The sequence below is a fragment of the Misgurnus anguillicaudatus genome, chromosome 19 (genome assembly GCF_027580225.2).
Source record: "Misgurnus anguillicaudatus chromosome 19, ASM2758022v2, whole genome shotgun sequence".
Taxonomy (NCBI): Eukaryota; Metazoa; Chordata; class Actinopteri; order Cypriniformes; family Cobitidae; genus Misgurnus; species Misgurnus anguillicaudatus.
The window spans coordinates 17,169,378-17,241,466 of NC_073355.2; the positions used below are offsets into that span (position 1 = coordinate 17,169,378).

Below are 72,089 nucleotides of genomic sequence, written 5' to 3' on the forward strand. Positions count from 1 at the left end.
TGACACGAAATTTTTTTTTTTTTGTGCCTTAAGCACGAATGTCTTTTTCGCGTCACTCTCTCGAATTTCTATAAATAGTCTTTCACGTCTGTGGCACAACTTTTTTTTTCATTTTATGCATTGTTTTCTTATATTTTTTTACCATTGTCGCATGGGGTTGAGGTCAGAATCACTTTCTGTTACATTTTTAGACATCATAACCCAACCCCCATCTCTAACCCCAACTCCAGGCGAGAATAATTTTAAAACCGGAAGAAAAACATGTAGAAACCGATACATAAAAATACATCCTAACCCAAACCCCAAATCTTACCCCAACCCCAAGCGACAATGATTTAATAATAGGGGGAAATTTTGAAAACAATACATAAAATGCATTTGTGCTCAAGGCATGAAAAAAACGCTAAATTTCGTGCCATGAACACAAATAAATTATTACAATTTTTGCGTGACTATAACATGACTTTCCATGAGATCATGTTGCAAACAGAAGAATATAAGCCATAAGCCATAAGTTCATATGACATGCCTTTGTGTTCCTTATCAAGGAACTTAAGAAAAGTAGATGCACAGCAATGAATTTCACAGCAACTTTTTAACTGTGATGTTAATAGAAAAAATGTTTACGACCTAAAAGATTACTAAGAAAAGTAGAAGTTTGCTCAAAGGAAATCCTAACATTGCTGTTTTTCTTTAGAATCACACCTTTATGAAAAATAAAAGCAACACTTAATTTACAATTTTTTAAGTACTCTCTAATTTAGATAATGTAGATAAACTGGGACTTCCAGAAAGTCTATAAACTTCCACAGAAATTGTACAGTGTAATTGGCTGATATTAGAAAGCATCCTGGTTACAGTTTTAGCTTTGCATTTATTCTACTGCTAATTAAACAACATACAGCCATGTATGGTCTAAAATAACAACTTGTATAAGAATATTTCAGTTCACCTAAGTCTATACAAAAGAGAAAAATGAGGTTTACATTAACAGTATAGTCAGATGAATCAAATGAAAACATATCATTCCTCTTAGTTTTTACAGTAATCTACAATGATAATCTAAGTGTTGTGTTACTGCCTAGACCTTACTGATCTCAGTATCAGTAAAAGATCTGGAGTGCTGCAAGTAAAAGCAAGAGTGCAGCAGTAAAACTGATGGGGGAAACTTGTGATGATTGTGATGATTGTGATGATTGTGATGATTGTGATGATTGTGATGACTGTGAGGATTGTGAGGATTGTGATGATTGTGAGGATTGTGAGGATTGTGAGGATTGTGAGGATTGTGATGATTGTGATGATGTGCTGGCTAGAAAGAAAACAAAGAGTGCATTACCAAATTTGGTGTTGCCAAGTAATATTGCATTTATCCTTACTTCTTATGGGGTTGTAAAACGAGCAAATAAGCATTCTACTGTTTCTATTTTTGCTAAAACTTTTTCCTAAAATGTAATCCAGCACATACTCAAAAAAGCTGGATTGAAGTATAAGTTGCTGTAGAATACATTATTTCATTATAGAGAAGACTCAAATGAATCTTACCTAAAGTACTTGATATAATGGGACAACTCGTACCCAAGTCACCATCAGTACCATTGGAGGTGAATGTAATGAAACCTGGCTGGTTGGTGGTGATCTGCTGGTTGATCCAACTTTGGTACTGAGAAACTCGGGTATATACACCAGTACAATTGGGTAAAACACACCCATTACCAAAGCTCACAATGCCAGACTGGATCCAGACTGAGCCCTGTTTGCTGACCATAGGTCCACCAGAATAACCCTGTATTACAAAATACAAGTTAAGGTTGTTCTTGACAAAATATATATATAAATAATTGACAACATACAAGCAATTTAACCTACTCTACACCTGTACTACACAACTCTTTTTTCTTATTACCTGGCAGAAGCCACCTTGTAATGGTCCAGCACAGATCATGTTGTTTGTGATGTTACTGTTTCCAGCATAAAGACATTTACACTTTCTGTTCCCAATAACAGGCACTTGTACTTCCTGTAGAGTTTGTGATGCAGCCAGAGAAACTAAGAAACACATTGAATAATAAAACTTGTTAAGTACAGCAAAAGTCGATTATGTTGAAGCAAATCAAAGTTAGTAAATTTCATTAAATTCTTACCTCCAGAGACAGTATCTCCCCATCCAGTGACCCAGCTCATTGTGCCGTTGAAGAAGCTGCTGCCTGTTGCCGCCAGGCAGACCGGTATTATATAGTCAGTAAAATTCACAGGTGAAGACAAATGCAGAAGAGCAATGTCATCGCCATCAGTTAATCTACTGTAGTTTGGATGAATGATGATTTGGGAGACAGTTCTGTTCACCTCATTTGGATTTGATCCTGACTGTGTCTGTCGGCCCAGATACACAGTCAGGCCAGTGGTTAAAGTACTGTAATTAGTTTGAATAACAAATGTTAACAATAAACACATTCATTGAATAAACTGTATTGTTTTATTAGCGTAGGGTCTGCTATTTGCTGATGGTTACGTGGTTACCTGGAAAAGCAGTGAGCTGCTGTCAGTACCCATTCATTGTTGATGAGTGATCCACCACAGAAATGTCCAGAGCTCCCATGAAGACTGACCTGCCACGGCCAAGCACCAGCTGAAGCATTCTGTCCTTCAACTATTGGGAATGAAGGTCTGCCACATACTGACAATGAGGAAAATAAAAATCATGTTTGAGCTTTATAATCAAAAGCAAACATTTTGAATCACAACCTATAAAAGCTAATTTCCCAATAACTCAAAAAAGCAATTTGTATACACTGTCAAAATATAAAAAAATTAATTAAAAGTTCAAAAATGGTCCCAAGCTGTCACTTGGGCAGTACCCTTTAAAAAGGTCATACTATGTACCATTTAGGCATAGATATGTTTACATTTGGTACCAATACAGTCCCCTCCACTAATTTTGGAACACTTGTTAAATATGAGCAAAGAAAGCTGTCAAAAAAGTGTTTTTAACAATTTTGAGCATGGCATGGTTGTTTGTGCAAGACGGGCCGGTCTGAGTATTTCACAATCTGCTCACTTACTGGGATTTTCATGCACAACCATTTCTAGGGCTTAAAAAGAATGGGGTGAAAAGGGAAAAACATCCAGTATGCGGCAGTCCTGTGGGAGAAAATGCCTGATTGATACTAGAGGTCAGAGGAGAATGGGCTGACTGATTCAAGCTGATAGAAGAGCAACTTTGACTGAAATAACCACTCGTTACAACTGAGGTATGTAGCAAAGCATTTGTGTAGTCACAACACACACAACCTTGAGGCAGATGGGCTACAACAGCAGAAGACCCCACCGGGTACCACTCATCTCCACTACAAATAGGAAAAAGAGGCTACAATTTGCACAAGCTCACCAAAATTGGACAGTTGAAGACTGGAAAAATGTTGCCTGGTCTGATGAGTCTCGATTTCTGTTGAGACATAAGCACAGTATTAGTATGGTGTTCCTAATAATCCTTTAGGTGAGTGTATATACAGCAGGGAAAATAAGTATTTGACACACCCACATTTTTATCAGTAAGGGGAATTCTAAGTGGGCTATTCACACAAAATTTCCACCAGATGAAGTCATCAAGCCAAATATTGAATTCATGCAAACAAACCAGAACATTTAAGCATACAAGTTGAGTCATAATAAATAAAGTGAAATGACAGAGGGAATAAGTATTGAACACATTAAGAGAACAAGGTGCAAAATGGCATAGAAAGCCAGGAGATCACCTGAAATATGTCTGTATTGAGAGAGAAACCCTGCCCCCTATCAGTACTAATTGATATCAGCTGCTTTAATCCTAATTGATGGCCTATAAAGGCTTCTCATTACCCAGGAGGCACACGGGAAAGACTTCATGAGGGGTAAAAGCAAATAACTCTCTCAAGATCTTTGTAATCTATCATTGAATGGGGGAATGGTTACATGTTCCTGTGAGCACTGTGGGGGGCCATTATCCGGAAATGGAAAGAGCATCACTTCTCCATAAACCGGTCATGATCAGGTGCTCCATGTAAGATCCCTGTCCGAGGAGTCCAAAGAATAATCAGGAGAGTTCTCCAAGAGTAAAGAACCACTCGGGCAGAACTTCAAGAAGACCTTGCATCAGCAGGTACTGTTGTTTCAAAGAAAACTATAAGCAATGCACTGAACCGCCATGGCATCCATACATGCTCACCATGCAAGACTCCACTGCTGAACAAAAAGCATGTTGAGGCTCGGTTAAAGTTTGCGAAAGAGCATTTGGAGAAGCCTGTGGATTATTGGGAGACTATAGTATGGTCAGATGAAAGCAAAATCGACCTTTTTGGCAGTCATTATACACACCATGTTTGGAGAAGAAATGGCACTGCCACCACCCCAAGAACACCATTCCAACAGTTAAGTTTGGGGGTGGAAGCATCATGGTTTGGGGCTGCTTTTCAGCAAGGGGTACTGGCAGAGTTCATATTACTGAAGGCAAGAAAAAATATACTGGAAAAAAAATCTGCTTCCATCTACCAGAAAGCTGAAAATGAAAAGAGGGTGGACAAACACAAGGCCAAGGAAACAATGAAGTGGTTAAAAGAAAGAAAATCAAGTTGCTTGAATGGCCCAGTCAATCACCTGACCTAAATCCCACAGAAAATTTATGAAGAGAACTGAAGATTAAAGTTCGTAAAAGAGGCCCAAGGAACCTTCAAAATTTAAAGACCATTTGTGTGGAAGAATGGGCCAGAATCACTCCTGAACAATGCAGATGACTGGTCTCTCTATACAAGAGGCGTCTAGAAGCTGTGATCACCAACAAAGGCTTTTCTACAAAGTATTCAAATAAAGTGTGTTCAATACTTATTCCCTGTGTCATTTCACCCCACTTACCATGACCCAACCTGCATACCCAAATGTTCTGACTTCCCTGCATGAATTCAATACTTGGCTTGATGGCTTCATCTGGTATGAAGCTTTATTTCTGAAAAAATGAACAAAGTAAAAGCTGAGTTGGAAAATTTGTTCTTAAGAAGTTTTCAGATATAGGCAATGAAACAATTTTCGAAAGTCACAACGCTATTTTATTGCTTTATGTAGCCTAAGATTATAAAAGTACAGATGAACACTGTAGAATGTACTACACCACCCCATTTAATACAATTGAAATTTGCAGTCTCAATAAAAGATCTGGAGTGCTGTAAGTTAAAACAATAGAGCAGCAGTAAAACTGGTGGAGAAAATTTGTGATGATTGTGATGAATGAATGACCAAATTTGTTAATGCTAAGTAATACTGCATATATTATTTCTTCTTTTGGGTTGGTAAAAAACAGGTCTTTATACGCAATGTTCAGTTTCTAATTTTACTAAATCTTTGCACATACTGAGAAAAATGTTTAGGTTTACTGCAGTATAATTTGCTTTGACAGTCAATAATGATGTCACTTATTGCCAAATCAATTCATTCTAGATAACCAAAATTAATCTTACGTGCACTGGTTGTTGTAGTAGTAGTATTAGTAGTAGAAGTAGTAGTAGTAGTAATAGTAGTAGTAATAGTAGTTGAAGTAGTAATGTTAGTGGCGGTGGGGATGGTTGTTGTAATATTTGAAGGGACAGCAGTTGATGTAATGGCAGGTACACTGGCACAGCCCACGCTTGAGTCACCATCAGTACCATTGGAGGTGAATGTAATGAAACCTGGCTGGTTGGTGGTGATCTGCTGGTTGATCCAACTTTGGTACTGAGAAACTCTGGTATACACACCAGGAACATTGGGCAAAACACACCCATTACCAAAGCTCACAATGCCAGACTGGATCCAGACTGAGCCCTGATTGCTGACCATAGGTCCACCAGAATCGCCCTGTATCACAAAATACAGGTTAAGGTTTTTCTTGGCTATATATATATATATATATATATATATATATATATATATATATATATATATATATATATACAAATAATTGACAACATACAAGCAATTTAACCTGCTCTACACCTGTACTACACAACTCTTTTTTTCTTATTACCTGGCAGAAGCCGCCTTGTAATGGTCCAGCACAGATCATGTTGTCTGTGATGTTACCGTATTCAGCATAAAGACATTTACAATTTTTGTTCCCAATGACAGGCACTTGCACTTCTTGTAGAGTTTGTGATGCAACCAGAGAAACTAAGAAACACATTGAATAATAAAACATGTGTCAGGTACAGCAAAAGTCGATTATGTTGATGCCAATCAAAGTTGGTAATTTCATTAAATTCTTACCTCCAGAGACAGTATCTCCCCATCCAGTGACCCAGCTCATTGTGCCGTTGAAGAAGCTGCTGTCTGCTGCCGCCAGGCAGACCGGTAATATATAGTCAGTAAAATCCACAGGTGAAGACAAACGCAGAAGAGCAATGTCATTGTCACCAGTCAATATACTGTAGTTTGGATGAATGATGATTTGGGAGACAGTTCTGTTCACCTCATTTGGATTTGATCCTGACTGTGTCTGTCGGCCCAAGTACACAGTCAGGCCAGTGGTTGAATAACTGTTATTGGTTTGAAGAACAAATGTTAACAATGAACACATTCATTGAATAAACTGTATTGTTTTATTAGCGTAGGGTCTGCTCTGTGATTGGCTGATGGTTATGTGGTTACCTGGACAAGCAGTAAGCTGCTGTCATTACCCATTCATTGTTGATGAGTGATCCACCACAGAAATGTCCAGAGCTCCCATGAAGACTGACCTGCCACGGCCAAGCACCAGCTGAAGCATTCTGTCCTTCAACTATTGGAAATGAAGGTCTGCCACATACTGACAATGAGGAAAATAAAAATCATGTTTGAGTTTCATAATCAAAAGCAAACATTTTGATTCACAACCTGTAAAAGCTAATTTCCCAACAACTCAAGAAAGCAATTTGTATACAGTGTCAAAAAATAAATAAAAGGTTCAAAAACGGTCCCAAGCTATCACTTGGGCAGTACCCTTTAAAAGGGTCCTACTATGTACCATTTAGGAATAGATATGTATACATTTGGTACCAATACAGTCCTCTCCACTAATACTGGCACAATTGTTAAATGTGAGCAAAGAAATCTGTGAAATAAATGTCTGTATTGTTTAACATTTTGATCTCTGCTCAATATATATAAAAACCTCTGCTCTCAATAAACTTTTGTCAATCCCGACTGAATTTAATCTGATTGCAGGTTACAGTATCATTTACATGCACCCTAAACTTTGTAATCTGTTTAAAATGTTTGTTTACATGTACATTATATATTTATTATCTGAACCAAACATCTGCGCAAGCGCACAGCCAGGGTTGCCAGATTCGCATATCAAAACCATCCCAATTGACATTCAAAACTAGCCCAAAAGCATCCCAATGACTATGCACAACCCAAATGCCAATAACTAACAAACAAAACAAACCCTTCAACTCGAAAAAAGCAGAAGACTCGGCAACACTGCACACAGGATCTCTCGTCGAGTTCACGTTTTATTTCTGAATAAATGAACAATGTCGAACTGAGTTGGATAAAGTTGTTCAGAACTTCATTGTATGAAGTTTTAAGATATACGCAATGAAAAAAATTTTGAAAGTCACGACGCTATTTTATTGCTTTATGTAGCCTAAGATTATAAAAGTACAGATAAATGCTGTAGAATGAACAGCGCATGGCCCATTACCTAAATAATTGCATGCTTCTGTGACGTGACTCATGTGATGCGTAAATAAGAGGTAAATATAAGACGTGAACTTAAACACAGTTCTTCAGAGCGTGTGCAGGGGCGTTGCAAAAGATCTCGCGCCCTATGCATAGGCAGTCCTGATGGGCCCCCATGAACCACCCCCATAATATATTCCAGACTTTTCAAGGGCCTTCTCTTCCTTTGGAGCCCTGGTAATCAGAACTGGTTTTACCCCCAGTCTGATGCCCCTGCGCGTGTGCACAAGGTATTTCTGCATCCGATTGAGAAAATAATATGATTCACGTGTTTACATGCATTCTTTTCTCCTGATGATCGGATCACAGATTGGACTACACCACACATTTCAATACGATTGATATTTGCATCCGATCGCCCTTAATCGTATTGATTAAGATGTTTACATGAAGGCTTTTCAATCCGATTGAGCCTTTCTTAGTACACCTGGGTGAAACATGCGTCACAATGGATAAAACCAAAGAAGATAGTTGTGATGTGCAACAAAAAGTTGTGATGTGTCTTGAGTAGCTATAAGAAAACAATAAAAACACTGAAAATGCCATTTTCCACCATCAAGGCAATAATTAAGAAATTCCAGTCAAATGGAATTATTTTGAATCAGCCTGAAAAAGGACGTCTGTCTATCTTGTCCCAATGCACTGTCAGGAGTATGGTTCGAGGGGCCAAAAAAATCGTTAAGAATCACAGCTGGAGAACTGCAGAAATTAGTTGGGTCTTGGGGCCAGAAAGTCTCCAAAATCTACAATCTGATTTCACCTACAGTACGTCACCACAACTGTCTGGAAGGGTTTCAATAAAAAAGCCTCAATCTCATTCAGAAATCAACTCAAGTGTCTTTAGTTTGTCAGACATAGAGGTAGCCAAATGGAAAAATACCTCATGCCCACAATTAAATATGGTGGTGGGTTTTTAATGTTTCGGGGCTGTTTTTCTTCCAAATGATTTGGGCATTTTGTTAGGACACATAAAATCATGGACTCTATCAAATATTAAACAAACACCTGATTGCCTCTGCCAAAAAAGCTTAAAATGAGCCATGGTTGGATCTTGCAGCAGGACAATGATCCAAAATAAACCTCAAATTCAACATAACAATGGCTTACTGACCACAAAATCAAGGTTATGGCCTGGCCATCCCACACTCCATTGACTTAGAAAATCTGTGGGGTGAACTGAAGAGGAGAGTCTACCAGCATGGACCTCAAAATCTGAAGAGATTCTCTATGGAGGAATCAGATCCCTTGCCATGTATTCTCCAACCTCATCAGTCATTATAGGAGAAGACTAAGTGCTGTTATCTTGGAAAATGAGGGCAACAAAAACTATTGACCAAAAGGGTCCAACAATTGTGGCAATTGTTTTTTTTTTTCAATTTCATTATTTTGAGCAAGCGATCAAGAGGTTAAACTATAAAGATTTTTTTTTACACTTTGCTCATTTTTACCAGGAGTACCAATATTAGTGGAGGGCACTGTATGTACCTTTGATCTTCTATATAAACTCTTTTTTTGCAAACTTTGTACTTTTTGAAAGGGAGCCACCCCATAGCTAGAGACCATTTTTGGATCAATTTAAAAATATTTCAGGTCACTTCTCTCATATCTTCTCTCAAGTCTAGTACAAAAGAAAAAAAGATCACCAGCTTAGTCAGATGAATCAAATGAAAACATATATTTCTTCTTAGTTTTTAAAGTCAAAAACAATGTTAACCTAAAATGAATGTGTCAATAATTGCTGCATCAATTTATTATAGAAGTAACCAAAATTAATCTTACGTGCAGTGGTTGTTGTAGTAGTAGTAGTAGTAGTAGTAGTAGTAGTAGTAGTAGTAGTAGTAGTAGTAGTAGTAGAAGTAGTAGTAGTAGTAGTGGTGGTGGGGATGGTTGTTGTAGTATTTGAAGAGACAGCAGCTAATGTAGTGGCAGGTACACTGGCACAGCCCACGCTTGAGTCACCATCAGTACCATTGGAGGTGAATGTAATGAAACCTGGCTGGTTGGTGGTGATCTGCTGGTTGATCCAACTCTGGTACTGAGAAACTCTGGTATACACACCAGGAAAACCGGGTAATGCACACCCGTTATCAAAGCTCACAATGCCAGACTGGATCCAGATTGAGCCCTGTTTGCTGACCATAGGTCCACCAGAATCTGCCTGTATTAAAAAGTACAGGTTAAGGTTGTTCTTGACAAAATACATCTACAAATAACTGGCAATATAAAGGCCATTTAACTAGCTCTACATATGTAGTTTTCCTATTTACCTGGCAGTCATTCCTGTCTTGTAATGGTCCAGCACAGATCATGTTGTTTGTGATTTTACTGTTTCCAGCATAAAGACAATTACACATTATGTTCCCAATGACAGGCACTTGCACTTCCTGTAGAGTTTGTGATGCAGCCAGAGAAACTAAGAAACACATTGAATAATAAAACATGTGTCAGCTACTGCAAAAGTAGATTATGTTGAAGCCAATCAAAGTTTCGTTAACTTCTTACACTCAGAGTCCGTATCTCCCCATCCAGTGACCCAGCTTATTGTGCCATTGAAGAAGCTGCTGTCTGTTGCCGCCAGGCAGACTGGTTTTATATAGTCAGTAAAATGCACAGGTGAAGACAAATGCAGAAGAGCAATGTCATTGTCACCAGTCAATACACTGTAGTTTGGATGAATGATGATTTGGGAGACAGTTCTGTTCACCTCATTTGAATTTGATCCTGACTGTGACTGTCGGCCCAGATACACAGTCAGGCCAGTGGTTAAAGTACTGTAATTGGTTTGAATAACAAATGTTAACAATGAACACATTCATTGAATAAACTGTATTGTTTAATTAGCGTAGGGTCTGCTCTGTGATTGGCTGATGGTTATGTGCTTACCTGGAAAAGCATTGAGCAGCCGTCAGGACCCATTCATTGTTGATGAGTGATCCACCACAGAAATGTGAAGAGCGATCATGAAGACTGACCTGCCACGGCCAAGCACCAGCTGAAGCATTCTGTCCTTCAACTATTGGGAAAGAAGGTCTGCCACATACTGACAATGAGGAAAATAAAAATCATGTTTGAGCTTCATAAACAAAAGCAACAATTAAGGATCACAACCTGTAAAAGCTAATTTCCTAAAAACACACACAAAAAATACTGTATATGCAATACAGTCTAAAACATTGTTGTGTAACAAAAATTAAAAATTTCTGAAATTTATTAGGGTGTCTATGTTGCCACAGCACAGGTTTACATCTACAAAAGCAAAGATTTAGCAAAATTTGACAGACTCCTAAGAAATTAACCCTAACCCTACAAAGTTAAAAAAAAAATTAACAGTATGCGTGTTCCCTGGGTTTAAACCCATGACCTTTTGCATAGCTGTAGAGGAGTGCATTCATATACAACATGCCTTGTGCTTTTCCCCAGAAACTTAAGATAAAAGAGATGCAATGCAATGACTTTCACAACAACTTTTTTATTGTAAATAAAACTAAAAATGTTTTCAACTTACAAACAAAAAAATGGAAAGTTGCATATAAATTCGACAACACAAATTGTACAATGTAATGTGTATACAATCAACTGATATTGGCAAACACCAAGTCAAAACCACTTTATTTTACAGTATGTGTACGTACCTTGTACATATATGATAATTATGTTGTACTTACAGATAAATGCGTTGTACTTACTTTTGAGTATCCACATGGTATTTAAATAGTAAACGATTATTTTTCATATGTAACAAAAATCGTGTATGTTCATGTAACAACTCCTTTATGCAACCACGTAAACACATTGTAATACATAGTGTAAGTTTCATTTAAAAACATCAAAATAGACCTGCCGTGAACTGTTAAATGAAAAACACAATGTAGCCTACAAAAATATGCCACCAGCTGTGACACCTGGCCGTCAAGTGTTTCATCGCATTGGTTGAGATAGTCATCTAAACCAGGAAAAAAACTGGCAGAGGATTTCGAAAAGACAAGAAGATATTGAGTTATCCCTATCTGTAGCTAAAACAACGCACGGTTCTCGCGAAAGTCAATTATCACTGGATTTTACGCATTGCTATGCATAATGCACATTGGTGCAACCAGAAGCTAGTTATTATAGTTTTGAGGGTCAGTAAAGGCTGAGTGTGATTAAATCATGGAGTCATTTTTATTTTTCGCTGAACTATCATTTTAAAGGAATCTAACCTGCAGCAGTTGATGTAATGGCAGGTACACGGGCACAGCTTACGCTTAAGTCACCATCAGTACCATTGGAGGTGAATTTAATGAAACCGGGTTTGTTGGTGGTGATACACTTGTTGATCCAACTCTGGTACCGAGAAACTCGGGTAGACACACCTGGAAAATTGGATAAAGCACACCCTCTACCGAAACTTACAATCCCAGACTGTATCCAGACTGAGCCATGTTTGATGACGACAGGTCCACCAGAGTCACCCTGTATTGCAAAAGACAGGTTAAGGTTGTTCTTGCTAAAACATATGTAAAAATAACTGACAACATACAAGCCATTTAATCTGCTATTATTAATAATAATATTTTTCTTATTACCTGGCAGGAGCCGTTTCCGCATTGTAATGGTTCAGCACAGATCATATTGTTTGTGATACCAAATGGAGCATAAAGACATTTACACTTTCTGTTTCCAATGACAAGCATTTGCACTTCCTGTAGAGTTTGTGGTGCAGCCAGAGAAACTGTGTAACACATTGAATAATAAAACATGTGTCAGGTACTGCAAAAGTAGATTATGTTAACTCCAAGCAGAATTAGTAAATTACATTAAATTCTTACCACCAGAGTCAGTATCTCCCCATCCAGTGGCCCAGCTCAATGTGCCGTTGAAGAAGCTGCTGCCTGCTGATGCCAGGCAGACCGGTATTATATAGTCAGTAAAATCCACAGGTGAAGACAAATGCACAAGAGCAATGTCATTGTCACCAGTGAATTTATTATAGTTTGGATTAATGATGATTTTGGAGACAGTTCTGATCACCTCATTAGGATTTGATCCTGACTGTGTCTGCCGGCCCAGGTACACAGTCAGGCTAGTGGTTGAATAACTGTAACTGGTTTGGAGAACCAATATTAACAATGAACACATTAATTGAATAAAATGTATTGTTTTATTAGTGTAGGATCTGTTGATATGATTTGCTGATGGTTATGTGGTTACCTGGAAAAGCAGTGAGCTGCTGTCATTACCCATTCATTATTGATGAGTGATCCACCACAGAAATGTCTATAGCTGCTGTGAAGACTGACCTGCCACGGCCAAGCACCAGTGGAAGCATTCTGTCCTCCAACTATTGAAGGTGAAGGTCTGCCACATACTGACAATGAGAAAATAAACATCATGTTTGAGTTTCCTAATCAATGGCAACAATTTTAAAAAGATTTTGTCTCAGGTTACATATGTAACCATTGTTCCCTAAGAAGGGAACGAGGCACTGCATCATCAAAGCTGCACTATGGTAACGCCTTTGGCATAATTGCAGGTGACGTAGGAACCAGGAAGCTATACTGCCCTACAAAGGCTAAGTGCAGTAACTATGCAAACACTGAAACAGAGAAAATGCCCTTAAAGTTTTTCACCAGCCAGTCAAACATGTTACTGCAATTTTGGCACAAACGTTTCTTAGAAATGGGTCTAAACTGAACCAGGATACTTTGTCACAAGACACAACAGATCTCACAAAGCCCATTTCAACCCTTAACTCAATTTTGACCAAATGCGTATTTACTGCACTTTGGCTTTGTAGGGCAGTATAAATAGAGCATCCGGCAAAGCCGATGTCAGCTAAAAAGTGTCAAAGCAAGACGTGACAGGGATGCAGGGTCACGTTTTTAGAGAACAATGGTTACATACATAACCTGAGATGTTCCCTCACCGAAGCTACTATATGGGAATGATGTACCAAGCACCATGCTACCAAATTCCTGTCTGTGTGTAGCATCACATCCTAAACTGAAGCCCCTAGCCCCAAGGCCTTAAAGGCTGCCATACCCAGAGTAGAATGAGCTCTGACAACAATGGTTGAGCCCATGTTTCAGAACTGAAACAGGGACGAACAGAGCCCTAGATAGACCATCCAGGACAAAGGCCAGGTCCCAGGCCTGGATCCTGGCACGACTCACAGGCCTCAGCCTCCGAGTGCCACAAAAGAAGCAAATCATCAGTGGGTCTCTCCCCAGCGATTGCATACTCAAAGGGGCATTGTAAGCTGATATAGCGCTGCATAAATGTTAAGCATAGAAGGAGATAACCCTGCAGTTAATTTTTTCGGTACCAATCGGGCAGTTAACTGGGTCGTACAGGTGCTCTTCCACCTGGTAAGGACCTTGTCCAAAAGAACTCCACCACCTCGGGGTTGGTTCCCACTCCCTGGGCCTCACCCCCTGTCTCGACAGGACAACTGCTCCCTGATTCAGACACCGGGGAATGTATACTGATCTGAGTGAGAGCAGCTTTCCCTATGCCTACTGGAGAATATGCATGCCAACTTGTAAAGTGGACCCAAGCAAAGCTCCTGTGAAAGACCGCCAGCATCTTTAGGCAGTCTATAGTACATAGATTGTGCTTCATGGTCTTCCATAACCATTCCTTATCCTGAGAGGAAGGTATCCATCGTTAGCTTGATGGCACTCAAGGAACCTTATGGTAAAAGGATGGATTTCTCTACAAGAGAATTATTGTCATTATAATCCATACTAGGCTTAAGAAAAGAGGTCCTCGGTACTGTAAAAGGACACTTTCCCTGGCGTTTGGTTAATCGGCTCCTTATGGCTCTAACAGCCTTGCATAACCGTTCCCCAGCCTATGAAAGATGCATCTGTCATAAGCCTAACACTACAACACTGAGTCTCCAACACTAGCCTTTTGGGAAAGGAACCATTGTTACTTTCATAATACAAAAAAATCCATATTACTCCCAGAAAGAGGTCCTCTGCTGGAGAAGCACACTTTCCCTGGCATTTAGCTAATGGGCCTTCTGGCCCTAATGGCCTTCCATAACTGTTCCACAGCCCATGAGGGATCACCTGTTTTAAGCATAATGCAACAACACTTGAGTCCCCAACACCAGCCCCTGGGAAAGGAACCATAGTTTTTCCAACAATGCTAAGGCACAAGGACATTAATCATGAGAAACAGGGTGGTTCCTCTGGAAAAACTCTCAGGTTTTGAGCCACCATTTTCAAAAGAATTCTAGATACCATGGGTGAAAGAAGATATAAGGCCAAACCCATCTCAACTGCCTGGGCAATTCCCATGTCTTTTTGGTTGAATATGCCGCACCGCCTCGGCGGACAAAGTGTCTCGAGCATGTGAACTTTGTATGACTAATTTGTATGAAAGCACTGGGGTGCTCTGCCAACTTGATGGTGTGCTTAGAGACAATGCCAGGATGAGGGAAAGATAGCTCACAAGCATCTGGTCCACCCTAAGCATTGCCAAATATCCGTGCTTACTTGTCCCCACAATATTGGAAGACATGGTGGCATGAGGGGTGTGGGCATGGGGCTTATGACCTCGACAGCTCACTATGGATGTCAGGAAAGAAAGGCATGTTGCGTCGAGCAGGCTAAGGGTTTCATTTTAAAATGCTCGTCCAACATGCTCTGGGGATGCACGCTCTGATTCTTTCCAGGTAAACTAAAACTGTGCCACGGCATATTCACCACCTCCAACAGGTCCTCATAGGTGGGGAATGAATGAGGGAACACCTCAGCATCTACCGTGTTTGCAGATGTAACATCAACTTCCTCGTAGGAAGACAAATAAGGACTGATCTTCTGCTCAGGGCGAAAGAAACTGCATCACAGGCTTCCGTTTTCAGAGATGGGCATTGTTGGGCATGTTATTTAAAAAAAGTTATAGTTTGTAACTGCGTTACATCATTATAAAAGTAACTAATTACAAGGGAAAGTAACTATTGTGTTACTTCATATAAATAACTTTGATGCCCCCAATATTAATGGCCAGATTAACTAAATGGGCCAAATAAGTTCAGCTTTTAAATAATTGACGGGTCCGCGTCGGTTCCGGGTCCAACTTTCAAAATAATAGACGGGTCCAGGTTGGCTCAGTGTAGCACATTAATGGGTCTCTTCAGGTTTGGGTACGAATTTTTGGACCCATGTAGACCTCTATAACTAACGCTTAATGCCCTTGATTTCAACACCACGGACATCCCTAACAAAGCCAAAGTACACTGAAAAGAACTGGAGGACAAAAGGATGAAGGTTTATAACACCTGGTATTGTGTGACTTCTCCTAGTGACTCTTTTATTTTATTCTGCAAACAAAAAAATAACATGGCTTGGCAAACAATATTTTTGAATAATATGTTCCTCTGGCATTCCAAATAAACTGATAAATGTTAAAAAAAATCCTTTGCCTTGTACCAAACCCTTTTTGATATCTTTCTTATCAGCAACCATTGCAGCCATTTCAAGCGCAAAATGATTTAAAACATGCTTTTTTGGGGTTAAATAATGGTGCAAATACCAGTAATATTCACACGTTCAAACCAAAAAAAATTTGTTGCATGAATCATAAGACACCTAACATAAGACACATAAAACACAAATGCTCCATGTCCTCGCTCGAGGGAGCGCACTCTATTAGACATATACTGCTCAATTCATTGACCACTGATAAACACATACATGCGCTTGCTGAGGCACAAAAGGCTGAAATCTGCTTTGCCTGATGCTCTATTTATAGCTTCCTGATTCCTACGTCACCCTCCTATAACGTGTTACATGGCCATTGGTTTGATTACACATACATGCTCAGACGCAATCACGCAGAAGGCATTCCCATAGCATAGCAATGGCGAGGCAGTGCGAGTTCCCTCTAAAAGGGAACCCCCATATTCTGTAAAAAAAATTATACCTCCTGAGAGTTTTGCATCGCATCTTAAAATAAAAAACTCCATGTATGCATACTATTTATGCATTATTACATTTTGTTCTTTAAAAGAAAGAAAGTTTTGGTGTACAAGGCCACAATAAATGGTAAGTTATCATTGAGTATGAATTAACTCAAAAAGTGTCTTGATCAGAAGCCTACCGCTCACTAGGAGAGTGACAGCAAATACAACATTTCATACACCCATTATACCCATTCCCCTTATATATGCTCATACTATCTCGTCATATTTAGACATGCCTTTTGAATATAATCCTGTTTGATGTTATTGATATTTACAGAGTAACCTTACTATAGACACAATGTATTTTGCTGCCCTGTTCTATGACCTAAGCCCTTTTCACACAGACATTCCGTAAAATACACGGGAAAGGCATCCAGGATTTTTTGTTCATTCACACTGCCATGATTACCCGGCATCTGATGGTCCCAGAAAGACACGTGACCTATTGAAAGTCCCGCCCTCTCTTCTACGCAGCGTCTGAAGTTTGCATATTATATATTATTTCTCTCTCCAAGAACCACTCGCGTGCATTTTTGTTTATGATAAGATTATAAAGGAGCGCATGACGTGCCGTTCTAATGCTGGTGAATGATCTCAGCTCAGCTTCAGAGTGGATATTTGACAAGCTCCGTGATCTCTGCTTTAATACAGTTTTCAGACATTTCTCATCGTGAATGTTTATATGCATTTAAAACCCGCATTTTGAGGAGCTGAACGATATATCTTGTTGGGATGACGTGCGAGTATATTCGTTTATTATAGCTCAAATTAGCACGTGACGTGATATTCTTTTATGCTGCTGAATGATCTCCGTTTCAACGCAGTAAGTAACGAGCTAACTTACCTGATATCTGCTTCAGTCCAGTTTGCTGACATTTCTCGTAGTGAATGTTGTAAATCCCTCATTTTAAAGAGTTGAACCAACTTCATGTTGCCATGACACACGCGTCCTCACTACGGCATGTGCGTCATTGTTTATGCGGTTCATTTATAATTTCCTGATAACTGCATCAATATAGTTTGCAACGTTTCTCGTGGTGAATGTTAATATGCATGTTATCTCTCATTTTAAGGATCTGAACCATAACTTTTGTTGTGATGATGCGCGCGTCCTCACTACGACACGCCCATTACGGCATTCTTTCGGCTTCTTGTTCACACAGAAGGTTATCCGTGTATCTGACTAGGTCCTCTTTCCGGCAACGATCCCAGAAGATTAACGGGACGAGTTTGTGTTCACACAGAAGCTTGTCTGGATATTTTACGGGTATTTTCTGGGACCAAAGGTCTGTGTGAATGGGGTTATACAGTAAGCAAAGTCATATCACTTTCATGTTCTTCAAATTTAAACCCCTAAAACTGCGTGAACAAAACATTCAGAGATAGATATAAATCAGGCTTGTGCCCCAAATGATTAGTGCTAATGACGCCCAACTAAGTAATGCTGCATTTAAACCTCTTCTTCTTATGGGGTGGTAAAATGTCACAAAATAGGTCTTTGTAAGAATTGTTACTTTTGCTATAGTGTGTTTCAGCATATACTGAATAAATATTTAGCTTGACTGCACTATAAGTAGTTTGGATGTATCAATAATAGCCACATCAATTAATTATAGAAGAAACTTAAAGCAATCTAACCTGCAGCCATTGATATAATAGCAGGTACACTGGCACAGCTCACACTTAAGTCACCATCAGTTCCATTGGAAGTGAATTTAATGAAACCTGGCTGTATTCCGGTGATATGCCGGTTGATCCAACTCTGGTACTGAGAAACTCTGGTATACACACCAGGAAAATTGGGTAATGCACACCCTCTACAAAAGCTAACAATGCCAGACTGGATCCAGGCTGAGCCCTGTTTGCTGACCATAGGTCCACCAGAATAACCCTGTATTACAAAATACAGTTTAAGGTTGTTATTGACAAAATTTATGTACAAATAATTGACAATAAAGAAGCCATTTAACTAGCTCTTCATATGTACTTTTTCTATTTACCTGGCAGGAGTCTTTCCCATCTTGTAATGGTCCAGCACAGATCATGTTATTTGTGATATCACTGTTTCTAGCATAAAGACATTTACACTTTCTGTTTCCAATTACAGGCACTTGCACTTGTTGATTTTGTGGTGCATCCAGAGAAACTACATAACACATTGAATAATAAAATGTGTTAGATACAGCAAAAGTAAATTATGTTGACTCCAATCAGAGTTCATTAATTTCGTTAAATACTTACCACTAAAGTCAGTATCTCCCCATCCAGTGACCCAGCTCATTGTGCCGTTGAAGAAGCTGCTGCCTGTTGCCGCCAGGCAGACCGGCATTATATAGTCAGTAAAATTCACAGGTGAAGACAAACGCAGAAGAGCAATGTCATTGTCACCAGTGAATCTACTGTAGTTTGAATGAATGATTATTCTGGAGACAGTTCTGTTCACCTCATTTGGATTTGATCCTGACTGTGTCTGTCGGCCCAGGTACACAGTCAGGCCAGTGGTTGTATAACTGTTATTGGTTTGAAGAACAAATGTTAACAATGAACACTTTTATTGAATAAACTTTATTGTTTTATTAGCGTAGGGTCTGCTCTGTGATGGTTATGTGGTTACCTGGAAAAGCAGTGAGCTGCTGTCAGTACCCATTGATTGTTAATGAGCGATCCACCACAGAAATGTCCATAGCTCCAATGAAGACTGACCTGCCACGGCCAAGCACCAGATGAAGCATTTTGTCCTCCATCTAACGAGAATGAAGGTCTGCCACATACTGACAATGAGAAAAATAAAAATCGTGTTAAAAGCCTCATATAGCAACAATTTTTTATAAAGATTTCAGCATATTCTGTGACATTTTTTTCTTACCTCCTGATAGGTTTGCATCACATCCTAAAATTAAAAAAGTCAGTTAATGATTACTCCATATATATCTACTATTTATGCAATATGAAACATTGTTCTTTAAAAAAATAGTTAGGCCACAATAAATGGTAAGTTATCATTGAGTATGAATTAACTTAAGTCTTGATCAGTCATATGAGGCTTACCGCTTACTAGGAGAGTGACAGCAAACACAGCACTCAGTGCATGAAACATCCCCATCGTCTCGAACAAGACCTGTTTCCCATACACCCATTCCCCTTTTATATGCTCATACTATCTCATTATATTTAGACTCGCCTTTTGTCTATAATCCTGTTTGGTGTTATTGTATGCTATTTGCAGAGTAACCTCAATGTAGACACAATGTATTTTGCAGCCACAAACTGCATCATGTGTTGGCATCTCAGTTATGTGCAGTCATGATCTCAGTATGCAAATTGTCAAATTTGAATTATTAGAAATGAAAATGAAACTAAAACACTATAATAATTTATAAGTATGGTGTAGTGCCTCTTTATGCAGCCAATACAGTGTCAGTTCATCTTGGGAATGAAAGATACAAGTCCATGAGGAATCGAGCCATTCCTTTTACAAAACAGATACTGTTTTTTCCTCAAAAGTAGCTAAAAATAATTTTCAGATCTGGGGACTATAAAAGGACATTAACATTACAAACAATGTTTAGCATCAGATCTGCCTTTGACACTGGGGGCTAAGGTGGGTCAGAGCAGGCATCACATAGTCTGGTTTTTATGCTGCCTAATTAACGTACATGGTTAAACGTGAATGTTCCACTAGCTGAATTGGTAGCACGTTGTATTCGCAGCACAAAGGCAGTGGGTTTGAATTCCAGGAAGGACACATACTAATAAAATGTATGCACTGTAAGATGCTTTGAATGCTATTATGCATTTGACCATCTCCAAAAAGACAAAATCACAAACAAATCATTGATTCGATGTTGCCAAATCAATTAGCTTTTTTCAAAAAGCCTCAAAATTTAAGTTATTCCACAGGCCAAAGGCCATCACTGTGTGAGTTCAGCTGTAGCCTTTCCCATGGTGGAGAGGGAAGGCAGCTCCAGTAATCTCAGTCTAGACCGTGTGCTCCACAGCAGCAGGAGGCGACCATTCCCGCTCATTAATCACCCGCCGCCGACACCAGAGACATCCTGCCCTCTCATAAGGACTAAATAACTCCTGCCATCACGAGCAACAGCGCGCCTAAGCACCTGGAAAACTCGCAGAGATGCTGCTTTGAGATGTGAGGCTGTTTTTTGTCTTTGTTTATGTGGCCGCTCATCAGCACGGCGAGAGGCCCGGGTGCCGGGGACAGCCAGCCATTTGGCCAAGATCCCTGCCTCCCTTGACCAGCAGGGTGCCTGCTGTCCGGGCCAGATCAGGCTGAACGGAGAGAGGGGAAGAGATCACCTCTGCTTTGCCTCATTACAGACTCATTCCAACACTCAAGCACTTTAGTAAGGAGGAATATACATTCAGTAGCACTATTCACAAAGCACTGCCATAAAGATCTGCCCGGCCCAGGAGAAGCCACCACATAACGCTACAAAGACAACACGCAGGATTGAATGGAGAGAGCGAATAAGCAGAAGAACGATCCAGGAGGGGGCATTACCATGCATTTGCATCTGTGCTCTCCAGACACGGAGTCAGATTGATTAATGGAGACAGGGCTTGCAAAGTCATAACAGGGCTTCTGCTCAGGTTAAGTGGTGCTTAGATTGTTTTATATTGCCTGTGATTAGAGGATAAAGCTGAAGAGTTTGATCGCTAAGAGTTCACAGTCTTTCTAATCAGCGGAGGCCTTTCGATCCAACCTGACCTGGCAACTTCAATCAGACATGCGTAGCCATTTCCCGGAGTCTGACAGCCCATTCAGGGATAAAAACAATGAAGGGAGAGCGGTAGACAATTGAACATTTAATGTCGACTATCATTTCAACAAAATGAATAGCGGCGGTAATGTATTTATTGTAGTTACAATGACCACGCTGAAATTGGTGGAAGAAACCATTACAGCCCAAAAAACAAACTGTTAGACATGGCGGATCTGCGCATATTCAGATGGATGTGTGAATTATGCATGTTTAAACAGTATTATGTGATTGATACAGTATATTTGCTCAGTGAACCTAGTGTATGCAGAACAAATGTGACTTAAATCTGGTATATTTGAGGCAGGATATTTCTTCTATATCTTCTCTTTTGTTGCAGTTAGAAGTACTACATAAAATCAAATATTTAAGCAAGGATACATTAACATAAGTCTCTGTTTTAAATCTTTTAAATCCACTAACTGTAAACTATCTGTAAACCTGTAAACTAGACTTGAGCAGCTGGCACACATATTCACACACAGGTGTGTTTATTTTCGCAGGTGATGCACATTTAAATTTGTCTCCCAACATTTGGGAGTGTTCTTCCCTTCTAATCCCTATTCTCCCTGTGCAGTTCTCCCAACGATCAAAGCACAATGTTGTTTGATGGACTGTCAACTGCAGGATGTCCTGGTCCTGGCAGCTTATCAAGATCAAAAGAAGACAGTGACAACGCCTAAGTCTATGTTTGTGTAGCAGGCTTGTGTAACATTCTGTAAGATGCCACCAACCGGCAGACTATGAACATGAATGCATCTGTCGTGTTCATGAATAACAGAGAGCAAGCCCACATCGTGTTAACTCGGTTGCTAACTTTTATTTCCCGTTGTCTGTTACACATCACTTCCTTGAACAGTTTTCATTAAACTCCTCCCAGCTGCCTCTCTTAAAGAGCCCATGACAACATATTATAATTACACCACATCCCCGCTTCCAAGAACATTTACAGTAAGCCAATAACATGACTATCAATAAGCCCCATAATTATTTTGAACACAATTCTCAATCAATTACTGATAAATGAACTTAACTCACAGTACAGTATGTGAAAACCCACAGTATCCTATAGGTCTAGTCTCTTTGGCTATATCACAGGTCTACCTGACCTTGTTTTGTATACTCCAGGCGTCTGAACTGTTTGAGATGTTGATGATTCCACAAAGTGCTCCACCTGTTTGAACACCAGTGTTTGAGAAACTTTCAGCACTTGATTCATTATTTGCCATTGGTACAAGATGGCACCTTTTCCTTCTGATGGTGCCTTGAGGGCATTCCACGAAGTAAGAACAAGGAGCTGAATGTTCAGTCTTCGTGTCAGTGAACTCTCTCACCTGAGGAAAGATGACTGAGTTGTCTTGCGCGATGACGCATGTTGTACCTAGCAGCTTGCTTCTCTCTTAGTCCATTTTCTTTTGCGGTTACAGTGGTGTATTCCGGAAGGCTCGGAATTAGAATGGAGTGATGCTGTGGAAGTGGTGTGCGTAGCCTTCTCCCCATGAGGAGCTGAGCAGGGCTGCATCCATTCCACAGAGGTGTCGTTCTATAAGCCAGCAATGCCAAGTAAGAGTCTTTTGCCTTGCTGAGGAGATGTTAGACTGTCTGAACGCTCTGCTTCTCTATTGCTTTGAGCAAATTTAGGGCTGCTGTTGATGACTGAAGCCATACTCTGCTGCAAAGTTGGCAAAAGTCAGACTGGAAAATTAAGGTCCATTGTCTAAGAAAAGAAACTATGGAATTCCATGCTGTGAAAACAGACTTCATGTGTATTATAACATCATCTGATCTCGCAGGGCTCAAATTGGCAATCTCCATGAATCTGGAAAATAGTCCACTACAAATAAATAAGTGTTTCAATAAATAAGTGAACAAATCCGCACCCAGCTTAAGCCACGGTCTGGTTGGAAAATCGGAGGGGATTATCACTTCGGCTGGATTTACTCGTTCTTTAATACATGCTCTGATTTTGCTCTCCTTACGTCGCTCCACTATTACTGAAGTAGTAACTTCTGACACTATGTCGTGTTCGTGAATAACAAAGAGCAGGCCCACATCATGTTAACTCAGTTGCTAACTTTTATTTATATTTCCTGTTGTCTGTTACACATTACTTCTGTTTTCATTAACTCCTCCCAGCTGCCCCTCTTATGGCGCTTTTCCATTGCATAGTACCCCACGGTTTGGTTTAGTTTGGGTCGGGTCAGCTTACTTTTGGGAGCTTTTCCATTAGGTGCAGTACGTGGTACCCGATACTTTTTTTCGTACCACCTCGGTTGGGGTTCCAAGCGACCCGAGCTGATACCAAACGTGACGCGAAAACACTGTAGATCACTGATTGGTCTGAAAGAAACGTCACTAACAGCGTCATCGCTAGCTTTACCTGTGCTAGGCTAGCTTGCGATGTCTCGAGCAAACATGTTGTCATCTGTGCTCTGCTACAAGTTCCCAAACACCCTTTTAGCAACGAAAAACATCCACATGTTGAGAATCAGGCACACCATAACAGTTTTTTCCAGGCTTGCAGTTTGTGGCGGAACATTCGCGACGAGCACGTCAGCATTATATGCTTAAATGCAACTTCAGTGAGGCTCAGCGGAGCGCCGTCGGCTGACGCCGCGGGTGTTTGAAACTGTCATGTGATACAGAGGTAGTGATAAACGCGATGTGCAAACATCTATTTGTGGTGGCCAATTTTAATTTGGTGGCGGACTGAGAAATAAATAAATGTATGGGAATGTACAACAACGCTCTCCTCTCACTTGTATGATGTCACAGCTGTGGGCAGCGCAAATATAACGACACGCCTAAAATCCCTCCCACTGTGAAGTGATACTAAACTCAATGGAAAAGCTAACTACGCCAAAGTGAGGTGAGCTGACCCGACCCAAACTAAACTAAACCGTGGGGTACTATGCAATGGAAAAGCGCCATTAAAGAGCCCATGACAACATAATCACACCACAGCATCCTTTTCAACAAAAATTACTGTTTTTTTCTTAATGCCATTCCAACATCTGGGGCTGCACTCTTATGGAAAAAGTACAAAGGTACAAAAGCTGTCATTAGGGAGGTGCCCTTTTAAAAGCTCCTAATACCGAATCTGATCATATTCAGATGGATGTATGAATTATGTGTGAATTCACATGTACAAATACATACAGATGGATGATAAGGTGCACAAGTATTATGTAAACGTTAAAATAAGATAATTAATTCAATACTATCATTTAAAAACTTTTTTACTTGCATGTTTTTTTATTTGCTTATGCTCGGTTGTTTTAACCCATGGATGGGTCATGAACAACCGTTGGGTTGTAATTTAACCTATGCTGGGTTGTTTGTAACAATGGGTTATTGTTGGGTCAAATATAACCCCCCCCCCCCCCCAAAAAAAGTAATTTTAAACCACAACTTCTCATCTTGCACTAGTCGTGTGACGCGCCATTGTAACTTTACACTCTAATAAATTCTGGATTATATTTCAAAGGGACGAACCCAGCAGCTGGTTTAAAATTATCCCAGAAAATGTTGATATTTTATCCAAAAATGGTTTAAAAAAACCCGGCATTTATTATTGTTTAAAATGGTTTGCAAGTGTGCGTTTCACATACGTAATGGGTGACCTTTCGACATGATTACATAATATGTAAGGTCACATGGCTATTGCAAGATGAGAAGTTGTGGTTTAAAGTTTTTTTTCCAAAAATGACAATCATTTTGCTAGAAAAGATCCTTATGGCTTGGTTGGGATCACCCTTTGAAGCTGCATTAAAACTGCAATTTTAAACTGCATTGAAACTGTTAACTGTTGAGGTCCAAAAAAGTCTATTTTACTGAGAAAAAATTAACAAAGAAAGATATAAACATCATGGATGACATGGGGGTGAGTAAATATCTGGATTTTTTATGAAGTGGAGTTTTCCTTTAAATCTCAAGTTGTTTCAAATTACAACACATGACGGCAGCAAAAATGCCATGACAAGCTGAAACTAGTTTCCTTACCCACAAGTATACAATGCATTATCAAAAATGAAAGTATCTTCCTCGCTGACGCTATTCTCAGTGTGTTGAATGGCACGTGTAAACACTTCTCAGCCCTCATTCTTTGAGCTACTGAGGATCCTAGGCAGCTCATTTGTCAGGGGAGCTTCTCATAGCAGCGCTCCTCTTTCTTTCAAATGCACCGGGTAAGTATTTTAATTAGTTGGCTAATTGTCTAAGTAATTGGTAGACAACTTAGCTCAAACAGTAATCAATCTCAACAGGGCTGCGCTCTATCACATCAAAGGATCTGTAATTAAGACGGCTAACTGTGGGACGGTCTTTAGGCCGATGCTATGGTACGGGGGCGGATGATCCCCGATAAAACTCGGCTGAGCAGATGAGGCCTCCAGTGAGCTCAGGGAAAGTGAGGAAGGCTTATCGCAATGTGAAGAAGAGCATATTCCACAATTCAGAAAAATAAAAGCACCTGAGACGGCGCACGCGATAGGCTGGCGACGAGTGGACAACTTACAGAGTGCTTTATTTTATTTTTACAAACTTCCACGGTGGTGTAATTAGAGCATTGAATCATCTTCACTAAACCCGCCGAAATTCTTCACAGTGCTGAATATTTATTGCCGAAATCTCTTCCTTTGTCACAAATAGGGAACATTGTCTCATTATAAGCATGGAGAAGCAATTTGCAAAATCCATATATTTGCTATATCAGATTTCATTATTGGTTTTGTCTAGCCGCAGCTATCAATATCTTTAATTTACTCTCATTTCACAATGCCTTTGCTCTCGGAGCAGGCAATTATATATTCGGGATGAAAAGACTAATCATTTCTTAAATTCGTCTATTTAGGGAAATTTTAATCTACCCATTGAGAAAAACAAGACCCATAATGAACAATTATACAAACAGTCAATTTCTATGTTGTGCAGACGACTTAATTAAAATTAGTAATGAAAAATGAGCGAGTCTGAGCGCGCCGTACTTATCAATTTTCAAATATGGGAATTGAAATGTTTCGCCTTCCTACTTTAGCAAGGTAATGAAAATGACCTTAGTTGCAATAAAGCGTGATTTATTTACAAATAAATGGAAACATTAAAGGCATTATTAATTATGGAGCCCAGACGGCCAATTTAAATATATCAGAAATGTAAAATGGGTGAAAATGAAAACTATTATTCACTATGCTACACAAACTCCCTCATATGCACTGTAAGTGCTTGCATAAAGTGCTAACCTTACAATATTCAATGATCTTTTCTACCTCTCCATAGTGTTATATCACTCTGTAGAGTTTTATATCCAACACAGGCTTTTCAATATCCACATTATTAGATACTAAAGTAAAGTTGTTGGCTTGACTACTAGTATACTCTACTCTTTGAGACAGCAGAGCACTCGGGTCTTAAAGGCCATTATGTCCGTGTGTGGGCTGAGGATCTCCTCATTTATCCAGATCAATGTGTATTCACTCCACATCACTTTGATTCAACGTGGAAGAAATAGTGTGTACGCCACACAACAACACAGAAAGCTGTTAGGGGCCGTGTCCCTGGAGAGAGCTTTATTTGTAACAACACTGACTGGTCGTATTCGATCATTATGAAAAACTAAATTCTCTTATTGTAAGTTGCATTAAGACATTCTGTATTAGACATATTTAAATACCTCTTTAGCTTTACACCACCATCATGCTTTACATCTAATTTGTAGATTTGTAAAACACCATAGCACCCAAGCTGTTTTACAATATCAGATTACATTGGTTGGAAAAACTGATAGCTAATAGATGCATGTTTCAGTCCAAGTGGCTAATTATGGTCCCATCGCCCTGTGAGACACCTTCGGGCTTCCCTGAGAGGCATCTGAGGAAATTAAAATGGTCCTGCTCTTGTTCTCCTCCACACCGCCTGCAGCAAGGACCAATACACAGAGTGGCACTGACAGATGACAAATAAGGTTAATAAGTACTTTCCACTTCTCCTAAAGGCTAATCAAATATTAATCCTTGCAGTGTGGTCAGCAGAAAAATAACAAACAATTGGTGGAGAGGAATTGATTGAATTGATTTGCCGGCGAGGCTTTTGAAACCAAATTCCCCGAACATCTTTGAAAACATTTGCACATTCAAGGGAAACGCAGTTCAATCTATGAGATTCTCGTGAGCGACTTTAAACTGAAATCACAGAAGATTCATTAAATCGAGACGTATGGAGATATGGTTTCTCGACACTACAGGAGGAGATAAAAACAGTACACATGTTTGTATAGAGAGTATCTCTTGATTACAGTAATATACAGTGGTACCAAAGCATACAGTATATACAGTATATACAGTGTATATATATATATATATATATATATATATTTTTTTTTTTTTTTTAATCTGCACTGTGAATTAGTGATGCGTAGTAATTAGTCTCGTAACCCGCGGGTCCTGCGGGTCAGGTAAAGAAATTGTAACTTTAATGCGAAGCGGGTTGGGGCGGGTCATTAAAAACAAAATAAAAAACAGGTATGCTGCGTCTAACTCCTTGTAGCATATATATATATTAAATATTTGGGAATATATATTTTTATATTTTATTAGGTTCTTTGATAAGGTTAAATTACGTAGGCCTACGCGGAAACGTAACTTCCACCATGTAACTTTCGCAACGTAACTTGATATCCCCAAACCTTTGGCGTCACGTCACGGAAGCGCCAAGTAGCTCCCACTGCCAGCCACAGCAACAAAACAAACGGAGAAATAAAATATGAAAGACGATCTGCGGGAGAAATTAAGGTAGGGAATTTGTGAATATATAATACAAACGCTGCTTTGTAAATGTTGAAAATGTTTATCATTATCCTATCTCTATATTAATATGACCATGCTGGTTTCTATGGTTCATTCGCGTATGTTGTTGCCACTTTACACAGCGATGTAATCTAATGGCTGTTTCCAAGTATTTTAAGGGTGAAATAAAGCCTTTTTTAATTTACATTACAAATGCCTAGTATGTCTATTTTAATGGTCGTGGGAGCGGGGCCGTGCAGGTTGTAAAAATAGATACAGTGGCGCGGGGTGGGCCAAATATTTCATAAAAGCGGGACCCGCAGGTTGAAAACAATGCCGACCCGCGCATCACTACTGTGAATGTCATTTTCATGTGAAAAAACAGTCCACATGTTTGTATAGAGAGTATCTCTTGATTACAGTAATATACAGTAAAATTATATATATATATATATATATATATGAAGAGTTTGGTTCCAAAACGTAATAAATCCATTTTGACAAATTTCGGTAAAAACGTGTTTTCTATACCAAGAAAGTGACAAGATGAAAACCAGTATTTTCTGTTACACACTTTCACATAGCATCTTTAGGTTATAAAAACATAAAAAATTCAAATCCATAACTTGATTTTCAAAGATTTATTATAAAAACTAATTATTTTTTCCACAAAATGCAATAAATCCATGACAGTTTTTTATTTCAAAATGCTATAAATCTATTAAATCAATGTATAAATGTGCATTCATCTTTACCATTTTATATTTATTTAGTTGACTAGTGGTATACAATGATTAAAAAATAAACATTAATGGCATTAACCAAAACACTTACTTTGTTATATGAAGAACACAATGTTTTAGCATGAGAAGCTTGATGCTGTCTGGAGAACAAGCACCCGTCTCCCGAGTGCCTCTCGCGGAAATTATTAGCTGTTGATGGCTTACGTTTCTTTCCCGTCACAGAAAACCATCACAGGTTTGGCAATGCTATTAAAGTATTATTTTGTTTTGTTTGTTGATCACGAAGTACAAAGTAGATGAGGAAAACTAGGACTCCGTGTACTCAGCGCGCCGCCATGTTTGTTTACATTGCGTGAATGGTCCGCTGTAATATCAGAAATGGATTTATTGCGGTCTGTAAAAAAGGAGGAGTGGCGTTTGTCGCATTTTGGGAAAAAAGGGAGAAAAGATGACAGAATAACACAGCGGATATTGGATTTTGCGTAAAATTAATTATTTACTTTTAACTACTGACCTGATATAATACTGATTTTGGCAGTAACTCATTTTTTTCAAAAATGGCGTTTATCGCGTTTTGGAACCAAACTCTTCATATATATATCATTTTCATGTGATTTACTGTATAAATAATAAAAATTCTATAAATCTAAAGACACAACATTAAAATGTTTTTTTTTATATATAAAATATACTACTTTCTGGCTTTTTAATAATAAAGACATTATAAACTTTAAATTTTTGTTTCACACCACGATTATCCTACTACTTAATAAAGCATCATTTCTATTTACAAAAATAAGACTCTAATTACATCCAAGAATAATGATTATTTTTAGCACGTTTAAAGTGCAACTTTAAGGTTACATTTTTTTGTGAGATAAATATATAACCTTGTATGAAAGTACCATATGAAAATTAAATGCGAAAGCAAAAAACATTTACAAAACTCTAAGCGCATAAATTTAATAAAAAAGCTGAAATTTTCTAAGACCGCTCTCAAAATCCCTGTTTTTTTCAACAACGCGTCATATTACGTAGTCAGAGGCGCTGGTCTGACAGGCTTTACATTGGCAGTGCTGCGGTTGTATTCAGCAAAAGCAGTCGCAAATTGATGTGATTCTCCGTAGTTTCAATTTAGCATCGTCATGGTTAATAATTGTGTTAGTGGGGGTTTTTCAAACTCCAGCCTGTCAGGACAATGAGTCCACAGGTTTCTTTTGAAGAATAAAGACCGCGCTATCTTCCGTGTCTGGGTGTGTTTAACGCAGCACGAGGAAAGAGGCGAGAGACGCGACTTCAGTTCAGCATGTGCTTCAGAAAAACGCGGTGGTGTAACTTATAGCGTTCACGTTAGATCGGAGGATTATCATCCCGGCAATATGATGGAGTTAAACATTGGATGCCGAAGCAAGAACCACGTGAGGCCTGTGTTTTTGCCGCCGCGAGAAAACATGAATCGATCACGGTCCGTCTGAGATGCAGCTCGAAGATAACGTGAACTATGAACAGTAAGTCTTGTTTTTTAAACATTTGCTAGCTACTACCAAATCATTAAACATAATGATTTCATTCAAGTTTCTTATAAATATGGAAATCGACTAACTGATAAGCTTAGATTGCAAATAGTATAACCATCAAATCGAGTTACATCTTATTTACTTTGTTTGCATAGCTAATTCGTAATTCGTTTTTTGTCATGTGGTGTGTTCATGTATGTACCTAAGAAGTGACATGCTGTTATACAATTATATAAAGGTAAATCTGTTTTAATTCTAGTTGTCCAGCTACAGATGAAGATGCTTAGTATGATGAATCATCCTATGTTGTCATGGATGAACCTGGCGATGTGTTATGGAGGAGGAAAAAACAAAAAAGACTCATCTGATGAGAAACCACTGCAAGAATCTCATCCTGTTCACACAAGTAAGACTTATTCATGTCTGTCAAAGTCAAAAGTAATGTTTTTCTTTTTATTCAGGGCTGTTGGCAAGTTCATTGTTTGCTAAAGCCAGCTGATGTCTGTTGTACCATAACCTGTATTTTTTGTTTTATATGCTATGGTATAGTAATTTTTTGCTTTTTATATACATCTCTTAGGTCTGTGCAGCATGCATGTATCAGCATTTTTGGTGACCAGTGACTTCTCTTCTGAGGGACGTGAATTCCAAATGTGTGTTTGTTGTGACGTGTGTGTGAACCATGTGCATCATGCCTCTTGTCACAATACGTGCCTGCTGCACACGCATTGAAAAGGTTTATGATAAAAGAAGCACTCATGTTCACAAAATACTCGCAAGACACTAACTTGACACTAAACTGTAATTACACAGGAGATTAAGTGAGTATCAGGCAAACGTGAGCATATCATTTGTCGTGGACCCTTTACATGCGTGTGCAGCAGATTTTGACATCACGTGTGATGCACATAAGTTTACATGACGTGCTGAAAGCATATTTTGAAATGACGAGCCACACACATGACGAGCTCAATGCATGTGACCAGCTTCGCAACGTGCGCCCTCGAAAAAGAAGTCACCGGCCGACACTGACCCAGATCATCAAGATGTTAAAGCTGTTTGGGCTTCAGAGCATCTTGTCAGCACCTTCTTCCACCATGTACACAATTTCTACCATCGTGAAGGCGTGGCAGAATGAGAGATTTGCAGTAAGCGGTTGTTTTTTGTTAAAAGATTGTAAATGTTTGAACAATAGCATTGTATATCGCTTTCAAAAAATAATATAAAGCTGACTCATCACCAAAACCATCAAAACCACTTTGACTATACATTTTTTATCAGAACTGTATTACTTTGGTGTACACTGTTAACAGGGACAAATAAATGTAATCTATTTAAATATTCTGTTCTGGAATACTCCAGGTCACCACAGGCTCTACGAGAATGCAGCACTGTCCTGTCTTCCACTACACCTGCTCCCCTCTCCAGATCCATCCAGAGGATCAACAAGGATGAAGCTGTTGGGATCTATTAATCACATCATTCACAATTTAACACACTTCAACACATTATTATAATACCCTGCACATATGATGGGAAAGATACTGAAAAATTGTTAAATGTTTTTAAATGGGTCAGATTGTATATCTTTTTTTCAATGCTACATAAATAAAACTAAATCGAATTACAAATGCAGATCTACTTGGTATATATCTGATCTAAACTTCATAAACCAGTTTTTATACGGTAAGACAATTTGTGATTATTGTTTATTGATTGTCACAACATGGGGGTATTCAAACCATTTATAAAGTCCTCCTTCCTCTGGAACCTGTTCTTGAATGGCTGACACATGCAGGTAAGGGCGCCTGCACAGAGTTCCTTAGACGCCCAGCGGATAACTTGCCTATGCTGTATTTAGTGGTATTGTCTGGAGATGGGAAAACTATTAATATTGTTAATTTGAATATTGACTAGTGCCAGCAAAAATTGTGACTTAGTCATGACCTATAGGCAACTTGTAATTAAAACAAATTCATTAAGATTGTTTAAAAACAAATTTATTAAGATTGTTTTAACATTCAAATCTTTAGTTTACTGTTCATTTATACATGGATATTAAATAAATTAGTAATAAATAATCTCTGCCATAAACATACTCATTTCTACTGGCCTGGCCTGTAGCACATATGGGTTCAGACAGCTCACCTCTCCTGCGGTGATGAGCAACATCTGTATCACCTAACGTAAGTGTGGATGGATATTAACATAACTTATAAGCATTAAAAAGACATAAAGTATCAATACTATCTTTTATTGCATGATATATGATAATCTGTACAATCTTGTGATCTGGGCACAGTATTACATCTCGCCAGATCACTAATCTCACCCACACATCTGTCCTTTTCTCCTCACATAACACTTCAATTTGTCTCCTCGTACCGTTCTGTTTAATCCTGACCAGTCCCTGCACTCTTGGCTGCATAGCAAACTCATAATTGTATGGCTGTAGTTCGCCATACGAGTATGAATAAACATTTGCTCGTTCCTCAGCGTCCGAAGAACTGTCATTGCGATCCATCGTGCGCCTCTCGTGATGTCACTTCCGGTTTGGCGGTTTTTAGAGGCGGGTCTAAAATTTTCTTACAAAACTGACCCCAGAAGCCTAATTAGTGCATTTAGAAAAATATATATTTTTTAATCTATTTCCTACAATATTTTTCTGTACTTTGAGTGAATGGGTGGTTTAACTTTCAAGTTGCTCTTTAAGTCAATCGAAGGCATAAAGCAGAAATGGCAGATCAATGTAATAACCTCCCGAGGGTAAATACACAAACACAAAGATATCAGACAGCACGACGCAACACAAAAATATACATAGATATTGAAAGGAAATTGGAAATCAAGCTCTCGACACCAATGGGGGAACATTACTGGGACAGCTGATAGCAGATAAGGCAGTTTTACGAGTTCAGATTCTCGAATCTGCCTCACGTTTCTTTTTCCACTCCTTTCACTAATCACAAGCCCCAGGACATCGCTGGGCCTAGTGGACTATGTCTGCAGCCCTACACACACTCACTGATAGGACAAAATTGGATCCAGTGTGAATGCAAAGAAGCTTATCATCCAACATTTCCAGGCTCTGCTCCCTCCTAGAGCATATGTCAACATCATTTATTAGATGTGGCACGGGACTAAATAATGTATGATCACAAAACGAAGGGGAAAAAAATGAATCTCGCCCAGCAGGTGGGTGGAATAATATTTGGAAAGAATATGAAAATTATTAATAGAAGCCCTCGAGGGAGAATTATTTGTTAACATTATCCGGTAAGTCATTGGGGGTGCTTCAAATCTATGATTAATCATATAGAACATTTTCAATAATAACGATATTATGGAGTGAAGGCTTTCTATTTACTGCTGGGTCTAAACAAAGTAGACCATCATTCAGCGAATAAGTGCCTTGATTCCGCTGGTGATTCATACACGTTCCCTGGGCTGATTTTCTCTCTGGATTGAATTCACATGTACGGTTTGTAATGGATCTTTTACCTTGTATAATAATCCATACAAATTTACACATACATTTGCATTTTAAACAAACAAAATGCAGCTGGAATACTGCATAAAACATGATGCATGGAACAACATTACATACTAATTGTAATAAAAATATAGACCTCACAGGAAAATAATGCACAGCCAATGTAATAATGCACCGCGGGTGTGCATTATTATTAAATAATTCAAAAGACCAGAGTCAATTATTCTGCTTATACCACGGTTACCACAGACTTTGGTGTGACAGATCAGGTGTGCGTTTATAGAAAAATAATACATACCTGTTGAACATTTATCAACCAAAATAAAGCATTCAACAGCCCTGTGGTATAATGTCACGTATAAACATCTGAATGTGAGCTTGCATGCTTGTATTGCTCCCCACTGATATGGCCTCCAGCTTACAAACAACAGCTGAGTCTGCACAAGCAGTTTATACATTAATGTATAGAGCTCCAGCTGGGGGTGCGAGGTGTGTGTGATATAACACTTAGGGCACAAGGGAACCTCTTCTCAAGAACACAAACACAACATTTTACAGGGCGGTGCACTTGCTGAGAAGATAAAGAGGGCAATCAGAAGGACTTAACACAGAAATAACACCATAACACTGTAGTGATGCGTTACAATGTAACAACATTGTAATTACAGAGTAATGACTAATGAATGGCATATACTCAATATGTAATTATTTTGCGCACCCCTGCTTATATATATATATATATATATATATATATATATATATATATATATATATATATATATAATATGTGCTGCAGTAGCTCGATTGGTAGAGCACTAGCAAAGTTCATGGGTTTGATCCCACTTTGAATGTGGGTCATTCTACAGAAATGTCAATTTTTCTGTCCCTAACCATTACAGAAACATTACACTTGAAAAACACTTTAGGGTTACTTTTTTTTTATTTTAAAATGAAACAATATGTTATTTGAACAATTACACCTTCTTGAGCCATCAATGTAGCAATATTTGATTTCTATTAATTAATTAGAATCACAAGCACCACAGAAGTGCTCGTCCCCACAGTCATGTGCTTTATTTTGAGATCAAAAACAGTGTTCCTTTCCATTTGAAATACAATAATGTGTCCATAACTATCAAATATATAATGTAGACTACATTAAAAAGCAAAATGCTAATAAATATTATAAAATATATAATAAAAGTAGTCCCTGGAGTTGTCACTGGTGTTACCGTTTAACAAAAAAGCTTTTATTTTTAAATCAAAATCACACTGATGACATCACTTGACTTCCTTCTTTCAATTTCCTGGAGATATATGAAGAGAAGCCCATGGTAAGTCCACTGTCTCTTTTCAGTTATCAGAAATCTTCTCATTTATATCATGATTTCATATGAAGCTTTTAGTTTAAGTCACAGGTATGACCTCATTAACTGTTTAGGAATTGCAAAAGAATAGAATACAAATGGATTAAACTACTTAATTTAGTGATTATACAATGATTGACAACATGTGGTTTGATACTTTGCAGCAGCAATTTTGTAAAATGCAGTTTTCATGAAAATTCTCACTGGTGTTACCTGCCTTATGGGTAACACCAGTAAAGATCAGTAACAGCAGTGACTGGTGATTTGTTGTGTCACTGGTGTTACACTGAAAAAACGAACTTTTTGGTGTAGTGATATTTATTAGATTAACTCTCATAATTTCTACATAATAATATTAACATTTATTGAGAACTAGATTTTCCTAAGTAAAATGATGATAAATACACAATTAATTCATGTAAAAAATGAACTGTGTGGGAATAGTAAGTCTTATTAGATATTTTCTTGTATTATTTAACTGTTTTATAGTCACTACACATAGTCCTAAAATAATTAAGTAAATTTTAAATCCATTTAACTAAAAAATCTAAGTAAAATTTACTTGCATTTATTTGCACATGTTGTAAGGAATACCCACAATTCTTTGCGCCTGAATATTTTTATTTTTTAAGCTTTATCACATAATAAGAACTGATAAGAACTTTAACTACTTAAATATTTGTTAGCAAAATGTCATAAAGGTTTAAGCTCTTATATTATTGATGTTGTTTTGTTGTAAATAATAATTTTGTGAAGTCACCGTTCAGGTGATCAGTGTTTCTTTACATGAAGCCTGTTCAGAACATTGTATTGTAATTCTCTCCACAGTGCTGATAATGCATGTCAGAAACACAGTTTGTGTGCGTTTCTGTTCCGAATCAAGTTTATTCAATGACTGACTTGTTGTCAGTCATAAATTTTGTGTTATAATGCCATTTATAACACTAAAAATAACTAGGTCCATAGAAATATGTAAAGAAAATAACAAACAGAAAATACGATTTATTTAATATTATTAGGACAGCAGTGCTTCAATTTTCAAAAAAAACCTAATAGACTTTACCTAAACGATTAAAATAAATCTAACTCCTAAATAAAATAATTAAGTAACATTTAATTAATTATTTAACATAAGTTTTATTATGCAATTTTAAGTAAATTTTATTTGATTTTAGTAGGTAAGTTTTACTTATAAAAAAGCAGTAAATTTTACTTAAAAAAAGTTCGTGCAAATTGTTACGAGGATTTTTTTAAGTAAATTTTACAAGTTGTTTTTTTCAGTGTACTGTGTTTTTTTTCATATTTGGGTGATTCTCACGAAACCATTGAAACACCACGGCACTAATGATTTTAGCTTTAAAATGTGTAATATAGTAACATTAAAAAGCATCAGAATTAACACAATACTGTGTTCTACCTTGCACAATGTGTGATTTCAACATAAGAATTTATAATTGTAAATTTTATCTCATTTCTGCTGAAATTCTCATTACCGCAATGTGTCCGGCTGTGTTTGAACATGTGTTATGTTGTAATTTAATCAAATTAACACAAAAATATTAAGAAAAAAATAAATGGATGTTTTGCTAGACTACTTTAGACGACAGAAAAAATATTTACTGAATATTCATGTATAATAATAATGAAGAAAACTTAGGAAAATGATGTGTCCATGCCTGATGTTCTCATCCTCCGCAACACTTTTTGAGAACAGTTTAAGCACACATACAGAATTTTAATAAAGTTTGATTTTGAGTGACCAAGCACATGGACCAGTTACTTCAAGATGGCTACCATGTAAGATCATTTTTTACAGTTAATTTGAAATAGTGTCTTGTCAGAATGCTTACACGACATTTTGATTATCATTACCGCAACAGATGCTTATTAAATGTCAATTTAATTAATAGAAGCATAATACTTTGATTTTAAATGCAGGTGCAGAATCTCCAAATTATGTTCTTTCAGGTTTGTCATGTCATTTTGAAAATATGTCAGTGTTGATGTTTTCTGACTGTTGCGGTAATGAGATTTTTTAGGACTAATTTTTTTAATAAGTGTTAAATGATAAGTAACAGTTTTTAAATTAATGTTCCCATTTACTCCAGACTTTGTTTTTCAATGTCTGGTGGGGAAAAAAGTCAATTTAAGCAATTTTTACATTTTCATGCTTGACATGTTTAAAACCAAGTTTTCGTGAGAATCACCCATTTAATAAAATCCTTTACATGTGACGTGATGATAATTTTAAATTCATTAAATTCTGCTACACTTTAAGCTTTAAAGGTGAAAATATTAAAAATAATATTTCATAAACACCTTTAATATTGCTAAAGAAGTAAGGTAACACCAGTGACAAAAAAAACATTGTGTATGCAGTCTTTAAGCATGCACAGAAAAAAAAAAATCATTAAGCTGTCATTTATGTGTACTGCATAAAGTCAAAGAGGAATCTAATAATGTGGTCTAAGTTGAACTGTTAGAAAAGGAAATCAATTTTAAGACATCTTGCCATACCAAAAGTGGACGTTTCTGTAGAATGACCCACGTACCGTAAGTTGCTTTTACTTAAATGCATTTAGCAGATGCTTTTATTCAAAGTAAAAATGTCTAACCAACACACAGTGAAGTGTTAGCGCTATGTTGTGCTTATAGCACAAGCAAAATAGTTTGAAGTTAGGACTTCAAACTGCCATCCCAAGCTCACATATTCAATACTAGTCATAAGTATCTTTATAGCTAGATGAGCAATTCCTCCAAATTCACTCCGGAGATAGAGTGTAATTGACTCCACATCTAACAGTATGGAACAAATCCTACTAGCAGAGGGAAACCACAAATTGCATTAAAAACACTCAATTGGCCTGGGATTGAAGTGAGCCACATGTCCCTGCTTATCCCATTAAACACGGGGCTGCTAAACTTGCTGACGATCACAAAAGCAACCACTTCTAACCTGTTTGTGTAAAATGTAAAACTAAAAATTGTGTAAAACTATAAACAGGCATGTTTGATAATCATCCAGGTCCACATGTGATGTACCAGACTACAACATGTAACAGACCGTTTGATTACATGTAAACAGGTTTTGACATGGGCCTGCTTTAATGTGTAAGACATGCAGAAAATGGGAAGGGGGAAATGCCTGCGCACAAGTGAACCTGTCAACAACCGGTACCTGCTTTAAATCTGTAACCCCCGTTTCAGGCAATCTGTGGGAACCAGGCCTGCGGAGTCTAATCCTGTATTTATCCACGCGCCCCCCCTCTTCTGTATCACACTTTCAATTCCACTTGCCGCCTCCTTTGTGCGATTCCCATTTGATCTTGACTTTAAAATGCACAATCTATTCAAGGTTTTTTAGTTGGTTTCACGCCGCGACCGTGAAGCTCTATTTACGTAGCAGATTTTTGGAATTGCAAATCAAGAACTGTGCGATTTGGAGAAATGCTAGTGCAACATTTCCTTGCGTTCGTCTTTTATGAACGCGTAGATTTAAAATGTTAACACGGGACTTTGAGTGTCCTGATCAGGGCAGTATTAGTCAGTCTTTGGTTGTGCTACAGAGACCCGTTCCGGTTGTTTGGCAGCCGTGCCGTACAGTAGATGTGCTTGTGCTTTAACACAACTCTGATTAATGGCTCAGGTGATGTCTAGACAGCTTGCCAGACATCAATGAGAGCCTGTATTAATATTGAGTGACACAGTGAGTGATGGAGATAGAGTTGTCCTCAGTTAGTAATTAGCACTCGCAAAGGGAGAAATCCCTCCCTGTGTTAAATATTCCCACCTTTGACCAATGCAAGATCTCCTGCCAAACCCAAAACACCCAGCTTGATGTAATATTTAAAACGTTGCATCCACATGAGTCAAGAGCACGATAAATGGCCAGGTTTGGACATATTAGCCATCTTAACCGTTTGGGAAAGGTTTGGAAAACATTCAACTGGTTGGAGCGCGTGGCCCTTGTATTGTTCAGCGAACCGAACAAAAATGAAACTAAACAACCTTTCTCATAACAAATAGATTTGTGAAATGTCAGGATGTATTTCACAGCAGTACAGAGACACTGAACGTAAAACAAGAAAAATACCGCAAATGAGCCCGGCGATGTTTTTTACCCAAGCCCTGTGTCTACACGTAGGAATTAATGGATCTGCTGTAATAATATACTCTTTGCTCAAGCCTTAGCAAGCGATATGAAAAGCTTGCCACTAAGATGCTGAGACACCATTAGCTTGCTTTGCGCTTGGCGGAAAACATCAAATATATATTTTCCTTATTTGTCAAATACTCCGAAGAAAATCTTATCAGGAGAAGGCAAACAAGTTCGTCAATAGGAATATCTATTATGCGACACGCATAAGCGGCAGCCGAGGGCAACGGGAAAGTGGCACGATCCAGTCATTTGCAACGTTGGAAGGCTTTTAATGCCACACAGGAGAAACCAATTGGAAGCAAACAATTTGCATGTGTTAGACAATAGTCATATAAACACAGAAATTATGTTGTTCTGCCTCAGCTCATCTGTCATTATTCCTTTAAGTGGCTGAGGGAAAGGAAAGCCTGTTTGAATGGGAAGAAAGTATATTTTGGCTCGGGGGGTAAAACCCTCGAGTAATATATGCAAAAGAATTCTGTGTTGCTTAAGAGCTTCAGCGTCTCGGCAAACAAACACTGACTTTCTCATATGGGCTATAATGAAATATAATTCCAAAGAGCATAACACACCCTCTTCATTTTAAATAGAGACGCGTATGTCTTCAATAACATATAGAGAAGAAACAAGGGATCATTCTTGAAATGTCACAGAGGAACTTTGCAGAAAGACCGCTGCAAAAACAGCAGTGAATATTGAGAATGCATCTAAACAACCCATACATGTATACATGTACATAACCTCTCTATATATTCATACCAGCCATGGGATTGGTCTCTAAAAAATCCCAGATGAATAATAACAAAGCCCACCAGCTCAGCAAACGCCAGCCCACCCATGTCATGCCTCAACTGTATCCTAACCGACCTGTGCTTGTGCTCACCCCTCAGTGTTGATATTGTCATTGTTGGGAATCACAGTGACATGGATTTGTGCTTATTTTTTAAGACTTTTTAAGATGTGTTGTTGTTGGCCGAGTCACGGTGACAGCGCAAGCGTTGCTAAAGTTGAGTGACCCGAAGAGTTTCGGTTTGTTGTGCGTACAGACACAACACAATAAAAACACTTAATGGGACGCGTGAAACAAGCGCTTGTGAATATCAGGACCTTGCTGTGTGACTACTTTAAATATTAGCTGGATTTGTAAATTACACAATTTCCATAAAATGTACTTGATGGGATAAGCTCTAACCTGCTTTATTATAAAGCCTGTGTATAGGTTAACACTGAAGAGCTTTGTGCCATTAAAATTATGCACAGAAAGATTCATTTGCACATGAATCCCTTTTAATGGATTAGAGGTTTCTTCGTAAATAGCCACCATGTGAGCAAAACGTTTACCTACAGTATGTAAAAAGCTAATAGAGGAAAACTGCAGCAAAATTTCACACATTTTGAAGTATACTGTACATAAATAGCAGAAAATCGCACTGTAAAACACCACTTTCTTAATAATTTTTTAATATCTTGTTTTCTTAACATCCATAAAATACTTTAAGATACATTTACATTACTTCCATTACATTGCAAAGAATATTAAGATGTTTTTAGAAAATAAAGACTGAATGAATTTTATTTGTTTCACCCCTCTGGCAAATGTATTCATCTTGTCTTGTTTTAAGCATAGATCTAACAAAACATAATAATGTTAAGGCTTGCAACAAGAAATAAAAAAAAATTCACAGTGGTAAGAAGAATACGATAAATTCAATATACAGTATATTACCTTAAATAAACTGACACAATATCTTATCAGTTTTGCTTTTCAGGTAGGATCTTGTATTAAAGGAAAACACCACAGTTTTTCAATATTTTACTATGTTCTTACCTCAACTTAGACGAATTAATACATACCTATCTTTTTTCAATTCGTACACTTAATCTTTGTACAGCGTGTCGTGAATGTGTTAGCATTTAGCCTAACCCCATTCATTCCTTAGGATCCAAACAGGGATGAATTTAGAAGCCACCAAACACTTCCATGTTTTCCCTATTTAAAGACATGAATAAGTATGGTAGCACAAAACAAAACGTGGCAATTTTTTTAAGCAGATGAAAAATATGTATGTCGGAAGGGCACTTCGTTTGCAGCACTTCAACCTTAGGCGCAGTAATATTGAGGGAAGTTTGAGCAAGAGGGGGAGTAGTCAGGAGTGATGATGTTACTGCGTGCCAAAGTCGAAGTGCTGCAAAGTAAGTGCTCTTCTGCTATACAATATAGTTTTTATTTTTTATCTGCTTAAAAAAACGGCCCGTTTTATTTTGTGCCACCATACTTCCTTGTGTAACTACTCATGTAAGAGTCTTTAAATAGGGAAAACATGGAAGTGTTTGGTGCCTTCTAAACTAATCCCTGTTTGGATCCTAAGGAATGAATAGGGCTAGGCTAAAACACGTTCACAATAGGTGTTAGCATTAATACATTTCTATCTAACACATTCAAAGATAGGCATGTATTAATTTGTCTTTTAACAAGGTGGTCGTACAAGTCGTATTAACTCGTACGACCACATTCATACATTTTTGTATACCGTAATTCCTCTAATAAAAGCCGTTATTCAAATAAACGCCGGATAGTGGCCAGGGGCGTGGTCATCGCGGACAAATAAAGGCCGGTCTCAAATTAAGGCCGGGGAAAGATGAGTGCGGGGGGGAAATGAGTGAGAGCTTAACGCGTCAACTATACAACTATAAACACCCCGTCCGTTTGGTAAGACGCACGCGCGATCCGCGGAGGCTTGCGTTGCGGACCAAAGCGTGAGTATAAACAAAGCTTAGCTTACGCGCAGTGTGAGCGTATTTGCGCCAGAGCGCGTTTCAAAAGGAGAGACGTCAACTGCGTGAGCACTCACCTTCATCTGCCTTTGTTAAAACCTTTTAATGCGTGCAGCAGGGCTACTGAATATCTACGGTGCACACGCAACAGATCAACTAAGCGATATCATGGGCATCTGAGAGGGCTTCATACGACATAAAAAACAGACTTAACATTACGATGGGTTCCAGTGTTAAGAGAGTGCTTTACATCCTGCTTTGCTCAAAACAAATGCATTCTAATAACGAAAGCGCGCCCCGGCTCAGATTGATAAAAGTACAGTGTGAGTGCGTGCATGGAGTAGGGAGGGGGGACGATCGCACTGGGGCATGATTTGGATAATGTGAGCGCGGTGTTATCTCCTAAATGCATTCAAGTTCATCATAATGCACAGCTGCCAATAGATGGCAGTAGCTACATTGGATGGGTCTCATTTAGTGCTAGTGACGGACTTTTCAACAACCTTGAAAATATATTGTTAAAAAATGAATGATCTCTATCCACTAGAACTCTATCGCTATTAATTTAACAGCTAATTTAAAACAATTATTTATCAAACAGATGGAATTTGAAATAAAGGCCTGTCTCTAATAAAAGCCTGCTTCAAATAAAAGCCTGTTACCTTCGGCAGTTTAGGTAAATAAAGACCCCGGCCTTTATTTGAGGAATTACGGTATTTGCCTTGGCCCCTGTGACGTTAGGGGCGAGGAAACGTTATTGTTCTTTTTTATGATAATTGTACGATTTTACATGACTATGAATTAGCCAACTCGTAAAATATGTACGAATTCTCGTGAGATCAGGTTGGATGTTCATTTTAATACAAATACTCATTAAAAAAATTATTGTATTAGTCCAGCAAGCTCTTAAACTTTAGGCTCACATGAAGCAATATGGTCTGTGATGAAGCACGGTGATATTGCACTGCTGGTTTTTGCGCTTGCTCATAGTTTCATCATGTTGACGTAAATAATGAAACCAGCGAGTTTTGCTGGCATTTATAGGGCTGCAGTGAAGAAGCATCAGAAGCTGGAATGTGAACGAATCTCTGAGGCATTCGAGTCCTCTTTTATCCTTTAGCGGGAGAAGCAACGCAGTAATATGAGCATTTTCTACCTATCAACGGATAATGGATTTGGTATTGGGTTTTCCCATGACATTTAGAGGTTAATTTGCACTGGTTTCATGGTTACTTATTGACGGCTAGCCCGGATATTTGCATTCACTACGCTTTTTATTGACACAAATGATTAATATCCTGCCAATTCAAACAGGATAGCCTGTCAGAGGAGTAGAGTGTGCTTTCACAGAGTTTTTTTCTGGTAAAATATGTTTCGGTTTTAGGACGCATCAGCCAGATTTTTAAAAAATAAATATAATTATTGCAAGGATTACTCAAACCACATCTCTGCCATGTAACTGTCATTGTTTTGTTGCCATCTCTTCGTAGATAGCAACCCGCCCTGCCAAATTCACCGCTACTGTAACTCACAAACCCACTGGAATGTTGTTGTTTTTTTGCAAAGAACACATCCATAAATCTCATTTTCACCCATAAAATCATGACTTTTCATCACGACTGACATATCTGCTGGGCCGTCGCTGTAACTTTGATCCCTTCTATGGCAGTAACTGCGGGAGGAAGAAGGAAGAGAAGATTCTTCACGGCCCACCGTACAACTCTGACCTTGGATTTGTTTTCATCCTCACTAATATGCTGACAGGCTTGAAGAATTAATCATCTTGCGGGTCTTCCTCTTTCTGCACATGCTGTAAATGATTCTTTGCAGCACCCAATATTCAGCAGTGAACCTGCAACCATTTTTAACCTATAACTCTTGAGTCGACTGTATAAAAGTGTAAAGTTATTGGTAGTGCTGGGTTTCGATTCAAATTTCAAGAATCGATTCGATTCCGATTCTTAAGATCTTGAATCGATTATCATTATTCGATTCAATTCAATCCGATCTGATCCGATCTTCGAGATTTAGAGATTAAGTGTTTTTGAAAAAAGCATTTTTTCCAGCTGTTACCTGAATTACAGTTTTCAAAACAGCTGCTTGCTCAAGGGTGTTTTCAGCATTGATAAACATGGGGACCATTAGCCCAGAACATTTTATGTAAATACAGGGATCACTAGCCTAGATCACCCGCTCTAGCTAGCCTAGAACCAATTAAAACGGCTGTGCATGTTTTCTTATACATTTTTTTTTTTTAGAATTGTAATTAAATGATTTTTATTTTTGGGCGAACTATCCCTTTAAAGTGCACTTGAGCTTACTGTTCACATACAGTATTGCAGAACATTTAATGATGAAGGGCAATAAAAATGAATGCATCTCTATTACATTAATTTCAGGAAGCATCTAGTTCTAGGTAACTAAAGCTTCTGGTTGCAAATCTGTTGGAGTTTTTGACTGAATCAATAATAATTTAGCACGAATTTGGCTTTATTGCCCATTTTTAGCTCTCAGTGTCTTGATCAAAGGCAATGATTTTGTCCAGGAATCGTAAATCAAAATTCTTAAAAATGGGTATCTACCTATTCATCGGATCTTGCTCATCCAACTTCCACTCCGTTAAAACCATGTTAGTAACGAATGTGCTTGCAGCGGAATAATATCATTTAAGTTATTTCTTTCTGATTATCTGATAGGATGCATTAATATGTGTTTATGACTTCATGAGGCACTGCAAGAAACGACAAGTGGATGACTTCAGTGTAACGCAAGCGATTTGAAATCAGCATCCTCTGCAAGATTTCTTGCGGCACTCTGATTTCATCTGCTTGTAAGTTTTTGCGGCGCTGTGTAAAAAACTCGAAGCAGCTGAACTCGACAGAACTTTCCTGCGTATGCCTGCGCCTCGTCCATTAATTGTATGTAGCAGGACAATTTATCTCTTACCTCTCAGCGTGACAAATACACGGTGTGGCGTGTGAACTGACTGAAATGAGCCCAGGGTCATGACGGAGTCACGGGGCTTGACTCAAAACATTCTTCAAAATCGGCTGGCGACGCCCCTGCGCTTGCTTAACGTTACTGACCGTCATGTTTGTTGTTTTAATGTCCTTCCACGCATGCGTGAAACCAATGACGTGGCAAGCTTAAGTTATTAATTATTAAATCGATCCTCTAAGTTACGAATCGTTCTTTAAAAATTAATATGATAATCGATTCAGAATCGGTGAATTGATTTTTTCAACACAGCCCTATAGTTATTAGTTAAGTTTTTGATCAGTGTATTGATCTAGATACCGTTCCATAGGTTCTTACAAAAACAAGGAAATTCAAAAATTGTATACACTGTTAGCAATAATGGTCATTAAACAACCTGATCTCACGGATCCGTGTTATAGTCACAGAATATTTTGCTCATTTATTCGTGTCATAGTCATGGATCTCCACTTTTTCCGTGTCTGTACCACAGACTTTCTTTTCCATGTCAGTTTCACGTATTGGTCAATTGTTTTTCCTATTTTCTCACCATTTTCGCCTGGGTTTGGGGTTAGAACGACTTTCTGTAACATAAAATGACATCCTAACCCAAACCCAACTCTAACCCTAACGTCAGGCAACAATTGTTTAAAAATACGGAAAAAATAGTATAAATCAATAGCTAAAGTGACATCCTTACCCAAACCCCAAACCCACGCGAAAATAGTTAAAAAAAAATAGGAAAAACAATTGAGTAACCAATACGTGAAACTGACACAGAAAAGAAAGTCCGTGGTACAGACACGGAAAAAGGCGGAGATCCATGACAATGACACAAAGAACAATTGAGTAACCAATACTTGAAACTGACACAGAAAAGAAAGTCTGTGGTACAGACCCAGAAAAATGTGAAGATCCGTGACAATGACACGGATAAATGAGCAAAATATTCCGTGACTATACCACAGAACTTTATGAGATCATGTTGTCATAAAATGGTCCCAAGCTGTCATTTGGGCAGTGCCCTTTAAAAAGGTCCTATTATTTAATGTGCCATTTAGGTATATTGGATATTTGGTACCAACCTCTTATGTAAAATATGCACTCTTTGGTACCTATATGTACACATGAGGTACTTATATGCACTCAAAGGTATACTTTTTGAAAGGGTGCTGCCCCAGTGACAATTTTTTGAACAGTGTATGGCTTTAGAAGAACTTATTAAACATATCCTTCTTATATTATCTTCCTATAGCATGAGGCTATATTAAACCTTATATGAACATCTATAGGAGTGTAGGACAGAGCTCGATTTAAGGAATTTGTTTTTGACTTGGTTTGACCACACGAGAGATATCTGACAATAGTGAAGTTAGAGTATAAATCAACATAGCACAGGTCAATAGCAAATCATACTATTCCTTTCTCAGACATGACTCTTAACAGGAGTTTGCGTGGTAAGATATCATACGTTTCTGACATATCAATGTGGAAGCTTGCACACCGTGGTGAATCGCATGGCTCTGGATGTTCAGCGAACTCTACAATGCATCTTTGCGGTCTCGCATCTCGCCCCTAATGCCGAGCAGTTGTGCTTAAATGTGTATAATTTTACATCCTCAGATTCACACGGGATGTCAGCAGCTCAGAGTAAAGAACAGTAACGTTCAAAGGACTTGTAATATAGAATGATGGGAGGCCTGCAGGAGCTCAGAGTGGTTGACACACAGCTGTCTTTGCAATAAATCTTGTAAATCCACGGTACAAAAAAGAAAAAAAATGTCTCTCCGGAGGCTTCTTTGTGCAAGCTCTGAACAGCCAGTTGAAACGCTGTAAGACTTCAACTTTCCTCCTTTGCAAATCTCAGCTCTCTGTGGAGGTACATTAATAATTGGTCTGAAGCACTTATAGCCCACTTATAGTGTGGTTGTGGTCAGCTAACTAGCAAAACAAAAAATCCATCTGACCTTACGAACAAAACCATGTTTGGAAATGCATTAAGAAATGAAGAAGAAACGATGCAAATTAAATATGTGAGAGCTAATCTCAAAGGTTAATAAATATGACTGTCTTACTTCATAACATCTTTCATTATCTTGAGGCTGAATGTGAGAAGGTTATGATGTAAAATTGTATTTGTCATCCTAGGTCATGCTTTGGGTCAAGAACAAATTACATCACTTAATATTTAAGCTTTATATTCAGGCTGGGTGGAGAAAAAAATGCAAGTTCACATTTCTGTGTAATGAATCTTACATTATTAATGAAGAAATGGTGAATCAACTCACTTGTCGGCTGTCCGAGTTGTGTGAGCCGAATCCCACATCTTTGCCTGCGGGTTCATTATAGTTTTGCACTGGATATTGCAAACAACGTTATGTACCTTTCTCTTCTGAACCTGTTCAATGAATGTTTGAACGACTTAAATCAACCCTATTTTTTACCGAACTTCCTTGCGAGGCTCCTGCCAGAGATTTCCTTAAGACTCTAAATGCGTGGGAAGTAAGTAAAGTAGTTTTACTAAGGAAGTAAAACTTTGACGACAGACGTAATACACTTTGCAACTTTGCACACAATGCCACGAAGCCGGGAGCCGAGGCGCTCGTCGTCAGAACCGCGAGTTTTTAACCTAACCTTGCTTTATTAGCTTATTTGATTCGCCTTTCTTCCTTTAGTTGATTCAATACATCTTCTATTTGCATAAAACTGGCCGGTAAGATTATCTTCACTTATTCGATCTATCCTAAGAGTCACCTTGTTCTGGATCTTCTGCGAATAATGAGATTTTAAATTGGAAGACACTCGCACAGAGAGGGAGCCATTTACAGTTAATTCATCTCATTGAGGTACATTGCTTAGAGGTATTGGAAGGTTTAGGCTTTCATTCAAGCATCATATTTAACAACGTCTGCCTCCTCTACTTCACTTGCATTCAAATTTAAATGGCTCGAATTTGACTGATCCAATATTCCGTTTGACTGTTGTTATTTTCCTTATAGCAAATATTTTGGCAAAATTCCTTTCTTTGCGAGAAAATTACGTTGGGCGGTGGTTGTGGATGAGAGGAAGAGAGAAAGCATGCGTCTTTTATGTATTTATATATTATCTCATTTTTTCCCACAGGCAACTATTTTCGTCTTTTTTATTCTCTCGAAGAAATGACGACTTACGCGTCCATCAAACTGACACATAAGCGGTGCGAAACAAGCAAGTTTACGCACTAGCTTTGTACTCCTTTCGTAAGTGCACGTTTGTGTGTGTAAGCGAGAATGTGTGAGACTGGGGTTGAAGTTAATTGGCTTTTTATGACTTCAATTATATAACATTATGAACATACAGGCTTAGCAGCTCGTATGTGGCCTCTATTAACAATGTCTTTCGGATTAGCGATCAGGCTTAAGGTTTCCGGCCTCGAGCCTCGGCTCGTCGTAGATTTTAGGAGCACACGGTGCGAAAGGCCTTCGGAAATCTTCCCGAGGACTGTAATCCTAAAAGAGTGATTGCAAACTTGACCACAACAGATAGCAATCAGGACCAACGCCATTATAGCGAGACACATGGCGACATAGATGCTTACAACAAAGCAAGCTCATTGACCCCGTCCATCCTTTCGCACGAAATACAGTTTCGAAGCAAAGCGAAAATTACACTCTCTCATCATTATGGTGTTAGTTTATTCTTAAAAAGCAAATTGTGTGGAGGGAAAACAAGCATGTGCCCGTCCTGAAGCGCAGCTCCTGAGGTGTTAACTAATCTCTGGTGACCAGTCTATGTGCTGCCTTCACTAATTGCTCCCTGTATTTCAGTCTGGTGTGAGAGCAACCATTGTAGCGAGCGCCCGGTTGGCCCCCAGAGGTCTCACACCTTCATTATCACCCTTTATTGCAGAACCTTCCATGGGCACTCAACACCAAACAGCCTGTGCGATAAAAATAGAGCCTTTCCCCTCCTCTCCTTTTGGTGGTTTCAGTTTTAATTACCAACACAGCGCCCGAGCTCCAGTCCTCAGCAGGCTGGGCTTTTTGTTCACTAATTAAAGCAAGGAGGGAGTTTATTGAAGGGACCCCAACTCATGCTCTCATCTATTATTAAGAGGGCAGGACAAATCATTTTCAAATTTAAACGCTGAAACCTGTCCAGGGACGTGGTCGGGTGGGGGTTTGGAGAAACCGTTGAGAGCTAAATGAGAAATGAGAAAGGATGCTTGGCACCCATCATGTATTATGACACTCCTGTCAGGTACAGTCTGGCTGAGACTTTGTTCCCACCCTCTCTTAGCCCACCATCTGTTTGCTACGTCACCTCATTGACGCTTTCTGGGTCAAACAGCGTAGCATCGCCGCTAAACTCCACTAGCAATGATCCACAGCTTGGATCCCACCCTGATTTAATTGGTGTACCCCCTACGTGTGTTTTGGCTAAACAGAGGACGTAAATAGGCAAACAACAGGCAGGTAATAAGCGAGCGGGACAGAAGAATTGATTGATGGTGGGAGTCTCTTTACTAACCTGTCCTGCTTGTAAACAGTGTGACATCCCATATTGGGCTAAATGGGTTTAATATTAACTGCTTAAAAATACTCTAGGAAATACCACAACAGGACTCAAGACCGGGTTTGACATGGCAGTGCGGCTCCTACAATACAATAACAAAAACGCATATCTGATGTTTTTCCAAACGGAACCACTATCTTGGTTTTGCCGGTAGATTTATTTAAATTAGGCTGGTCTGGTTGCTGTAAGTTGACGGGGTGCAGTGAATAGCGAAGAGAGTATAATGAATTTAGCTTGGCTGCAAAGTCTGTGAAACTTCCACTGGCCTAACAAGCACTACGCACACTTTCAGCAATTAGTCACTGTCAAATAGGGGCAAATGTAGCACTCTCTACATGCTTGTTAGGTAAAAATCTACACAGAGGTCAGTGACACCAAGGAAAATACAGAGTTACCCACCGATTCATTGGAAGAACAATACGATTTTTTTCTGACCTAAAGGTTCTAGTTTTTCTTACGGCATGATAATATAGAAATGCATCTAAAACAGAGCCTATAGATTATCCCTATGGAGTTCTGCTGAACACAAAAGAAGATATTTTGATAAATTATGGTAATCACACAGCTAACGGTACCAATTGACTTTAATAGTATGAAAAACAAATACGGTACTATGGAAGTCAATGGTTACCGTAACCTGTATGTTTTCCATCATTTATCAAAATATGTTCTTTTGTGTTGAACGGAATAAAGAAACTCAAACAGGTTTAGACCAACATGAGAGTGAGTAAATGATGTCAGAAATTGCTTTTAGGTGAACTATCTCTTTAGGTAAAAACTATATGGGAGGAAATGAAGAGTTTGGTTCCAAAACGCTATAAATCCATTTTAACTAATTTTGGTAAAAACGTGTTTTCTATAACAAGAAAGTGACCAGATGAAAACCACTATTTTCTGTTACAAACTTTCACATAGCATCTTTAGGTTATAATAACATTAAAAATTCAAATCCATAATTTAGATTTATTATAAAAACTGATTATTTTTTCCACAAAATGCAATAAATCCAACTTTTTTTCAAAATGCTATAAATCTATTCAATCAATATATAAATGTGCATTCGTCTTTGCCATGTTATATCCATTTAGTTGACTAATGATATACACTGATAAATAAATAAACAACAATGTCATTAATCAAAACACTTACTTTGTCATATTAAGAACGCTGTCATTGCTGCTGTACTTGGGACGTCGTCGCTGAAATTTTGACAGCGATCAGCTGTAAAATGTTTTGGTTTTGTTGACTTTGAGTAAAATAATGGAAAGTTTTTCATCAGATCTCCTGGGGTCAATGTGTTAGCATGACAGAAGCTTAATGCTGTCGTGTGAGAACAAGCAACACCCGGCATTTTTCCTTCGCCCGAGTGGCTTACGTTTCTTCCCAGCCACAGAAAACCACCACAGGTTTTTCAATGGCATCAAAATTATTATTTTGTTTTTGTTTGTTTGTTGAACACGAAGTACAAAGTAGATGAGGAAATTCCGTGTGTATTCAACCGCCACCATTATTGTTAACAATGCGTGGAATGGTGCGCTGTAATTCGTTGAGTGGATTTATTGGATTTTGCAGAGAAGGTGGACTGGCGTTTATCGCGTTTTGGGAAAAAAGGGAGAAAAGATGACAGAATAACATGGCGGATATCAGATTTTGCATAAAATTAAGAATTAACCTTTTAATATTGACCTGATACAATACAGATTTTGGTGGTAACTATTTTTTAATGCCGTTTATCGCGTTTTCGAACCAAACTCTTCAAATATTTTTGGGTTGGTGCGCATGCTGTTGTATTCAAATAAGCATTTTAAACTTGGAGAGGCATTGCTTTTTGTAGATTTGTAGGACGCTTGACAGTCTGATGGCTTTGTTGTACAAAGCAAATGATATAAATCTATTTAATATAGTTTACTCTCATGACCCTTCAAGAAAACAGGGGCTTATTTCCACACATGAAGCCTCTGTTCGCTCTCTTTTTTTGAAAATCAACTTCACAAGTATGCCGGTCCAAAATAAATGTCACTGCCTTTCGCAATACAGCTCTGCTCACTTTGAAATATAGATTTTTCAATTACCTACAGAGAACCTCGGAGCTTCTACATTTTGGTATCTGACACCCCACCAAGATCTCGATCATGCAAGTGTTTTTTAACCTTTTATTTTGTTATGAGCGAGTTATAATCTAATGTTAAATATCTGAGATTTTTAAAACACTTTGCTTTATATCTAATATATATATTTATATACCACAAAGGGTGCAAATGACATTTTAATGCATTTATTGGTTTTTTATCTGAAATGAACACATTTAGGAAGCTGTGACGTAAAATGCTTTTTTCTTCTGTTTTCTTTGTGTAAAATTATTTAATTTCAGGAAATGCATTTTAAAAGGTACATTTCCCTCTTGGAAGGATTTTTCCAATATATAGAAAGACGGATATATAGGTCAGAGACCCTAACGCCTTATCAGAAATTCACCATTGCCTGGTTATTAAGGACAGCTTAGGTGGAGAAGGCTGAAGTACCACGAGGGGTTAAGGTGAATTGATTGCCTGTGGCCATGTTAAACATGACCCTGTCAGGCCTGCACTCCACTCCTAAAATGCGTCAACCTGTGCACCTCCCTGCAAGTAATCAGCTGTAGAAAGGGTTTAATAAAATTCGGAGGGCCCGGGAACCGGCCCCAGGGGGTGTTTTCGACCAACTTGAAAATAATCAAAACCCGCGGCAAGAGACATTTGCGGTGTGTTATCGTAGAGAGCATAGTAAATGCCTCACCATATCAGAGCCCTTTAAAATATAAATAAAATTGCCGCCTGGCCGCTTCGTTCGTACCAAAGCATGTTGAAACACACGAGCTTGCATTGCGAGCCGCGCGGACGGGAACACAACAATGGTGCTGGGTGTTGGGTAAATGCTCAGCGCACTCGTAGGCACCAGCTTGCGGCACGGGGGCAATGAGAGGATAATTACGGGGGTAACTTGGGCTCAATCTGTCTGTGTGTCCCCTCCCCCTTCGAGGGGTGTTTCCCTTGATTAGCCCAACTCGGGGTGCAGCCCCCTCTGCGGATAGCAGATTGAAGTTCATCACAGGGGTCTCAGCTGCCAGTGTGTAGCGATGAATTGCCTGCTGTAAGAAGGTGTTGACAGGAGCAGCTGGACATCAGAGAGTGATGAAAAGAAAGGGAAATTCATTGAGGCCCACGACAGAACGGTCCGCTGGGGAGCGAGAGGGAGAAAGACCTCGGAGAGAGAACGTGGCATCTGCTGGACGACCACTGAACTGCAGCTGGTCCTTAAAGAGTCATGAAAATCAGTGGAGGCAGTGTCTTCCCTTCTGTCATCAGAATATCATTTGTTTTAATAATATTTGAAGTTTTTTTCAAAATATGTTAAACAAAATTATTTAGCAACAACAAAGCAATAATCATAATTTAACAATAACATTGCATAATTATACTATTATTAACAACGCACTACAATGTGTTTTAAATAATACAATAATAATACACAAATATAAATATTATTAATAATAATAATAATAATAATAATAATAATTATTATTATTATTATTATTATTATTATCATATTGTCATTGTTAATATATTATTATTATTATTATTATTATTATTATTATTATTATTATTATTATTATTATTATTATTATTATTGTATTCATTGTTGTTGTTGTTGTTGTTATTGTTGTTGTTGTTATTGTTGTTGTTATAGTTATTATAACTATTATCATCATTATTACTACTACTATCATTATTGTTATTATTATTATGATTATTATTATTGTATTTGTCATCGTTATTATTATTATTATTATTATTATTATTATTGGTGTTACTATTATTATTATTATTATTATTATTATTATTATTATTATTATTATTATTATTATTATTATTATCATTATTTTTAATAATATTAACATTAATACTAATAATATTAACATTAATACTAATAATATTAACATTAATACTAATATTATTGTTGTTGTTTTTTGTTATTATTATTATTATTATTATTGCATCTTTAACAATAAACATTACATTAAACTAATGTAATTTGCTCTTATTATTAACACTAATTAGATGCATTATTGTTCCTGTGCTCCGGTATAGCTCATTGTCAGCAATGCAAAAGGTCATGGGTTCAAACCCACACATAAGTTAAGTTATATTAATATGTAAGTCTCCGTCTGCTAAATGCATCAATTTAAGTGACTGTTGGTGTAATGTATATAATATTACAGTATATAATGTAAAGTATCCTTCCTAGTAATTAAATAATCTTAAATATATTCATAAAAAGCCAAAGATGTGGCATTTAATTTTTTATTCCCATAAAAACGGCTAAGGATCTATTTAATTCCTCTAGGCTAAGTGGTGTAAAATCTCCTGCGGTTTCGTTCGCCCACCACAAAACTGTCAGAACGTCAACAAAGTTATCATGCAAATGGTGTGTGAAAAATAATGACTAATGTCTCAAACCGAAGCTGCTCACATGCGAGTAAACAGTAAAACAAATACCCCGGCTAGTTGTGATTCCCAGTGTAAATGAGGTATGATGGTGAGTGAGCTGGCACGCTGAATATCGGCCTCTGCCAGTGCCCTGGGGTTACACTTGGCTCTATTGGTGTGATTTCACTATCCCTTGCATTAATGAACTGCCTACCCGTGCAAATGAGCTTTTAATGGGTGTTACTCTGCTAGTGCGGTCCTACCTCACACAAAAGATATTTTATGCACCAACACCACCCTCTCAATTTTGCTCAAGTAATTGTGGGTTGCAATCACACCGGCACTCCAATAAAATGCTAAACAAGGTCATTTGCGTACTCCCTGGAATAAGATCACCTATTTGCTCTTTCTAAGGGATACAGACCATGTTCTCCCATTTTCTCTGTTACTGCAAAGTACTACCATTAGTAATTGTGGACGATGCTCTTTCTCATGCCTAATTTGAACTGTAGCAAAATGACTTTATGGAAGGGCATTCAAGGTGAATACTACTATCTTTGATTACAGGAACGAAGTAGTTCACAAAATATATTTCTGTATATCCAGAACTATATGCTGTTATTTAGACATGAGCTTCAGGTGAGGTCAAGATTTTTAGTAAATATTATCTTACAATTTAGGTCTGTTCCTCAAAAAGTTCATATATAACTTATACAGACTTTGACAATAATGCATAGAAATCAGATTTGCACTTTTCTATTAAAGAATAAAGTTTTATAAAGAAAGCATGCATAATGCCATAAAAGCCTGAAAAAAATTCCTTTCTTACTATAAAAAAAGGTTATTTTAGGAACCTTTGACTGAATGGTTAAGAAATGACAGAATGTTTTCTTTTTGGGTGAGCTATTCCTTTATGCATGTACGAAACGTATTGTGGTTGCCCAACAATGCCCTGTGGAAACAGAAAGATGATGAAAGCCCACTCTGTTCATACTCATGTTTGCTGGAGTGGCTTCACAGCTATGATAAGGAAGTCTCACATCTACTGTATGCTGACACCCGCTACTGCTTAATTAGCCCGAATCAGCCGGCCCTGTAGGTGAACGAGAGAGACAGAAAGACTAATGATTAATGATAAAACTCCATTTAAGAACAACCGCTGACACAACACCGCATGTCACAGGGTGCTCGGCAGAGTCCACGTGTAGTACGAGGATTACTCTATTTTTATATGTTGCATTAAGCCTATAATGGCGGGTCGGCACACCGCTCTGGTATATGACACCTCTTTTAAAGCTCTAAGTGTATTGCTAAATCAATTGGTCTATTGATCTGGGACTAATTAGGGCAGGATAAATGGTTGAAGTACACAAATATCGGTCCACTGATGAGCCCACAGACTGCAAACAGCATAAATTCAGCAATAGATGGAGAGGTGTCAGACAGGCGTTTCAAGACTTGTTAGCACGCGCACTAAACTAAATTAAATGGCTTATGAGGGCATCTGTCAGCTAAATGCTCTCATTGAGAATTTACTTGATTTTCTGGAAGCTTGCATAAGAGAGATTTATATGCCGTAGTTAAATGAGAGCGCCATTTGGTGCTAGTCAATTTAATTGTGTCTATTTATTCAAGATCCATCAATATATCGCATTCGATGATTGTTTAGACATACACTTCTTTGGCAGTGCCTGTTTCTGCATGCACAAGGGAATAACAGGTGAAGTAGACACTTAATGTTTATCATTACTTGTAAATTATTTTATTTCTGAAAACGTAAAGAAGTACATCCAACATTTTCTCAATATTTAATCACCCCCATTCCAACACAGATGTGTGAGACTTCCTTTCTGTAGTATCATTTTATATTGGGCTCAAGATGATAAAGCTCTAAAACCACATCCAAATGACACAAATGGGTTAATATGTGTCTTCTTAAAATAAAACAAATAATATTTTTAGCTTATTTTTAACCTGGGCCTGTCGTAAGGGTCAAATAAAAAGCTTTCTATTGTATGGTAGGTTAGGATAGGAAAACATTTGGCAGAGATACAACTATTTAAAAATCTGCAAATTGAGGGTGCAAAAAATATAAATATTGAGAAAATTGTCCAAATAAAGTTAAAGTTTTGATATATTTACGGTAAATAATTTACAAAATATCTTCATGAAACCTGATCTCTACATAATATCCTAATAATTTTTGGCATAAAAGTAAAATTTATATTTTTGACTCATACAGATTATATTTGGCTTTTGCTACAAATATACGCGTGCTACTTGTGGTCCAGGGTCACATTTAGCAATCAATACATCACATATCCATGAAAACATTTAGATAAGCTTGGTAAATTCAAATATGGCAGCATGTCGATAACATTGATTCTCATTAGTTGTGTCTGATTGTCACAACTTTATTAAATTCCTTAATTTTTTAGTTATGGAGCAATAAATGTGAAATACTAAATATGCTTAAGGTAATATCCAATTTTCTGTCAATTTTCAATTTCTCTTGCTTGTAAGCAGCTTGGTGTTGTCCTTTAATATTACTTTACACAGACTGATCTCACGGCATCAAGTCGTGTTATTGTCAAGAAAAAAATTATTAATATATTCGTGTCCGTGGCACAAAATTCAGCTTTTTTGTGCCTTTTTTTTCGTGTCAGTTGCACAACTTTCTATAAATAGTTTTTCATGTCCGTGGCACGACTTTCTTTATCGTGGCATTTTATGTATTGTTTTCTTAATGTTTTTTTACTATTTTCTTACCATTCTTACTTGGGGTTGGGGTTAGAATCACTTTGTTACATTTTTTTAGATATCCAAACCCCAACTCCAGGCGAGAATAGTTTTAAAAGCAAAAGAAAAACATGTAGAAACCAATACATCCTAACCCCAACCCCAAATCTAACCGCAACCCCAACCCCAAGCAACAATAATTTAAAAATAGGAAAAAATTTGAAAGAATACATAAAATGACATGAAAAACAAAATCGTGCCTTGGACACAAAAAACTATTTTCATAAGTTCGTGCTGAATATATGAGCACAAAAAAGCTGAATTTTATGCCATGGACATGAATTAATTCATAATTTTTTGTGACTATAAGACGAATTTCCGTGAGATCATGTTGACTTTACAGCAGGGGTCTCCAACCTTTTGGTGAGCAAGGGCTACCACAATGGATTAAACAATCTGGAGGGCTATATTTTGGATATAGTCTACTCATTGTTTAAAATGTTAACATACATAAAAGAAGCCAAGCTAATATAGAAGTATGAAATAAATAAATATTAAAATTGATGCTGGTAATAAAATATGCTTTGGTGGGCAACTCACAGACTCCGTGCGGGCAACCATGGGCACCATGTTTGAGACCACTGCTTTACAGCATTTGACACATTCCTTATTTTCATTTACGTCTCCGCATGGCTCGCGTGTCCTGAGAGACTGCAAATTTAGTCATTAGACGGTGTTCTGGTCACACGTCATCAAACTCTAATTAGTTTCAGCTGACAGGGCGTGTCCTTCAGGTCAAAGGTCGGGAGCGGTCGATGATGGTTAGGAGAAGGGTCGTGGCACAGCTCAGGGATCAGAATCCTCATTACAGGGATACGCTTGTCCTTAAATCAACCTGGCAAGCGAGCTCAGACATTCGAGCTTGTCTCCCACACCCCTGTGTTTGTCATACACACATAGAGCCGTTCCCAGACATCCTCTCTTTCATCGTTGCTTGTTTGTCCGTTCCTTATTCCCGATGCCCCCGGTGCTAATGTCAAAACAACAGTTGATGTTATTTCTCCAGGGGTGAGGGGACTCCACCGCGCCCTCTGCAGGCCGACCGGGCCGCGCAACGCACACGGCTGAGTCATTAACCCAGAAAACATTGTCATAACAGATGTTACAGAACTACTTCCCCCAAAAGCTTAAAATCTGGAATACGTATTAAATTAATAAGCACCCTCCGCCCTTCAGTTACTCAGTCAATGCTAAGTGCCCTTGTTGACTCAATTGGATTAGCACTAATATGTAAACACAGGAGGTAAAATGTAATCCTCTGGTGAAAGCGAAAAACAGGAGATAAATAAATCAAAAAGCCATGGCTTCTACTTTATAACAATAAGCGTCATACGAACAGAGAATCGACCGAATGAGGGTTGATATCACAGACCTTGAGACGTTTGAGACGCCGGGTGTTTTGACCATCCAGCGGCGGAGTAATTAGTCGTTCGTAACTCAGTTGGATAATAGGAAGCGAACCTTTGGGGGATAAGACACGGAGTTGTTAATTATTAAACGCTTGCATCAGCCAAGCGCTAGAGAGTTGCAATTATTAATGTTGTTGTTCTTGTTTGTGCTTAAACACAACTGCTGCTGTTAATATCCTCATTAACCAAAATGAATGATTTTATTACTCTTGATTTGGTCTGGGGTTTGCTAATGCATCTGGGTTGTGTAGTCGGTGCGAATTGAGAGATAAACATTAGCATCGGATGCACCACATAGATGACTTCGAGGGGGGCTTGTTTGTTTTCCCCATCTTCTCTTAGGGTACGGAGTCAGAGATCCAACACATAAGAAGAATATTCAAACAGAACAGTCAAACGTGCTGCTCGGCTCTAAAAATATACCGTCATTGGATTTGCACGATCATTGGAACTTGCCTGAATGATAGCGCAAAAAAAGACGAAAGAAAAATACTTGGGATTAAACGGAAAACGTTGAGATGGAGGCGTGTCATTTTAATGCCTCGTCTAAAACGGTCGGAGATGCTCGACTTTCTACCCCACCCTGGAAACGCGGCAAGGTGTCCTCAAAACGTCTTGTTGCATTAGTGCAAGTCACCGTTATTAACATCTGAAATGCCTCGGCTTTAGAAATCACTTTACAAGGCAAAAATATTAAAAAGTTGAATTAATGAGCATCACCTTGGATTATAAAGAATAACTGACTATTAATTACATCCAACATATCAAGAATATTTATAAGCCCAGGGATCAAAGGGACATTTGACAGTTATATAAAGTGGGTCCTTATATAGCGTTTTGAGCACCACATGCTATTTAAAAATATTAATATCCCCCAGAAAATGAAGTTTTATTCAATGTTTCAATCATTCAATGTTTTCAGGAAAGGCATAAAGGCATGCAGGGGGAATGCAAACTGTAGAGGATATTCACAGCTCCCCACAGGGCTGACACACAGCTCCATAGTATTTACTATTTCAATAACATTCAGAAAGATTGGCCAATCACTAGATTAAACCAGTTATAACTCTCAGCAACACAGTCTCTCCTAGGTCCTACAAGTGGCGACAAAGGACTTACTTCATTCCCATTGCTCCTTAAGAGGATATTTTGATTAGCCATTTGCCATTTCTTGGCCTTTTCAGTAAAGAGAAAGATTTTTCTTAAATATTCATACACCTTTGCCTGTACTTCTCTTCCCTGTATTTAGTGTAAAGCTGCTTTAATACAATGCATATTGTAAAAAGCGGTATAGGAATTAATTTAGATTGAAACTTGAATTAAACCCCAGTCAAAAAATCTACAAGTAATAGTAGACCTCTCCTCAACAATCTCACAATTTAATCATGTTTGTAACACCAATAATGCAAGAAACAGCATCACCTAAAAGTAAATATGTTCCGAAACTAAAACATTATCTTTTTACATACTTCGGCAAGTGCTTAGAATAGTCTTAATAACATAACAATAACAATACAAAAGGAGTCATGGGTCAGTTATATGCACATTGCCAGTCTGTGGTCTTCGGGGTCCTTTTCTCTCTTAGTGAACATTTCCCTTTTCTCCATAACAAGCAACGTGCAAGACGTGATAAATATATACATCCAGCATATACGTACACACACCCACACAGATACCAGTAATAAAGATCTCGAAATTGTTTTACAAAGCAAACTATAGGAAAACCAAATAAGGCCATTTATGGGGCTAAGTTGCTCTTGTGTAATCTGAAGCATATGCAATTTTAAAGGGTGTTTCTCTTGCTAATGGGCCCCAAGGGGCTGGGAGGTTAATTGATGCAGCTGTTGATAGCTTTTACACATGACACAGGGTTCGTCCCCCCTGTGACTCTTATTCTAAGGCACTTTTTAATGAAGTGTTAGACAGAAGGCTTTTACAGTAGGTTTATATCTTGGCGGATGCTTTAAAACGAACCTAAAAAAAGGGCTTTTAAGAAAAAGCTTGGTGAATGACCATTGATTTATGTGTTAAATAAGAGTGTTTTTACCACAGCATCACATTGTTGATTTGTGATGGAGGATCTACAGAAAGTCAATCACACCTTATGTGTCGTTTCTAGTTGTTCTAGTATGCACTGTACTGTAAAGCATGCTAAAATGCAACAAATTTACATTTACATTTATGCAAGTGATGCTTTCATCCAAAGTGACTTTTTATGACATTTTATCATTATGTGTGTTCAACGTGATCTCATAAGCAAATGTGTGTATTTTTACATAACGTGTGGCTGTACCACACACATACAATTACTTAGTTTTCCTACACACTGAAACGTATAATATTTACGTGTTGACAGGACTAATACGTTTATTATTTACGTATTAACAGGTTTACAGACATACAGATTTGTACGTATTCCTATACATAAATATTAAAATGGCAGGCATTACTCATATTAATGCTTCAGTCGTATTCTGACTTATACACTCCACTTTTTTTTTTTAAATGTTCATTTTCCAGCTTCCTTAGAGTTAAACATTTGAGTAGTTTTGAAATCCATTCAGATGATCTCCGGGTCTGGCGATACCACTTTTAGCATAGCTTAGCATAATCCATTGAATTTGATTAGACCATTAGCATTGTGCTCAAAAATAACCAAAGAGCTTTGATATTTTTTCTATTTAAAACTTAATATGGCTGCAGGAGGCGCAATGATATCACGCAGTGCCCGAAAATAGTCCCTTGCTATTGAAAGTTACCAAGGGGACTATTTTCGGCTGCTGCGTAATATCATTGTGCCTCCTGCAGCCATGTAACAGCAGCAAAGTCCTTGATTATTACGCCAGAATGAGAGTATAGTTCCTAGCCATATCTGCCTAAAAAATCGCAACTTTTAATTTTCCGTCGGTCTTAGTACACAATGTAACTACAGAAGAGTCAAGTTTTAAATAGGAAAAATATCCAAACTCTTTGGTTAGTTTTTAGCACAATGCTAATGGTCTAATCAGATTCAATGGATTGTGCTAAGCTATGCTAAAACCGGTAGCGCCAGACCCGGAGATCAGCTGAATGGATTTCAAAATGGTAAAAATCAAATGTTTAACTCTAGGGGAGCTGGAAAATTAGCATATTTTAAAAAAGTGGAGTGTCCCTTTAAGAGTTTATTCAGTTACCTAAGGAAATGTTCATGACCTTCAGAGAATTGCATAATATTAAACAAACCTTAAAATAAATATTAAAATAATAACATTTCTGTAACCATTTTGTTGGCACACACAAACAGGTTTTCTCCTATGCAGTCTTCTACTATGCAACAATTATTACACCAAAACACAACATAAATTTACAAAAGATGTTCATTTAATTCATTCGCTGTAATCCACATCTTTCTCATCAGCGACCGTAAACGTCAAATCTTGAGTTCTTTATGAATTTAAATTTAAATATTGTGCTTCAAGAAGCTTTACGACACATTGCTTTAAGACAGTGTTATAAAAAGCTCATTGGCTATTGCGTGCTACGTCACAGATTTGCGACATTGTCGTCTTTCAGTCGATGTACTTTTGAAATTTCAAATGTGCGCCTTGACAAAAAGAAGTAGGATTAACTTTACCTTGGATGAATCACTTTAATACTTCTCTGTACTTCATAAACTCCAGAGAGGACCGCAGCTGCAGCACATCATCATTTTAACTACTTTTTATAATGCTTTTGAAATTTCGCAATAAGTAAGTTATTGTGATTACACTTGTCTGTCTGTTATGCTTTTTTGGGTAGCACTTTATTAGCGGCTTAAAATATATTTTAAATACTATATTGTTACAAAAGATTTTCTACGCATTTCTGTCCATAACATGGCATACTCTAATATAAAAAGAATACATTAAATATTACATTTTTTGGTATAAAAGGGTTTGGGTTTAGGGTAAAGTTTGGGGTAGGTTTAGGGTGGTAACCTGGTCGATAAAATGGTTAAAGGGAAATAATACAGCAATCTTGGTATAAAAACGTAATAACGCTATGATTAAATGTTGCAAAAATTTGTACATTGTAAGCTTCAGCCTCTATTTAAACGTACAAAAAATATGTAATATGTGAAAATTACATATTAATACTACGTAGTGAGACCAAGTTGGTGTGTTCCTAGGATCCCATACAGCAGACAACTCCAGACCAGAGCCGCACCAGGGGCCTCATTTATAAAATGCTGCGTAAAAACCATCCTACATTTGATATTACGATCATTTAACAAAAATTTGTACGTGTGATTCATAAACCGAACGTACGCGCAGAAAACGCGCGTACCCCTTTCAAATCTATAAATCGCAAATGAACATGAACTTGTGCGTGCAGCCGAGCAGTTTCAGATCTCTGCCTTTAAACAATGCGCAATTAATGTCAGACATATAAAAGAGCGCTTATCAATGTTTAAACCCAAATTCAAACAGCAAGAATGGCTTATATTTCCAAAAACCTGCAGCAATCGGACAAGCAAAAGTGCGTACGTCTGCTCAGACCCTGACGTGGCGCTAAGCACTTTTCCACGTCAAAGACAGTTTTTATAAAAATTTACTTTGCCGTGGATTTTTGCCTACGCACACTTTACGGTCAAATCTGTGCGTACGCACCCTTTATAAATGAGGCCCCAGATCTGCTGATTTTGGCCGGGATCCAGTGTCGATCTGGCCCGCAGTCATCTGCTGCCTGTCTGGGATTGAACTTGCAACCTTTTGCAAAAGCTGCTAACGCAATGCTTTACCACTGAGCTGCAGGAACACATCTAATGTGCCTCGTGAAGGCATACTTTGCATATTTGTAAAAAGACGTAAGTTGCCTTTGCTGTTGTTTAATGCATGAACACAATTCAAGAATGATAAATTGAAATATTAGTTTTTATTTTTACGCACATGTGTTAGCACCTAAAAGCTTGTGATTCATATTACAAGACTCGTAATCATTCCAGCTGTTTTCCAACACATTAAATGATAAACATGAGCAACACAACTACCATTCACAGTCACGAAGACAGCTACTTAATCTCACATCAGTGGGTTGAGAGGGACGAGTTCACTTTTTATTTCATAATCTCCACCAGATTTTAATTAAACAGTCATTGGCAAACTTATTTCATTCCTCTGAAGGCCAAGCCTCATCGGGAGCTGAAAATGAATGGGTGTCCTCGCAGCTAAAGAGGCTTCTTTACAGAGCAAACATTTACAGACATTTGAGCATTGAAAATTAAATACAAATACATAGCTAAATTTATTTGATCCGAGGCTGTGGAAATGAGCGTGGATCGCGGTGACAGTGTGATGAACTGGATATCAGACTCGCCCCGAGGATTTTACTCCCACAGTCACTAAATTCTGCTCATTAAAGTGACAAACCCAAACACAAAGCCAGTCGAGCGTGAGATTCAGCTGTGTACAGCATCTGGCCCGTACCGGCAACCCCCGGCACCAGCCATCTCCGAGGCAAAAGCGCACACGAATGCGAGGCCCTGTCAAATCTAAAACAATCAACTTTCCTTTCATTTCCAATTTAGCGGCCTGCCACAAAGCCCTATTAGTGTCCATAATCATACACTGCTGGTGATTTACAAACGAGCACGGGGGAGTTCCTGTCCTTCTAGAGTCTTCCGATTCTTCCCGCTTTTCTTTCTCAGCCTCTCGCGATCCGTCAGCCTCCTCCATCCTGATTATCTGGAGACGCCAATTTCAAAGAGACATCTTAATGGTGATGTCAACGTATTAATTAGAAGTGTTAATGAGCTAAAAGCAACCCAAATTAAATTAATGCTGCAATAGACACAGAGAGCGAAATTAGCTTCAATTTCTGTAAATGATTCTGAAGTGTGCACAACATATCAGCCTGCCTGAACGTTCCCATCCCCCAAAGCTAATCAAGAACTACATTGCAATTAGCTGCTTAATTAAAGAAACACTCGGCTCGGAAAATCCGGCACAATTAAGTAATGGCTGTTATAGCATGAAGACGGGCCGCGTTTGTCTTCGGGTAAGGCACAAAATACACACGCGCACGCAGACAAAACATATTATATTTCCAGTGGCCCGCGGGGACCGAAGACGGCCAAGATCTGTCGAGATGGAGAAGGTTTGGATTGTTTGGAGCTGGAAACGGCAAAACTATGCGACAGAACGCCAGATCGTTCTCCCTAGCCTGAGGTTTCATATGGACTGCCGAATTGGCTCAGACTCAGACGAGCGAGGCCTAATCGCCACTTTCCGTGTTGTCACCTCAACAGCTTCCAGTTGGACACGGATAGCCGCAGACGGTTGGAGGATCCTTCGCGGTTTCAGTCTTGGTGACCTTCCAATCCACAGATTGCCGAATTTGCAACTCGAAAGAGTTAACGCTTACGTTCGTGCGAACCTCACGCAGATGTTTCCCAAAGCTGCGTCCAGGTGGAAGCGCCTCCTGTTGCGGGGTATTTAGTTTATTTACTAGTCTGAGAGTGTGCGAGCAAGGGGCTGAGCTGTGATTAACACCCAGGTTTGTCTGGGCCGCCGTGGGACGAGGGTGTGAGCGCCATCCTTCAGCAGGTGTGGGCCACTGCAGAGCATATGCCGTCAGGCTGTAAGGAGACGGTTCCTCCGGCGTTTCCCGGGGCTCTGATCAACTGGGAACAGACATCACTCACAAACACCATCTGTCAGGTACCTGCTAGGAGCATTTAACTGAAAGGGAAAAGTTCTGCTCTTCACTTAGATGGTGTTCACAGCTAAATGCAAAGGGGGAACGTGAGGAAGAACGTGCAAAGTTGGCAGGGTTCTCACATCTCCTTGATCAGTCGTGTAAACATCAAACAGAGACAAAAGAGCTCATGCGATGCTCCAGGACAGATTTCTCTCTTCGAAAGGAGAGAAGAGCAAAGACACCTGAAGTGTTTGACGCTAAATTAGGTTTTCAAAGGCAATAATTAGACTTCCTTCCCTAAAGGTAAATTACCTGCTTCCCAATTGATCTGCATTCTAATTATAGCAATTTGCCTCGGAGCCATCGTCGGAAGCTCACTGTCTTCTCCGAGTAGATGTTAAACATATGAAAAGGCATGTAGATATATGTGAACTGCTGTAATCGGTTTAATATGCATTCTGCACCATAACTGCAGGAAATTAATCAACAGTTTTGAGCACCTTTGAGGCTGATAAATTAAATGAATATTAGCCAAATATTAGGAGAGCAGAAAGCAAGATCCTTCTCCCTTGTTATTGTGTCATTTAATGATACACAATACAGCCTGAATGAAAGCAATTTCTCAATCTGAAAAGCTCTAATCTGATTGGCTGAATGCAACTTCAAGTAGTAAGTAGGTTATAAAATATATATTATCTCAGAAAAAAAGGTACAGGAAGGTACACAAGTTGTCACTGGGTGGGGTGATACCTAAAAGGTGTAATTGGTACCTCATAGGTGCAGGCACATTTCACTTCACATACTGGTACATGTGGATATCTGTACCAAAATGCTACATATTAGGACCTTTTAAAAAGGTACCATCCCAGTGACAACATTTGTACCTTTGGATGTTGACGTTCCTGAGTGCTAAGTTTGTGTGTTTTTTTCTTTATGGACCTGCAAAACGTAACTGTAACATCAATGGTAGAACTTCAGCCTAAACACTAGCATATAGCATTAACTAGCATATTGCGCTAACTCAGCAGCACAAATTTGTTTTAAGCATTGTACCAACATTTTAATTAATGTAATGTGTAATTACGTAGATCATGACTGTAACTTCACAGTCGATGTTATGCTGAGACTGGCCTGTTTTCCAGCTGTCTTTTGCACAATGTTTACATTAGAATGAGGAAAAAATAGTGTTTGAGCTAGAGGTCTTCACTTAGATCCAAAAACCCATGGCCCGACCCGAGACCCGATGCGCCTCGGACACGGGTTAGGTACAATAATAGTGGCATCGGGTCTCAGGTAATTTAAAATGAATGTGTTTTTGCTGAACGGACCCGAGAAGACCCGAACTCTCTCGCGTGTGTGCGTCAATGTGCGTCAATTCGGGTCTGGCTCGGGTCTAATTTTTTTGGGTTTGTCTCCGGTCGTGTCTTTTAAAAAAAAAATATTTATGCAAGTCGGGTTCGGGTATAAAGTGATTCGGGTCATTTCGGGTCGGGTACATTTCTTTGGACCCAAGAAGTTTGAGGCTCACTATATTTTTTCATCTATGCCTATAAATACAGTTTTGCATTCTACGGCACATTTAAGCAGCTTTGATTTCTACTTGCAGCAAAATAAAAGTACTAATGCAGCAAAATAAAAGTACTAATGAAAATGAAAATAATTTTGCTTCAATTATGTGTGTATTTTCTCTTACACTGAAAGTGCCTAAAGTGCCAAAAACTTGTCATATAGCTTTACAAATAGGTTTCTTCAGGTGTCTTGGTGACATTGCCACAGTTTTTTTGGATTTAATCTATCTCAGTTTCTTCTTTATTTTCATGTAATAATAGGCAGACTTGATAATAGTGAGACAAGAACTGTGTGGCACAGTGGCTTTTCCATACAAAAATCTTACTGGATATTCCATATAATGGAAAAATTAATGTTTGGAAATGTGAATTAACATTTAACTTTATAGCAAAAGATATAAATAACTGACCATTTTTAATTTTTAATTTTTTGGGGGGGGGGGGGTAAAACTTCAATCTGACTGCTTTAGCAAATGGAATGATTTTTGGTGACAAATATTTACACATACTTTAAGAAAATGCTTTGAAATTTTGCAAAATCTCAACAATATACTCAACAAATACAATATATTTTTTGCACAGGCCTACTAAAGGGTTAATGGTGCCACATGGTGATCAACAGTAAAAATGGCAAATTTTACCTCTTTGCAAAAGGAAAAACCACAAAGAATCAAAAACTAAACCAAACCGTGGGGTACTATGCAATAGAAAAACGCCATAATAGTGGCATCGGGTCTCAGGTAATTTAAAATGAATGTGTTTTTGCTGAACGGACCCGAGAAGACCCGAACTCTCTCGCGTGTGTGCGTCAATTCGGGTCGGACTCGGGTCTAATTTTTTTGAGTTTGTCTCCGGTCGCGTCTTTTAAAAAAAAATTTATATATTTTTTGCACAGGCCTACTAAAGGGTTAATGGTGCCACATGGTGATCAACAGTAAAAATGGCAAATTTTACCTCTTTGCAAAAGGAAAAACCACAAAGAATCAAAAATGCATGATAATAAGGTGCCATGGCTTTGCAATCAAAAAATGTTGTTTTAATGGAAGTCAATGGGGCAAAAATGGCCACAAACAATAAATAAGGGAGAAAAAAATGTAATCTGATGCTGCACAAAAACTAAAAATGCATCAAAGCCAATGTTTTTACTTATCTTTTACATGCCCAAGACTGTGAAAATGGTAAAAGAAAATCCAGTCCACAATCACTTTTTATATTGAAAATCTGTCATTTTGTGTGTGTGTTTTTCCCAAATCAGTGACACCTTATAAACTTGGCAATTAAAGAGTTAAAATCATGGATTTTTTTTGTAAACATTTAGTAGTTTTGATCAGTACTGGGGTTGATTAACAAATTTATGCCCAAAAAATTGGAAAAAATCTGATACATTTTTACAACAGTTTAATTTAGAGGCCATTTTTGTCAGAAAGCTGACTACACACATTACACACAGAGTTGTCAGTTCGGGGGATTTTGGGAATAGCAGCACGTAAAAATGTTTTTTTTTTTGTGCAGACCTATGAACTAAAGAAAGGAGATACAGTGAAAAATCTCTCTCTAAATCTCAGCACCTGCAGGCTTCTCAGCCTCAACTAATGGCAGTCACGACATCAAGTGGTTGAAACGGTGTAACATTTTAAATGCTGTGAAGTGTGAGATGACAGTGATAGTGACAATGAAGGTTTGGTTTTAGTTCAGATCAGATCCAGAGCTCACCTCCATATGGCGGCAGTGTGACTACACACACGGTCCAGGGATCGAGAGCAGATATTTAAATTCAGCCCACAGTACCCAGTGCTAATTAATATGTAAATTTCACATTGTTTGTTAACTCCAATGTCAATTTTTGATGTGAGCAGCCGCCTCTATGTTAACAGAGATTCACTGTAGATTGAACCCGGGTTATTGCCAAACCCCCGCCTGTCCGAAATCGAATCTTTTTTTGGCCGCTAAACCAATATATGTCTCCGAAGCTTATAACTTGGGAGACACGCTAATGATATTTTATTAAGCCCGAGTAATTGAAGGGACCATTTAAATATGTAATTACGCACTTAAGTATAATTATTCAACGCAGTAGGAAACCAAATGAATTAATTATAAAAAAGCCAATACATTCATTTATTTTGTACGTTTCTAATGTAAGATAATTAACATTTTAAGTAATGAGCTTCATTGAGACAGAATGAAGGAATTCCATACAGCATTAGTCTGGAAGTGTAAAAAGTAGCTTGATAGAGGAAGAAACATTAAAAAAATATGAAGACTTTTGGGTAATTTAAGCACACAGAATCACTTAACCAAAATTTTTGGTCAAATTTCCCCTGTACTTTTTATTAAGTCAAAATTATTCAACAGATACTGTTGGATGGAGAAAATCATTTTTTTTATGCATGCTTACAGACTGTATTGACTTCTCCTAAGAAAGGTTCACAGATAGACACACATCTATGCCCCAGCGGAGTCATTTACCTGTCTCCAAGTATTCAAGATATTAATTAAGATAAATTTACCTCAATTCGACAGTTCTGCCATCTGGTTATTTATCCGTATTATGTTAATCATTTCTGTAGGGCAGGAGAATGATTACCCATTTTGCGTCTAATTTATATTAATATTCAGAATTAAATCATTCTGCAACACGGTCCATCTGTTTCGGACGCATATAGAAAGCAGGTACGCGTGGCGAGCACATGCAACATACAACCTCCCTCGCAAACAAACAATATGGCCGCATTAACCCCTGACGCCTGCGTCGACTACTCTGACAAAGTCTTTAATGAAGTTAGCCGTGCAAATCCGAGCACGAGTTTCAAACTAAACAAACCTCTAACACAACGACTTACAAGACTCACCACCTCACATGCTTTTAAATCCTACAGATGATCTCACAACCTCTACGGAGATACTGACACCCTCGGACCAAACAGGCAATTAAGGCCCCTGGTGGCTTTGTGCTTGACTTTGAGTGTAGTTTGTTAGTCAGTCACGTGCGCGCGAGTCTAGCGGAGGGGGCGAGGAGGGACGATATCGCACTCCAACTCAGGCCAGCCACTAATTAGGGTGAAGAGGAGGCCAGCGGACACGCGGTGTGATTAAATTTAGATCTGGAGGGAGATCTTGACCTGGTGTGCCCCTCATCTAAGTGACATTTACCCAGGATAACCACACTGCAGCTGAGGCTTATTAACCTTTTGTGGGCCTGAACACCACTGACTGGCTTAATTGGCAGATGGATTATTAAATAGAGCAACTTCAAGATGATTGAACATCTCATATCTACAACGCACAGGTTAGTCTGTAAAATCTTATTATCACTTAGGCTTCGGGGTACAGTGGCCTACATATATGTACTAGAATGGATCATTTTTGGCATTTTAATAGAAATAATGCACGCAGAGGTTGCTCGTACAACTGAGACATGCAACAATGGACAAATACTTTTATTATTTGTTTCCACCATGATCACGCTAGTCCAAGATAGTACAATCAAACACAAAAGCAGAATGGCACAGTATGTCATTTTCGCCGCTAGAGGTCGCCAAGATAAAAAGACGTAGCTTGATAATGACGCATGGAATGATGGGAAGTGTAGTCTTCACCTCAATTGTGGATAAAAATCAATCCAACGGAAGCCACAAATTATGTTCATGACGTAATAAAAAAAATGGTATCTCACAAATCTTTATTGGCATTTGCTGATCAGTCAACACAGCACAACTAAGGAAGGACTCTACACTGTTTTAAATTTCAAATAAAAAAATATATAATATTGTGAAAGATGAGAAATTCAAAAATCTTTTTAAAAACTTGTTTTAAAAGCATGCATCAGGTATATTTCAATGCGCGTAGTGTATTTATGTTAATTTTATGCAATAAAAAATTACATTTGTACAATTTTTATGAAAGTTAAGACTGAATGGACCTGAAAATGTCAAATGGTGTAACCACCAATTGCGCCAAAGAAAGAGAATTTTTAATATTTAATATTTTATCCACCATGATGGCATGTAAGCGTAATCTTCAAAAATATATATATATATATATATATATATTTTAAAGTATAATTTTATTAGTTCTTTCGTTTATTAGTTAATTCTAAATGTACATTTTAATGCGTTTTTGTATTATTTGTCTGGACAGCTCTGTTTTCTGAATAATCTTTGAAAAATTATGTAAAAATGTATATAAAAAATCATATTACACTAAACTAGAGGATTATATTTTAGTATTTATTATACTTTATTTTATCATTTTTATGAATATATTTATATTTTCATTTAAAAAATACTATTTGTCGGAGCCGATGGTGTAGTGGGCAGCGCTCTGACATGTGGTGCTTTCGCACTTTCGGCGACCCGAGTTCGATTCCCGGCTCGTGGTCATTTGCCGACCCCATACCCTCGCTCCTCTCCTCTATCACTGTTTAATGGCCAAAATGGCCAAAATGGCAAAAATGGCCAAAAAAGTACCTTTAAATAATTACTAGTTACCCCAATTGACATTTTTGCAATTATCCCCCAATTCAAAATTAAATAAAACCAGAAATTTTAGACTTGGTCCTCAAAAAAGTAAACGTATGCAAGTAATCGGCTAATTTGTTTTGAATTTTTAACCCTTTTACATGTAATCTAACCATATGGACACAAAATATTTAACGTCACGTCATTGACCCCCATACAACTGGTGAGGTGTTTAAGTCTGAATTTAAACTGGTTATTAACTAAAAAACTGAAAAGATTTTAGGTGAAATAAACCTGTGTGATCTGTCAAAGGGTCATTGCCAAAATGTGTCTGGTTTTCAGCATTCGCTCTCCTGGAAGGTAAAATCCTGTGTAAATCATAAGTGATGTCAGATCCGCCTAGAACGATTTAATCCATCGCAATCGATTTGAAAGTTTCAAAAATCCGTCTGCTTTACAGAAATCTCTGCGAGCTTTAAAAGAGAACAGTCGACGCTCTGGGCCTTATACAGTACAGCATGTACAGAAACAACCGTTCCCCTGACTCTTACAAAAGAAAACGCTGTACGCTCGTTTTTCTGCATAGCCAAACAGAGCTGCCAGACGTGTGTTTAAGCATGATCCATTCAGCAGGGTTTTCACTGCTCTGCCATGTCAAATCAATGCTTTCAAGGGAAGCACGAGTCAGCCATGTTGGATTCGGTTCTGCTTTGGGAAATAAGTGGATCATATTGGATGCATTACCATACCCGTGTGACTTAGGCGCTCGCTCTCTCATATTCAAAAAGGAGATCATTGCACAGCATGTGATAAATGTCACCTCAGAGCAATGACCCGCATTATGTATTACCCCTGCTGCAGGCGTCCTACTGCACGTCTGTGATCAGCTGTGGCTACTTACCCCC

General features: G+C 38.2%; 1 protein-coding gene and 1 long non-coding RNA gene across 3 annotated transcripts; one reads left to right on the forward strand and one right to left on the reverse strand.

Moving 5' to 3' along the window:
- Positions 1-1,082: 1,082 nt before the first annotated feature.
- On the reverse strand, positions 1,083-19,858 carry LOC129432136 (transmembrane protease serine 9). 2 transcript variants are annotated; one of them, XM_055190367.2, is made up of 24 exons: positions 19,730-19,858; positions 19,548-19,571; positions 19,296-19,452; positions 18,923-19,191; positions 18,682-18,827; positions 18,320-18,572; positions 12,919-13,075; positions 12,537-12,811; positions 12,294-12,439; positions 11,928-12,180; positions 10,612-10,768; positions 10,231-10,499; positions 9,996-10,141; positions 9,508-9,886; positions 6,652-6,808; positions 6,271-6,539; positions 6,032-6,174; positions 5,487-5,862; positions 3,389-3,445; positions 2,521-2,677; positions 2,145-2,413; positions 1,907-2,049; positions 1,546-1,786; positions 1,083-1,312 (listed from the first exon to the last, which is right to left on the reverse strand). In XM_055190367.2, the coding sequence occupies exons 1-24, from the start codon at positions 19,782-19,784 to the stop codon at positions 1,104-1,106; spliced, it is 4,707 nt and encodes a 1,568-aa protein (XP_055046342.2). In that variant the 5' UTR covers positions 19,785-19,858; the 3' UTR covers positions 1,083-1,103. The 2 variants fall into 2 exon arrangements, with proteins under 2 accessions (XP_055046342.2, XP_073713140.1); XM_073857039.1 differs by lacking the exon at positions 3,389-3,445.
- Positions 19,859-29,831: 9,973 nt separating this feature from the next.
- Positions 29,832-32,747, forward strand: LOC129446014 (uncharacterized). Its single transcript, XR_012359168.1, has 3 exons — positions 29,832-30,907; positions 31,082-31,649; positions 31,864-32,747. It is a non-coding gene; the product is annotated as an uncharacterized lncRNA (long non-coding RNA).
- The last annotated feature ends 39,342 nt before the right edge of the window (positions 32,748-72,089 follow it).

Coding starts and splice junctions, on each gene's coding strand:
- LOC129432136 (XM_055190367.2), bottom strand. CDS start 19,784: ATGGGGATGTTTCATGCACTGAGTGCTGTGTTTGCTGTCACTCTCCTA. Junction 12,440..12,536: donor GGGAGATACTGACTCTGGTG/GTAAGAATTTAA, acceptor TGTGTTACACAG/TTTCTCTGGCTGCACCACAA. Junction 6,175..6,270: donor GGGAGATACTGTCTCTGGAG/GTAAGAATTTAA, acceptor TGTGTTTCTTAG/TTTCTCTGGTTGCATCACAA.